The following is a 72089-nucleotide window of genomic DNA, read 5'->3' on the forward strand; positions in this document are numbered from 1 at the left end:
TCCAAACACATCGAAAGACGTTTCCATATCATAAGGGAGATTGTTAATCGTGGAGACGTTAACATTCTCAAAGTAGCATCTGTTGATAACATATCAGATCCATTCACTAAGCCTTTATCACAAGCAAAGCTAGAACAACATCTTGAGAAGATGGGTGTACGTTTCATGGCTGATTGGGTTTAGTACAAGTGGGAGATTGAAGGAATTGTGTCCTAAAACAATCATTTTGATGTAATTATTATTGTAATTATTATTAATCAAAAGGGCAAGTTTATTGTTCATTGCTTATATTTAATATTTGATTGAACAAGGTCCAAGGAATATGAGTTAAAGAGAAAGTAATCTAAAGAGTTAGATGTGTGAGACCTTACTCTTTCACACTCTTATCCTAAAAGGTTCCTAGTCATAGGATTATCACTTGGACATTGATAATCCGGAAAGACTAGCACATACTATGTATGCTCAATATGGAGGATGATATGTCTCTTGTCATTTGTGTAGAGACACTAATACAAGTATGTGGGTGCTCTTAATTTAAAGAGTACACTGAACGCGATCATTAGAGTTCTTGTATGGAGTCTTACTTACATGTCAAACTTGAACTCTAAATTGCAATAATACAAATTAGTCCTTTGACCTGAGACACCATAGTTGTCTTATGAGTGAATGGATTATCTCTTGATGATGCAATAATATTGTGTCCCTTAATGGATATAATAGATGCATTCATTGGTATAATCAATTCTGTCATGGAGACATGTGAGTGTACAACAAGGAATCTCTATCCTTAAGTAAATAAGGTGTATGTTCAAAGATGTGATTCAATGAGTCTTTGGCCAAAGCATTGAATGAGATTTAAAAAGGAGTTTTTAATCACATTCTAAGAACCACATAAGAATGAAAATCACATTAGGGGATTGACATATCAATTCCATACCCCGATGATGTGATTTAGAACATCGTGTTAGAGAAGGACCGTATTGTATTGTAATTCCAATTGAATAGGTTCTTTGTCATTCTACATTAACTAGGGTAGTCATGATATGTTGCAAGACGTCACTCATGACTTGTGAAGTCCCCGAGGATTAATAAACATTTATTATCCTAATAACAAGGGAGAATCAAAAATGGAGTTTTTGATTCGTAAACAAAATAAAATGGTTTCTATAAACTTCACTGCCTTGTTAATTAGAACCTAAGAGATCGCACACCATATAAGTGGATCCTTGAGATTGTATATGAAGAAGATTAAACAAGAGTTGGTTATGAGCAAATAATTAATTAGATTTATTATTTGAACATAATTAGGATTTTCGGGTAAAACCGAACCTATTGGGCCTAAACGATTGTCGGGTTTTTGGTGTGGACTTGGGCTTCACTAAATGAGATTTAAATGAAAGCCCAAGACACATTTTTAGTGCCCAATAACATGTATGGACCAGCCAATAACATGAAAGTCAATATTTTCTTTTAGTAATTGGAGTTATTTCCTATTATATAAAAGTGAAAGCATAGACATAATAATGGTGGTGTATCTCTACACCATTATTTTCAGATTAGAGAGAGAGAAAGAGAGTTCTCTCTTGGTCCATTTTTCAGAAATTAAAGGAAAGAAGAACACTTGCATAATTTCTTCTTTTCTTTCATCTTTCTTCATCTCTTGATTCACTTGGTGAAGATCCTTAGAGGCCATATATTTTTGTGGCTTTACTTGTTACATCAAGGAGGAGATTACAAGCACAAGAAGGAGTACAAGAAGGAGTTCTTAATTCAAGGTGCTTCAAGGTGGAGGAAACACACACAAGGAGAGATCAAGGAGAGGAACTTTGGTGGTTCACTTGGATCGGATTAAAATCACGCTCCAAGGGTGAGTAGAACATAAACTCCCTCTTTGTTCTTCCTTACTATGCATGCTTTGTTTATATACATATCACAATAAGCCAAGATCATGGATTAAAGGAATGGATTTTATGTTTAGTTAGTAGTTTAATTGTTAAACTTATTCCGCACTAATTAAAAAGTTTTAAAATCCATCCATTCCTTCAAGAGATCCAAAAACAGATGATCTGGCATGTCCAGATCCCCCACACTAATGGAGCTCCTCGTACTTTTCCACTCTTGACAGCCTGGGCGAAGATATAGGCTGGGAGGAGGTGGTAGGTACAAGTTTGCCTGAGATTAAGCCATAAGGCCTAATCCAGACTTGAGATTTCGCCATAAAGCCTAACATTTAGAGGCTAGGGTTGATTTTATCAGGAGGCGAAGACTTATGAAGAAGAAGGAAGAGAAGTAGAGATTGGAAGGACATAGTTTCTGAATTCAAAGCAAGAGTTGGAAGATCTGCATTTCCCTTATTCAAAGCACCCCTATTTATAGGGGAGCCTGAACCAACCCTGACCATATGATGGGCGGTTGGGGAGTCAAATCAGCGTCTTTAAGCCAGATTAATTACTTTACTCTCGGAAATGAAGGCAGAGTAATGGAGATTGGAGAAAACGAACGGTTCGGGGTTTTCGAGGAGGTAACTATTCATTTTTTAAAATTATCTTTTCACAACCGTGTTCAACGGTTAGTTAATGCGAAGTTAAAGCCCGTCATGATTACAAGACGAAGAAGCTCCCGACTTGGGCTAGCAATTGGATCAAGATATTGTACCTACATGTGCATTTGCAAGCATAATTAGCTATAATGAGCAACGCTCATTGTACCGCCAGAGGTACCAACTCCCACCAGAGGAGTGACCTACGGAAACACAGCCAGGTGGTCTACCGCCTGAGCCCCGGATCGCCCCCAGATCACCACTGACGCGTCGTCACGCGCCACGCCAAGATAGCATCAGAAGCTCCAGACGCTGGGAATTGAAGCATATCAGTCCCACATCGAAAACAAGAAGAAGATCAACCTTCTCCTCACCTATAAAAGGTTCTCTCCTCTCTCCTCATTAATTACGCATTTACTACTCATTTATTGTTATGCTGTCTATATACATTGACTGACTTAGGCATCGGAGAAGTGAAGACCACCCAACGCGGTCTCCTTCTGACGTCCCTGTCTCTCGTGTAACAGCTAGCGAAGATCATCAATTTCTAGGAGTAGCGGTCCGCCTGCCAGACCCGCGTTAAACGAAGGTTCGGCTACCGCCGAACTTTGAGCATTAACATTGGCGCCGTCTGTGGGAATCCCTTGAACAAAACGTCATCCCACCACAATTACCATGACTAACGGTAGTGGGGGAAACGCTGAAGAGCAGACGGACCAGTCCGCCACTCCCCAACCCACCAACCCAGCGGTAGGCATTAACCGCGCACTATTCAGCACCCCGGCCGACCCGGGCGGTGAGGTAAATTCAGGTAGCAGCCGCCCACCAGGCCAAGATCTCGCCGCTCTGTACGAGCTGGCACTGGCGGATCTTCACAAGGCAAACAGAGAGCGTGAAGAGGAACGCAGAGAGAAGGCCGAGGCCCAAAAACAAGTGGCTACGCTGATGTCACGTTTTGATGAACTAAAGAGGACGCTGGGTGCAAACGCCAACCCAGCGCAAATCGAGCAATCACAAAGCACCAGACGTAGCCGGCCCAACACCGGTACGTTGGTACCAGGACCGACTATACAGATGCAGGTACCGCTGAACTATTTGGAATGGGACCACCGCCCGCCCCCCAACTAATGTTGGAGCAGGAGGCGGAATCGCTGCCACGCACCAACCGCTTGGAAGCTAGGGCAAGAACTGAGGGCAATCCGCTTGCCCCAAGGCGCAGGCATGTTCAGCGGAGTATCCAGGCAGGTCCCGCCGGCAACGCAACAGCCCAAATACTGGAAAGGATGCAACAATTGGAACAGAGATTAATCTGGGCGGAGTCGGGTGCCCCAGCGCCAACCTCAAATCCGCTTTTCGCGTCCAGGCCAGGACCGTTCACCGCCAGGATCTTGAAGGCTGTCAGACCGGCACACTCAAAGACTCTAAAAATGTCACAATACAGCGGTGTGTCTGATCCCTTCGTCCATATGGACACCTTCAAGAAGGTCACCAACAACAAAGGATTCGATGATGCCACCCTGTGCCACTTATTTAGCGAAACGCTAGACAGCGAGGCAATGAACTGGTTCTTTTAATGCCCGCCGGGATCCATTGACTCATTCCAGGCATTATCACACGCTTTCCTTTCTCGGTTCATCCTACTGTCCGCCGGACACCACAATACAAGTCAGCTGTTCCACGTCAAGCAGGGTACGGAAGAAACGTTAAAGGCGTTCGTCACAAGGTGGCGGGCGGCAGCATCTCAATGCCGCGATCTTGATAAAACAATGGCTTCGGCGGCTGTCAAGCAGGGACTCCTCAAGGGGCCATTCCTCTATCACCTCAACTACAATCATCCAAATGCGGTATACGAACACCTCATGAGTGAAGCGGTCATTCATGCCCAAGCAGAATTTATCACATATGGAGAAACCCCACCGCCACCAGCAACACCAACAAAGCTAACACAACCCTCCTTCAGTCATCAAGAGACCGCTAGCAAAACCCCCGCTGCACCGTGGACTTACAAGAAGAGGGAGTGGCAACAGGGCCACTACCAGAACAAGCGCAGAAGGGCCAACACTACAAGGGCAACCGCCCATCCCATGGGGATAATCGCAACAAACAAACGGAGTCCTCTCAGCGGTATGCAGTGTTTACAGTCCTCACAGCCTCGTATGAGGAAATATACAACCAGTGTAAGGATCAGATCCCACCGCCACCCCCACCAGGATACCCAAAAACGGGAAAACCAAGAAACACCGGCAGGTGGTGCAAATACCACAAGGACAGCGGTCACAATACCAACAACTGCAATGCTCTCAAAACTGCCATCGAGACTTTGTACCGTGACGGCAAGATGGAGCAATTCAAGGTGCGCCAACCGCCACCTGTGATCGCCAACATTGAGCCCTTGGGCCGCATCAACACCATTGACGGCGGTGCTCCAATCACCAACATGTCTCACAGGGCAAAAAAGCGTTATGCACGCGCTAATCACCCAAAAGAAGTCTGCAACATCCGCTACGAGAGATCCGCCAAACTCCCAAAGTCTGGTTGGGAGCCCATTACATTCTCAGAGGAGGAGGAACGCAGAGTGCATCTATCCCATGACGACCCATTCTTGATCGATGCCATTCTCGATGAATGGTCAGTGGGAAGAATCCTGGTGGATAGCGGATCCGCTGTCAACGTCATATTCAGCGGTTGTTACAACAACCTTAAGCGGAACAAAGAACTACTCCAAGATCATGAGCCACTGCTTAGCTTCTCCGGTGACATCACGCAACCGCTGGGTTCTGACTACATGCGGCTAGCTATCGGCGCTAGTCCATATATGGCGGAGGTACATACAGAGTTCATAATCGTCGATTGTGTCAGCTCGTATAACACCATCATTGGCCGGCCGGCACTCAACAAGCTCAAGTGCATCATCGCCGGATACATGCTTCTCATGAAGTTCCCTACACCCAACAGCACGGGCTGTGTCAAGGGAAGTCAGCAGTTGGCACGAGAATGTTATTCAACTACTATAGCATGGTCAACCCGCCGCCATGAGATCCTAACAGTAGGAAGCCATGCACCGCCACCAAATATCTTCGAGGATCCCAGGGATGACGAGAAGAAGTATGTAAAGAAGGAGCCAGTCAATACAGAAACGTCGTTGAAAGTTGTCAGCATCTCTGACGAGCACCCTAAGCGAACTGTCCTCATGGGCGCTCAGTTAGACCCAGAGGTGGTGACGGAACTCACTCAGCATGGTCATATGCATACATGCCAGGTATCTCCCCTGAAATCATCACGCACAAGCTGAGCATCAAACCATCCTTCTATCCTATCAAGCAGAAGAGGAGGGCCTTTGACGAAGAAAAATACTGTGCAATAGGAGAAGAGGTTACCAAGCTCCAGGGCATTGGGTTCATCCGCCAAGTCATCTATCCCCAGTGGATTTCCAACCTGGTTATGGTCAAAAAGCCCAGCGGCAAGTGGCGGATGTGTGTCGACTTCAAAAATCTTAACAAGGCATGCCCAAAGGATAGTTTCCCACTACCCCGCATAGATCAACTGGTAGATGCAACCGCCAGACAAGAGCTCCTCAGCATGATGGATGCTTTCTCCGGCTATAATCAGATCAAGATGCATCCCGGCGACCAGGAGTGCACCACCTTCACCACCGACAAGGGCCTATATTGCTACAATGTTATGCTTTTCGGCCTCAAGAACGCTGGCGCAACTTATTAACGACTGATGAATGCCATGTTCGTTGAACATCTGGGCAAGATAATCGAGGTCTACGTGGACGACATGTTGGTCAAGAGTATAAAAGCCAACGGGCATGTGGCAAACCTCAGAATCATAGTAACCATCCTCTTGGCTTATGGTATGCGCCTAAACCCAGAAAAATGCTTCTTTGGCGTCACCGCCAGCAAGTTTCTGGGCTATATCGTCAGTGAACGAGGCATCGAGGCTAACCCGGACAAGGTACAAGCCATCCTCGACATGAAGGACCCTGAATGGAAAGTACACGTCCAGAGCCTCCAGGGCAAGTTAACCGCCCTTTCTCGATTCATCTCCAGACTCACTGATAAGTGTACCCCATTTTTCAAACTCCTCAAAACGACTCACAAGAAAGTCATCAACTGGAACCCAGAGTGTCAGGCGGCATTCCAAGGCTTGAAGGAGTACCTAGCGGCAGTCCCACTCCTCTCTATCCCCGTGCAAGGAGAAACACTGTACATATACCTGGCGGTATCAGTGTCAGCGGTAAGCTGCGCTATTGTCCGGCGCGAGGGCCAAGAGGAACTCCCAGTATTCTATGCCGGCAGAGGCATGAACGGAGCGGAAACAAGATATCCTCCCTTAGAGCAACTCGCTCTCGCACTCATCGTGGCCGCCAGACGCCTCCACCAGTACTTTCAAGCCCACACAATCCATGTGTTAACCAATCAACCGCTGAGTCAGGTGATGCAGAACCCTGAACATTCGGGGCGCCTCAGCAAGTGGGCTATTGAGCTCAGTGAGTTCGACATTGATTACAAACCAAGAACTGCCATGAAGGGCCAGGCGGTGGCGGACTTTATTGCTGAACTCACCGAGCGTCAGCTCGAACCCAGCAACGAAGTAGAGGCCGGAACGGAAATGGTAACCGCTGAAGAGCCAGATCCCCAGCGGTCAGACTGGAACCTGCATGTGGACGGCTCCGCTAGTGCCAAGGCCAGTGGCGCCGGAGTCATCCTAACAGGACCGGGGGGGGGGGGGGGCTGAGCGTGGAATACGCACTGAAATTCAACTTCAAAGCTTCAAACAACATGGCGAAATATGAAGCACTCATCGCCGGCCTACTCCTCGCCATCGACTCTTGAGCTGACAGTGTCAACATCTTCAGTGACTCTCAGTTAGTTGTTAACCAGGTCAACGACAGCTTTCAGGCCAAGGACCAACAGTTAGCGGCATACTTGGGGTACGTCAAGACTCAAAAAATTCAAATTTCACACCATCACACAAATCCCCAGGGAAAAGAACGCCAAAGCTGATTCACTAGCGAGACTGGCAACCGCCCAGCCACATCAAAGTCCGGCGGAAACAACAGTGGAGTGTCTAGACAGGCCAAGTATCACAAAAACCCTGGCGGAAATCTTCAGCATTGAGGTCAATCCCAGCTGGATGGACGAGATCATTGAGTACAAGCGCAACGGAACAGTGCCAGAGGACAAAATCAAGGCGCGACAGCTCAAGCGGAGAGCAACCCGCTACAACATCCAGAACGGCAAACTTTACCACCAGGGATTCACCCACCCCAACCTCCGCTGTCTAACCCTAGAGGAGGGAAAGGTCGTGCTAACAATGATACACGGTGGAGAATGTGGAAACCACTCGGGCGCCAGATCCTTGGCCAATCGCACAGTGCGACAAGGCTACTTTTGGCCTACACTCGGTGATGACGCCCGGCGGGTATCGAGATCTTGCCACAAATGCCAAAAATATGCTGATCTCCCACATGCATTGGTGGAACCACTGTCGGTCATCATCGGTCCATGGATTATCTCAACGTGGGGCCTGGATTTGATGGGAAAATTCCAAACCGCCAAGGGCCAGTTCAAATACATCATTGTTGCTATCGACTACAACAACAAGTGGATAGAGGCAGAGCCACTAACGGCAATAACTACCGCCAAAGTAATTCACTTCCTCTGGAAGAACATCTACAGCCGCTACGGTGTCCCGCATACAATCATCACAGACAACGGCACACAGTTCAATAACAAGGAAATCATCTCTTTCACCGCTAACCTTGGCACCAAGATGAGTTTTGCGTCTGTCGCTCACCCCCAAACCAACGGCCAGGTCGAAGCAGCAAACAAGATAATCAAGAAGCTGCTAAAAAAGAAACTCGACAAAGCCAAGGGCTTGTGGGCGGAGAGGCTTCCGGAAGTTCTATGGGCCATCAGGACGACCCCAACTTCCGCCACTGGCGAAACTCCTTTTTGTATGATGTTCGGAACCGAGGTCGTCCTGCCTATCGAGGTAACTCAACCTACTGCTAGGGTCGAAGGCTACTGCCCAGAGACCAATACCGACGGCGTCAACCTGGACAGGGACCTCCTAGAGGAAAAGCGACACAAGGCCCATTTGCACAACCTGCAAAACAAGCAGCGGGTATCGTGTTTCTACAACGCCAGGGTGAAAGCCCTGAACCTCCAATTGGGAGACTGGGTAATGAAGGAAGTCATTCCACCGCCAACAAAACTCCGCCCAACCTGGGAAGGTCCGTACAAAATTGTAGAAGTCGTTAGCCCAGGCACATTCTACTTAATGGACAAGGATGGCGTCACAACGACCCACCCTTGGAATACCGAACACCTTCAGTATTACTACAAATAGTCATGCCACTACCCAAGAGCATCTTGACTTAGCTAAATTTTTGTTCAATATTTAGCTAAGAGAAGCTACCCAATGGGTACTACCCCGCTTTTGTAAACGCTGATCAGTCAGCTATCAATGAAACGAGGAATTATTCAAACCATTGTTACCAAGTCTAGCACTGAGGGCAACTGGCAACGCCAACAATAGTCAGCGGACCATGTCCACTACATTGTGCACTTGGACCAATCTTAATTCCTTTAATGTTTCATTGATTGGCAAAAGAAAACTCTCAAGTCAAAACTCTAGCGGTACAGGCATATCATGACAAACACCAAATTTCAAAATTTCAATTCATATATATAGGAATGGGACTCCCCACCCAAAAGAGTTCATTACATCAAAAAATATTACGCCTCAACGACTACAAAAAAAAGGGGAAGGAGTTCAGCATCTATCAAGGGTTGGCATGGCTGCCATCGGCGTCTTCACCTTCGGCATGCGGCGGCAGATGTAGGCGGCTTGTTTGGTCAGACCCTCGAGCGGTGGGGCTGGGCGTCTCTATTGTGCCATCCGCCCGGGTGTGGGCCGCCATGAAACCTGCACGGGACACCTCCGACTGGGTAGGCGGAGGAGTCCGTTGGGGATCATCCGCCGGCGGTGCGCCACTTTCTCCACTTCCCGAGCGAGCGCCTTCGGCTTGGGTGGGCATCGTACTCTTCGCCGGTGGGGCATTCTGAGCTGGCGGCACGGTGGGCTGAGACGCCTTCACCCAGTCGATAGCGCCTTTCTGCTTCAACATTTCCACATTGGCGACGGTACTGGCCTTCGCCGCCTCGGTCAGCGCCTTCTTATAGTCCGCTGACTGCTTGAATGCCTCCACAGCGGCGGCCGCAGCACGGCTCCCTTCAGCTCCCAGGTGGGCGATCTCACCCTCCAGCCTCTTCACCTCGGCTAGTCTGGCGGTGGACTCCCGTTGCAGGATCTCAATCTTCTTGTTCTTGGCTACCACCCGATCCTGCAGTAGGGATATGTCTTGCTTCAGCTTGCAGACATGGTTATTCCGCTCCACATCCCGCTCGACGGCGACTGCTAGCTTGCCGCTGGCATCAGAAGCATCACAATCCGCCTTGGTCAGGCGCCGTTCCGCGTCCGTCAGCCTGTCCTTGGCCTCCCCCAGCTCCCTCTGAAGACCCTTGATCTCCTCCCTGAGCTCCCGCTCAACCCTTGGCTGCTTAGACGCCGCCACGAACACTTCATGCAGTCCAACTGACAGATGACCGAAGGCCGAGCTGAATGGTGACTGGTCAATGGCAGTTGGGCGCGCAATCCCCACTAGTCCTCCAAACCCGAGCCGCTCGCAGAGGTGGTAAAGAAATTCCCGCTCATCGTCGGTCATGAACTCTGCGTATGCGGCGAACGAGTCCAGATCGCTCGCTGCCACCTCCCTCTCAACAACCACGGGCGCCTTGGGCGGACCCTGTCGAGCCCTCTTCTGCTGGCGGGCCCCGATGGTCTCCACATCGGCCCCCTCTTCCTCGTCAGCGGAGTCATTTTGGCGGCGTCTCCGCTGAAGCACCCTTGTGTTTTCAACAGTAGTCCTTGAGCCCTTCGGCGGCGGTTCCAACCCCGCAGTGGCGACAGTCCCCGCCGGCTGCACCACCTTCTCCTTATGTCCGCCCCGCCGAACAGCAGGCACTCTTTCTTTCTGTGGTGCGGTCGCAGTAGGACCCGTGCTCCCGCCGACAGCCCCACCGCCCACACCGGCCCCCGCCTGAACGATAGGCGAACCGTCGCTGCCAAGGTGGGAGTGGTGTGGTATAGGTAGCACCACGGGGACTTCGGACTGGCTTAGCGCCAGTGTGTCCGGGTTAACAACGGTCTGCTGGGTCGCCAGCCCGGAGGCATACATACTCTCCAGGAAGTTGTCGATTTCAGCGCGGTCCATAGCCTTGTCAAAAGCGTCACGACTCGCTTTGTTACCGGGCGGAGATTCTTAAAAAAAAAAAAACGAACCAATCAGCCTCAGTTAAACTGATCAAAGATACGGTGTGGCGGAGATTGCTTACCAAATGCACGAGTTAGTTGTTGATCGACCAACAACTCCCAACCAGTGAGAAGACGAAAGTCCAGCAGGTTGGCATTCCGCCAGCAGCCTCTAATACGTGCCACGCGACACTCTTCTTCACGAGTCAGGTTATTGCGCAACCCCGCTACACAAAAAAGAGTAATCGTTAATACAGAGTACAAGGCTGTGTATAAAAAACCGCCAACCATGTTCAGCGGAGACCGAAAAACAACCTTGGATGGGCTGAAACTCTGACTTAATCCTAAATGTCGGCCCCCCCTCGTTGGACCCCGCTTGGTATTCCCACCCCGCCGCGGCAACACAGAAGGTACCCCGCCAGTAAGACATGGAATCCCTCAGGTTCTCGATCAGCTTGGGCGCCCCCTGGTGGCGACTCAAGTTCACCTGCCCTCTGCAACCTTGGTGCTTCACGTACACCAGCTCGTAGAAGTGCAGCACCTCGGCAACAGTTGGCCCCTCACAACCGGACAACCGCCATAGTGAGTTCACCGCCATCAGCAACCGCCACATGTTGGGGCAAATCTGCCCAAAAGCGAGGCCAAACTCGCACACCAGGATTTGGAGATTTGGTAGCAGCGGGAACGTCACTCCTTGGTAGAAGATCGCTTCGTGCACGGCGGCAAATCTCGCTGGCAGAATTGAGGCTTTCTCGTCCACTGTCGGCGGACGCAGCTTAACCACGCCTGGCAACCGATACATCCGCTTCAATCGGTTGACGGCGGCAACGGTCATCCGCCCTCCCGCCTCGTCAACGGGGGTGCCATCGGGAAGAACCCACGCTGACTCGGTATCCTCCCCCGCCACTTCTTCCCCGTCAGCGGAGCCACTAGCAGCGCTGTTACTCGCCAACCGCTCCTCGCGCCTATTTTGAGCAGCGGCAGCCTCCCCCGCCCTAGAACTCTGGACGCGAAGTACGACCCATGGCTATGACCCAGGGTATGGTTTGTAGCGGCTCGATCTCTAGCGGTTCTGGCAGTGAGGTTCCTGCACGGGCAGACGGACGCAAGGAGTCAATAAAAATTCTATCCGCCACGCTGAACGACACGTCAGACCCGGAGTCTTCACTGCTCGAAATCTCTACGACGTCAGCCATCCCAAACCCTAAAACCCAAATAGTTAGCTCAAACAAGATCTAGCCTATTCCTATATCAGTTGCATCCAAGAACATCAAGAACAGTTACCCAGAAAATACCAAAACAAGAACAAACGCACTCAACCCAGATTCAACCATATAGCAAATCCCTAAACACCAACTCTCTGCCAAACACCATAACCCACCTCCAAATCTCACTCTACACCCTCAGAGCGCACCAGAGAAGAGCAGATCACACCCCAAAAACATAAACAACAAAACCCAGAAACCAACGCTAGAAGACAGACCCAATAAAACAGGAGGGGGATTCGAGATACCAACCTCAAAGGTGAACACTGCTGTGATCGTCAACACTCGTCTTCGATACAGGAAATCTTCGCTTTTTGCAGGAATAATAACTCCACGAAATCCCAGCAGGCTCCTTCTCGAATCTCAGACGAACAGAGCGTGAAGACGACGAAGTAAAGTTTAAAGCTTTAGCAAAGTGTCAAATCTCGCTAGGTTCCCCCCCCCTTTTATGTCAACGTCAAACAATTCTAGGCCGTCCACTCAAAAACGACATCACGCACCAGCCGTACACGTGTCGCACGTCCGCACTAACTCTCCGCCAGCGGAACTTCTCCCTTGGCACCTCCTAAGTGACGAAGTCTCCGCTAGCGGAAGAAACGCTTCAAACCGCTGAGCAACTCCCCAACCAAGATTGCCCTCCTTGACTGGGGACTTGGGGGACTTGTACCTACATGTGCATTTGCAAGCATAATTAGCTATAATGAGCAACGCTCATTGTACCGCCAGAGGTACCAACTCCCACTAGAGGAGTGACCTACGGAAACACAGCCAGGCGGGCTACCGCCTGAGCCCCGAATCGCCCCCAGATCACCACTGACGCGCCGTCACGCGCCACGGCAAGATAGCATCAGAAGCTCCAGACGCTGGGAATTGAAGCATATCAGTCCCACATCGAAAACAAGAAGAAGATCAACGTTCTCCTCACCTATAAAAGGTTCTCTCCTCTCTCCTCATTAATTACGCATTTACTGCTCATTTATTGTTATGCTGTCTATATACATTGACTGACTTAGGAATCGGAGAAGTGAAGACCGCCCAACGAGGTCTCCCTCTGACGTCCCTGTCTCTCGTGTAACAGCTAGCGAAGATCATCAAGTTCTCGGAGTAGCGGTCCGCCTGCCGGACCAGCGTTAAACGAAGGTTCGGCTACCGCCGAACTTTGAGCATTAACAGATACAAAGTCGGTCTGGAAAATACATTTGGTTCTACTGCCAAGGCCCATTTGGACTGAAGAAACCATTCTTAGCATTTCTACTCTCACGAAGCTCATTTATGAAGGCCTGTTCTTGGAGCCCATCATTGTTTTTTGTTCGTTACGACTAGCAACACTAAGGGGGGAATAAGGTCCTAAACGGCAGCTATGAAAATTTTTGGTAGTTGTGGAAGTTGTACCTAATGCTTCGCGGGAATTCAGAGGTAAATGCTCCATCACGGCAAGATAAGCAAGTCAACATGGGGGCACCGCGTTGATTTCGCGGTAAAAACTCTTTTCGCGCTGGGAGAGAATAAAAAATTATTCTTTGCATAAAATGATTATGGGGCCTATGCCAGAGGCTCCACGAGGATTCGAATACGTACATGCAAGAATAAACAGTAGAAGAATACTTTGAATACACTCATAAAGTGGCTTTGTGGCCAAAAGCAATACATTTCGAACCATGGGAGCCGTATAAAAGCCAAAAGTGGCTAAAGTACAAAACTCTTTCACGGGATATCCTCTAAGATTTTCCGAATCTTCCTTCATCAACAGACGAACACACAGCACTGAGCACTTCTTCTTTGATTGGAAGCAGCTAAGGAACCCAACATCGGCTTGAGCCGCGCCATATTAGGCTTGAGACTCTGCACCTTCTTCAACTTGGGCAGCCACCATTTTCTGCGCCAGAAATATGGAAATAGTCATCCTGCGGTTTGAACCCATTCTTTCCTTGAGTCCACCCTCTCCCTCCAAGATTCTGTCAGTGTTCTGAAGAAAAACAGGAGAGGGCGGAGGCCACCAAAGCCCCTTCCATCTGAAGAGACACATATGGCGCCAGATCCAAAAGAAAGGGAACAAATGGAAAAAGAAGGACGAAGCACAAAACGGCTTTCCTTCCTTCCCAATTCGGCTCAGAGTGTGGGATTCTAACAAAGATGATTCCCGTGACCGGAGAACCCACACTCAGAACCCCCCTCGGTTTCCAAACCATTCCAAAGCTTGGTACATTCCATCCAGACTTTCAGATGGGAGAAACGAGGAGTTGCCTGAGATTAAGCCATAAAGCCTAACCCAGGCATGAGATTGCGCCATAAAGCCTAAGATTTAGAGGCTAGGGTTGGTTGTATGAGGAGAAGATTTGTGAAGCAAGAGGAAAAGGAGTAAAGATTGGAAGGCCATTTTTGAAATATTGAGAGAGAAGGTTTGGTAGAGAACGTCCTTTCCAGAATGCGCACATTTATAGGAACAAGACATGAAAGCTTCCACCCTTAAAAGGCGATTGAGGGGTCAAACTAGTGTTGGCAAATCAATTGATCACCCCAAATCTCGGAAAAGAAGGAATTAATGACGCGTGGGAGAACCGAGCAGTTTTTGAGGTAACTATTCATTTTTCAAAATTATCTTTTCACAACCGTTTTCAACGGTCAGTTAATACGGAGTTAAGGTTCATTAAGTTAAAAAGACCAAGAGTCATGAGTTGGGCCAGTAAGTGGATCCAAAAATAGATAATGACTTTAAACTTCTAAGTATGGTTTACATCAAGAAGAGAAACAAACCTATACATCTTGTTACTACTTTGGGCCTGAGATAACTGCTAGCCTACTTTACTCCGGGGGCCCAAAAAGAAAAAGCCTACTCTGTAAAAGCCTACAGCGGCTGACCCGCGTAGTCCAGCTTCACATAAAGCACTTCAACCTGGAGACGGGCAGCAAGGACTCCGTTTTCAATCAGTGAAGCCCGCTACTCAGCTTGGGCTAAGCGCTGACTCAATTCTTCCGAAGCGGCCAAAGGACCATCTAGTTGAGCTTCCTCCGCGGCGAGTTCGTTGTCTACTTGGGCCAATTGGGCTTGGAGGTGTCAGATTTGGTTTTCTAAGTCCAACTTCTTAAGTTTTTTCTCTTCCACGCGAGCAACCCGATCAACCAAAGTGCCGCGAAACGTCGCCATTTGATTAGCGAGGTTATTCCTAGCCACGAGAGCAACATGTGCTTGAGTCTCCGCGGCAGTTTGACGCTCGCGGGCTGCTTCAAGATCGTTCAGCAACCTCTCTATAGTGTCAAGCCGAGTCGGTCTAACCGCGCGCTCTCTGTGAAGATATGCGATGGCTACCCGGACTCGCGGGAGTTCCTCAGACCCCAACCGCCGCCTTCCCAAAAGATTACGAAGCTCCACCCTAGCCACATCAGTAGCAGTAGGAGGAGTCTCTTCAAGAATACGAGTAAGTCTCTCGAACCTAGTAGGAGGAGGAGCAGGATCGCGAATCACCAGCGCCAGAGGATTGTTGGGCTCTTCTTCTCTATCACCTTCGGCATCAGTCTCCTCAACGTCCTCCTGAGCGAGATCCGCCATCTCAACCACTGGGGAATCTGGAAATTCGACGCGTGGCTCACTAGTGTTGGGTTGTGTATATGCTGCCTCAAGGTCTGCTTCGTTTACTGGGGTGATCAAAATGCCACGCCCACTGTTTGCTTCATCCCCAAGATCTGGAAAGCTCATCCCTCCAGCAAGATCGCCGGAATCAAGGACTACTTCCTCGGTATGAACAGACTCCTGATCAAGAACGTTTTTCTTTTTCAAGAAACTAAAAGGCTGACAGGGATTAAAGGGAGTACAAGACATTAACTAACCTCTCGGGCTGCCGTCCCAGTATCCGGAATAGGGACACATGGAGGAAGAGGCCTCTCTGCAACGTTCTCTTGGACCCCCATCACTTCTAGGATCCCGGACGACATCAGAGCGTCATAATCATCAGAAACCTCGGATGGGCTTTCCGCACTTTCCTGTTCCGAGGAGTCGTCGGAGATAGGAACGGGGACGGTTTGACCCTGCATTGGCTCTACGGGACCGGGAGAAGGAAGAGGCGCCGCGGGACTCGCTGGTGCCTGAACTGGCAAGGGATCCACCTCCGCTGCAACAGATGAAGTGCCAATCTCACTTGGACGAGAGGTACCACTGGTCTTCCGGTGCACCTGTTAAAAGACATAATAAGGCTCTGACCCAATCTCCAAGATCTTAAAATAAAAGCCAGATGTGGCCTGAGCTTACCAGTCGCCTCTTCAAAGGCTCATCATCATCAGAGCTCCCATCAACAAATTCGGTGCAGTCTCGTTTTCGAGTACGGACAGCAGCAGTCTGTGCGAAAATAATCAACTCAGACCAAAGAAGAACATCGAACGGGCAGTTTCTAATTTACTCGTAAACAAAATACCTCAGCGGAATCTTCGTCCTCAGACCCTTCTGCTATCGCTTTTTGCTTGTCGGCCCAAACAGAGGCTGCGGCTGAAGAACCAGTTTGATCATAGCCAAGTGGATGCGGAACATTCCCACTCCGGCTGGATAGCTGGAAAGCATGCTAACACTACTAGAATTATGGCCCCAGACATCGGCCAAAAACCGATGAGAAACAAAAACCCGACCGATGTCTTTGTGGGTGATGAGAAAGATCCGGAAAATGCAGACATCGGTTTTTAGCCGATGTCTAGTGTTCGTGTAGACATCGGTTCCTAATTATAAATCGATGTAAATAGGTTTAAATGATAACAAACTTACATGTTTTACTATTGTTAAACCCACATTTTATTGTATTTAATGCTTAAAGAAATATAGATTACACAACACAAGTTTGCGTTTTAACATCGTTATTGATTTAAGAACCGATGACTGATACTGTTACAGACATCGGTTCCCATTTTGGAACTGATGTCTGGTACTCAGTAACATATCGTTTTCGACAAAAAATCGATGTCTGTATATTTTAGTAACATCGATTTCCATTTTGGAACTGATGTCTGGTACTCAGTAACATATCGTTTTCGACAAAAAATCGATGTCTGTATATTTCAGTAACATCGATTTCCATTTTGGAACTGATGTCTGGTACTCAGTAACATATCGTTTTCGACAAAAAATCGATGTCTGTATATTTCAGTAACATCGATTTTCATTTTGAAACTGATGTATCTGTATTACTAGACATCAGTTTTTATGGTTAAAACTGATTTCAACTTTATATCTAGACATCATACTAGAAAGTACGTCCGCGCGATGCTGCGAGTTTAGACGATAAGAGTAGTAGTCACAATCTTATAATGTTTGCCGAATATGCTATCGTTTTACATATCATAAAAGCTGGTTCACAAACTTTTTCACTAACTCTTACAAACTCTCTCTAATTCTTCCATTATCAAATCTATACATTCCTCCATTTCTGCCTTACAGATCACCAGCCTCTTCCACATTGTAAGTTGAATTAGATGCAAGAGAATACTTCTGTGTGGCTGAAAATTCCAGCATGACCAACCTACACAACTGCAAAATTCAAAAATCAATATCAATGATCAATTCATGACAAAACAAACAGAACAAAAATCAATCACTGTATACAAACATAACAAAAATCAATCACTATATATCACTAAAAATACAATCTTCCAATTAGAAAAACACCTCCAATTTCTGAACTAAATGACCACTAATAAATTTCCAAAAACACCTCCAATTTATGAAGCAAACACCTGATTTACAAAGCCAATTACTAATTGCATAGTCCTCCAATTTACTGTAAAGTTTGTAGGCTAATTCTAATCTAACAAAAACAACGAAAACCAACCATAAACTCAGAAAATACTTGATCACCCTCCAAACCATTTGACCACAAACCTGAAAATGCACAACAAAAGAAAACAAAAGTGTAAGACCTACTCAAGCAGCTTCGTGGCTTACCACTTGGTTGTTCACTTGTTCTTCAAGGATAGAAGTTACCTCTCAAATGAATACACCTATAACCAATTCAAGCAACATATACTTAACTGTAGATGATTAAGAAGACAACAAACATTGGGAGGGCAAGCAATGAACAAAACCCTCAATAGGCAATGAAAAGAAAAAAATAACTGAGAAAATTATATTCCTGTATGTACTAAGGCTACCCTAGGAACACTTTTTCACTTTTCAGGATGTGTATTGCATATTTCATTCTACTCATTAAAACATATAAAGAGCTGAAATATTAAACCAACCTTCGTTGAGACACAGTGCTGCTGCTGCACTCGGAAAATAGCACTTGATGACAAGATGCAGAAATTAGTACTTTTGGTATTGCCCTGTGTGGCCAAACATGACCACGGCCAAACCAAGAATTTGTATTTATGACATGAGAACAGGATCATTCAAACCCTAGCCATGGCATTCTTCTCATCTAATGCTGCAGTATCTGGAACAGGATCATTCAAACCCTAGCAACAAAAGAAAGCCAACCAATTTAAACTTCAAAAACTTATAATTTTGAAGACTAATTCAAGAAACAATAACAAAAAAAAAAAGGGATTATTTTGAGAACTACCAGCAAATCAAGTGGTTCAACTACAGGTGCTACCACTTTTACTGGTTCAGGTGGAGGTGGGGAAGGTGGACGTGCCTCATCGTCTTGGGTCTTTTTGTCCTCTATGGCCAAGATTTCCTTGGGGGCAGAAATTTTATTGTCAAAGTAAAGATTGAAGTCGAAGGAACTGTCACAAACTGTATTGATAAAGAGAAACAGTAACTACAAAGCAAAATGGAATACAAAGACAATGAAAACGAGATGTATAAAATCAAATATCAAGACTATAAACCAAAACATTTCATATAACATACCACCTTAAAATTCATTGAGGGCCAATACAAAAGGTACAAGATAATCCAGTATTAAACATAAAATCAAAATCCATAACTCCATTAACCAATACACTGTGATTTGTTATCAACTGGTAGATACTTCACTAAAGTTTATATATGTGATATACTCATATTTTCCTATATTTCTTTGCCTCTTAATCTTAGTATTTATGCTTAGTCCTCCTTATTTCGAGTCATTTATGTTGTTATAATATTTTTGTAGGTTTGTCTCATAAAGAGAAGAAAAGAAGCTAAAATGAGCTAACTAGGATTGAAAGACGCCCAAGTCCCAGAATCTGTCTGTGCAGAACATCCAACTTCGCTGAATTACTGGGAGTTACTCAGATCGAATCAGACAATGAGCCTTATATCATTGGAAAGCTACGGATGTCTACTTTCTGTAGAATTTTACAGATCTCGATTTAGATACTTCTGGAAAAAGTTATGATTATTTGAGTGAAGATAGGTCGGACAGGAAATCTGCTCGGGATTTTACACACATTCGTGGAGAACTCAAGTTTCGTGGCACAAGAGCATGAATCCTAATGTTTCAAGGAAGTTAATTCATATGAGGATTCAATGAGGAACTTATTCCTACTTTTACAAGAGATATTTCAAGCTTTTCCCATTCCAAATGAAGAAAGGAATCTAAATCCAAGTTTTACAAGGAAACATGAAGCCAAAGATGAGCAGAAATCTTCCCTATATAAGGGAGCACGAATTTACATGAGAGGGGAGTCTCGAGAGCACAATGTAGATGCCCAAAGAGCGGAGACGACTCATCCATCTTCCCCATCTTTTCCCCTTCCATTCTTTTTATGTTTTTCCTATATTTTATCTAGTTATATTTTGTTAAACCTTTTCTAGGTTTATGATGATGCCCTATCATAATTGTTTATGTACTTTGATGTTTTATTGATGGATTTATAGTTTCTTTATGATGAATGCTTAATCACTATTTGAATTGATGCTTTATGTTTAAGTTCTTTGATTGATCACCTTAGGGCTTTGCATATAGTAATTGGAAGACAAATTTGAAGCAGAGATGCAATATAATTTGATTAGCTTCTTGTGATTAAGTGTGGTAAATTACATTATTACTTGAGAAAGACTAATGGTTTGCTTGATTCCCTTGTTTTCTAAAGCGTAATGAGTCTTGCATGTTAAATTTATACCTGAGAAGGATAAACTGCATAGTTAGGATATAAGATCTTTACCCGAGAGGGAGAGCATCATACACTTAAGGAAAACTATGGTCTAGAGTACCTGAGAAGGACTTAGATACGGGAATTATCATCTAGAGAAACAAAAGAATCTGTTAATTGCATTGAAACATAAATAGGATTATTAGTGGTTGATTCCGAAACCCTAGGTTTTATCATTATTTGTTTGTTTGTTTCTTTCTTTCTTTAATTTTGACATTATTTGTTTAGTCGAAAACCTTAAAACCATATCTTCTTTAGTTTGATTGTTTATGTGTTTTTGTGTTTGGATTAATTAGGTTAGGATTTAAATTGATTATCAATCCTCAGTTGGAACGACCTCGTACTTGCACACTATACTAACGATGATTCGTGCGCTTGCGAGTTTTAATTAAAATTTCACAACAATATGTCATAAGTGTGCTCATTCATGTGATTGCATTGCATAATCTTTACAAGTGCTGCACTAGTGTCAAAAAGCAAAGATCGGATTTATCTCATTTATGATTGACTCGAATTGATCCACTATTTTCTGATTGGGAACGACATTGGCTTGTTTTCTCCCAAAATAACCAAACTTACAGGAAGAGTATTTTCATACCTTCTTGCGAACTATTGAGACACGGGGAGCTTCTCTGACGTACTCTTCCATGGCTTGTAAAAATGATGCAGGGGGCTACATTATAAACAAATTATTATTTCAACATGTATAGTTGCAAGGAATCCAAATCTGAAATCGAACCCTCAAGTCTGTAAGTAAAGTGAGTAACCAACTTACCCAGAAATCCGAAATCGAACCCAGCCTTCAAGCCTTCAAGTAAGCCTTCAAGAAGTATCCTAAGAGTTGCAGAAACAAAGTAGTACCGTAAGCATAAGAGGACCCAATACCATGTACTGCATGTAGCTAAAATGCTAAATCATTCTGCACTCGATTTAAAGAGTATTAGAAACAATACAGCAATGACAGAAATAGATATAGGGGTAGGCACAAGAGAGAACTTGCCTTGAATATTTGAAGAAGTAGAAAAGCCCCCAAAGAATTACTAGCACCATCACCCTTTTCCATCTGAGGTTGAAACAATGTGTTTGCTGAAAAGAAACGCAAGTTTAGTTCCCATTCTAGTCGGAAGTGTACAGAAAAAACAGAACCATACACCAGTACTACTTCCTCACCAACAGTGACTTCTCTTCTCTGGGATTTAGAAGTTGATATACCAAATACAATGGACGAAGCAAAGAATAAAAATTGAATTCACTGGAATCTTTTGAATTTATATATCTAGAACCAAACTCAATCCTGCAGATAATTTATATAAAGAACCTAAACTATAAAAAAGTACAGAGAGAGAGAGAGAGAGAAACTCCTAACAGCTTTAATTGGCCATCATATGTATCAAAACTCAAGATGAACTGATCATGAACAATTATTTGAATTGCTTTTAATTATTTGAATTAAACATGTTACTAATGATTTAGCACATCCAAAGAAGCATACTTTTTCATTCAAACAAAATACAAACTTGTGCAATGCAATTCCAGAAAACAGATATAAACAAAATTAGATCAGTCATTCAGGAAAACAGTTCAACCACCTCTAATACTGGCAACTACCCTTTTCTAATCTCTACCATCATCATTCTCATCTCCATCCAAACCGAAACTTAAACCCAAATCACCTTCATTCACAACTCATTATAAAAACACACAAAATTCACTCAAAACCACAATTTTAGACAACTGACACTACTAGAAATCTGTTCATAGACATCACATGTTTTAAATCGGTCAGACTTGCCCACGATGTAAAAAAGTAATCTAACATCGTTTTACGAAAATACCGATTTAAATGTATGTCATTAACACCAGTTCTTAAAATGACCGGTGTTAAAAGTTTAGTTCGAAAATTTGCAGGAACCTATTTTTGCAAAAAAACGCTAAGTTTTTAAGTGAAATGAAGAAGCGGGGACTAAAACTCAAAACTTTCACACTTAGAAAAAAAATTGCGCCCAAATAGAAACAGATGGAAAACCCTAATGTTACTCTCCCTCGACCTCCTTCATTCTGAACTCCTCCCAAACTAGATCTCCTCCCAAACTCGACCTCCATTCTGGACCCTAAGCTCACTCGAACTCGCCGCCATTCTGGAGCTCCTCATTGCTTCCTTCATCTCCCTCTCTCTCCCTCCCTAGTTTCACAGGTAGCTAGCTCACACAAATCGAGCCATGGCTCCTCCCAGTATTCTCGGTCCTCCCGAGTTCCACAAACCCTCACCCACCACCACCGCTCCGCGCGCCACCCCAACCCAAATCCAAACCCGACTCCAAACCCACCACCGGCGAATCCTTCGTGGACCTGATGGTGGCGAATTTCAACGACGTCGGAACCAAGCACGACCTCCCAATGGGCCTGACGGAGAACGACTCTGCCACGTTTCTCTCCACCGGCAACCCCTGCCTCGATCTCTTCTTCCACGTCATCCCAAACACTCCAGGCGACTACCTCACGTCCTCACCGATGGGACTCCAATGGTGGCCAGTGTCGTGTCACTGGATTCTTCCTTTATCGCAATCACTTCATCTTCTTCACCTTCATATTCTTCTTCGTTTTTAACGAAACTAAGGCACGCGCCGAGTCTGTGACTTTGTTTTGCAGTCACGCCCTTGAGTGGGAAGAAGCACATGGCTCACACAATTGCTCACATCACTCTCGGCCTCACTCAGATTTCTTCTGTCTTTGAAGCCCCAAAGGTTTTGCTCTGCTCCGTTTCGCTGAAATATTTGGAATTTTAAAATTGCTTGGCATGTATGTGTTATTTGTATAGAGATTTTGTTATCTGGATTAGTTTTTGGTGTTAATTTTAGGAAAATAAAAATCTAATCTAGAACTACTTTGTAGTTGTTCATGATTGCTCTTATTAGTTGTTTGATTGATCTTGAGCTTTATATATGTAAAGGATCGATCTATTTTGCTGTGGTGATTCGATTTTTGTGTTTATGTGATTAACTTTTGTGGAATTGAAGCTATACATAATATGTGAGCAATTTGATTTGATTGTAACTGGATTTCGTTGTGTGATGTATTGATTTGATTGTGATTTATGAAGCTCACTAGCAGAAGAGGCCTCAAACATTGCTTCCTTATATAGTGATGTTCTACAGGTAGAGGTTCTGGGCTGTTGGTTGGGCTGATTGGGAAAAGGTGAAGTTTTCAAAGGTTGAATTGCTCCCAAAAGGCTTGGAAATCCGGACTGAAGTTTTCAAAGGTGAACTTTTTTATTTTTTGCGTATCTTGAACGAGGTTGAGTATGTTATACTGTTTCCACTCAATATTTGGAGTGCGAAATCTTGCCAATGTTCTCACACCTGGTTCATTTTAGCTTTACTATTGCCATTTTGGTGGGCCATACTTGTAATTTTTATGTTGATTGAGTTATATCTAGTATTGCTATGTGCTTGCTTCCTCGAAGGCTTGGAAATCCGGTTTCAATTGCTCGCAACAGGATTGGAAATCTGGTTTCTTTCACAGAAGGTATGGCCTTCAGCAATATTAGTTGCTCTGTTTTTTATTTTCCTCCAGTTCAATATTGCATGTAAAATCCTTTTCTGAACTCAACCATGCTTTGTTCTTTATTTATTCAACTCTTAAACTAAGGAGATATATCATTTGTGTTTATCTACTGGATGTGTGGTTGTAAATAGCATCATGGTCTCAGAGTTTACTGCATGATTATTTTTATTTGTTGTAAATAGGATCATGGTCTGAAAGTTACACATTTTGTTGAAAGAAGTTATTGTGCGTTTGTACTATTCTAACTTGCATCAGTTAGGATTACGAGGTTTAGGGAAATTGATATCAAAGAGGTGCCAACTTTTGCAAAAGGATCAGATTTCTCATTATTCATTGCACATGCTGAGATTAGTATAAACCTTGTGAGTGTGCTATTTCACTTTGTTCTCTATGATTGATGATATGTTTAAACTTACAGATTTTCCTCTGCTGAACTTGCTACGAGGACTGGTATAATCTAGGTGGTTTTCAGGTAGGAGGTGGGATCAATTCAGATAATTCTTTGCAATACATAGAAGAAGGGGCTACCCACGTCATTGTCACTTCTGTGAGTTCTGTTTTTCTCCTCTTCTAAAATTGAAAAACCATGTATATTTCTTAGAACAATTAATATCAGGAAAACATTTTCTAAAACTTGTCATGGTTTTCTTGCAGTATGTATTTAATAATGGGCAAAACCTTGAAAGGCTTAAAGATCTTGTTCGTGTTGTTGGAAAAGAAAGGCTTGTTTTAGACCTTAGCTGTAGAAAGAGGGTATGAAGTTATCCAGAATTATACGTCTTATGTCCTTCATTTGTTCACTTTCTTTACGAGGCTAAGCAGCCTCATTAGACTACGTATTCTTGAGCAGTTTTAATTATTGCCTTTGAAATATCAGTTTATTAAAACTCAGATCATATTATGAATGCTAGAACACAGTGGACGAGTTTTGCAGCAAGCTACTGGAACTATTGTATTTTTTTTTTTTTAAGCATTTTCAAGTACCATGTTTAATATATAATAGGCTTTTGTGCTTTAGCCTAATAAGCAACTGTCACACATTCGCCATCTCATTAATTTATTCAAGCCCCTCTTTTATTCGTTGGCCTTAATGTGTATCTGGTCTTTTATGTGCAGGAAGGTAAATATGCAATTGTCACAGATAGATGGCAAAAGTTCAGTGACGTGTATCTTGACAAGGAAATATTAGACTTCATTGCCAAGTATGCAGACGAGTTTCTGGTACATGGTGTCGATGTGGAAGGGAAAAAGTAAGTCATTTTTATTGCCATACATGTTTCTTTACACAATACATATGCTTACATAAGTGCGGCAGAAATATAGATATTTAAATAAATGCTCATGAAAACCATTTCCTTGTGCGAGTCTTTTTTTATATTTTGTCTGTTTCTTTATATGGTCACACTCTTTTTGTTGTTATCAAGAAAACATATTTTACCAATAAATTAGAATAGTTGAGGAAATTTGGTGGATTCCCGAATTATAAATTACTACTGATTTTACTACTGTTCAGAACATAGTGTATATGTTCTTTGGTTTACCAAGAGTCGAAGTAGTTTAGATTGAAAAGATTTGGCTTATTGCTGCTTTTTCCGTTAGTTTTAGGCAGTGTTTGGTGAGACTTCTTCTGATAATCAACTAGCAGAAGAACATATGTATAGCTGGTTTGACTTTTGAAGATGATCCAGTCGATAAAAGTGAAAAGCTGGAACGAGATGGGAAACAATGGGTTGATATGTGCTCTTCAAGGTGTTATGTACCCAGAGTGCATGATAATGTCCTGCTGCAAAAGTGGCTATGTGAGAATAATACAAAACGTTTTCTTTAGCATAATTTACCCCAACCTAACACTGGCTGACCTGAATAAAGAACTGTTCAGTAATTGGTGCTAGGGTAGGTATTCACAATCTGGTCAGTTCAAGTGTGTTTATTATACAAATAAATAAAAGCACATTTATGTAGATTATGTTAAATTTCTACTTGTTTCTGACTATATCAGGAGCTCAGTTAAGGCCCTGGAAGTCTCTCATTTTGCTAGTTACTGATGTCACTGAAAACATGTGCATATAAGTATACCATTTTTCTTGTGCTCCTTGAATCCTGTTTTCTTTTTCTTTTTCTTTTTATGGAGAAGAGTGCTCCTTGAATCCTTAAGCCTGATACTCTTAACTTTCATTTTATCTTGTGCTTTACAGATTATGAAAATAATGTTTCTGAATACAGGGTTTGTGCATCTGGCTTCTGTTATCCTTATTCTTATCTTTTCCCATCAAGTTCTTTATATGGGCAGTTTTATTATACTGTTTTCCTATGATACATCATAACTGCTTCTTGGAGTTGTTGTGATAGTGTTTTTTTTTTTTTTTTTTTCTTTTTCTCTTTTTTTCTTTTCTCTGTGATAGCTTCTCTGAGCGTTTGTATAATTCGCTAGTATGTGATTTTCATTGTTATATCAAGAATCAGTTCAAATTGGAGCTAGTCTTATGGTTGCTCAGAATTATACTGAAATGTTCAACCAATGATACTTAAATTCAAATAATAAGTGATGCATTTTGAAATCCACAATCAGAAATTACGCAAGCATATATATTTGGCTGATTGTAAAGTTGCTCAAATGACATGGCATGTTAGCATTCTTCTTGTAGTTTGTCCCCTAAGTAGTGGTAAAATTAACAATAGCATTCTGCTGCCTATCAATGTTACTGCAGATCACTATCTTCTCTTTGATTTTCCAACACCAGGAATATTATCATGAAACTCATAAAGAAGTTAAACCTCAAGTTATGATTATATTCTTCTTTTGTGATATTGTTGCTTTGACCATTCACCATGACCATGAATGATTGATGTGCCTTCTGCTCTTCATTTGGTTGGCTTCCTGATTTTCTGCAGTTGGCTGCAACGCATTTAGTTGATGCCCATATATGCAGTGACGTTGCAAAGTATGTTACTGCATTTCTTCTTTTTTATCAACCATGATACATATGGAGCTCCCACACATAAATGTCTTCTCTAAGATTGATTTGATACATAACTATGGAAGCTAGGTAATGGCTGCAGCTGTCTTCCCTTTTTTTTCTTTTTCCCTTTGCTTACACATGACTTGCAATGTAACTGTGTGGAAAGGTGATATGGGATTATGGGGTTTTGCTGCATTTGGAAAACGAGTTTGCTTGCAATTTCATGTCTTTGCTTTTGACACAGGTACTTGCATGAACTTCTTACTCAAAGAGATGAATTTGACACCATTGCTTTGTTGATCCGGCATCTACATATAATTGTCAAAGAGACGACTTTGTACGTATTGAAGTGGCTGATTATATACAGAGTTTGGCTACCAACATGATTTTGAGTAAGACTAGTTTTTGCTTTGAAGCAAAGTTTGGTGTTGAACTTTTGTAGTTGGTTGCTAATATGTTTATAGGCTAGCCTTTGTAGGTTTTGGGGTTTTATTTTGTGAATTATGTAGAATCATGAATGAAGATGAGAAAATTAATGGAAAGCCCCAATTTTTGAATGATGAGAATGTATTTCAAAATATTTTCCCACCACCAGCAGCTAGATGATTATTTGCACATCATTCTTATATATATGAACTGATGTATATAAATGGGGAACAAAACAATAATGACAGAAAATGATGTCAATTCAGAGATTAGAAATCAGTACCTAAAACTGGACTGATGTCTCATGAATATCAACATATCGAAATGTCACCCCAAAATCGATGTACACAAAATCAATGCACATCGATATCTAAACACCAGACCGTTATCTAGTGTCAACGTACAAATCAGCTGTTATAAAGTAAACCGATTTACCATGAAATACAGGACATCGGTTTTGAAAAATAGAAATGATGTCTACAAAACTACTAGACATCGTTTCAACTAACGAAAAGCGATGTTCCTAGTAACATAAAACATCATTCTTAATAGATTAACTGATGTTGCCTAAAGGTACATACATCGTTCTCTGGAGAATAAGACGGCAAGATGCACGTAAAAATGGACACGAACAAACAAATTTTTTTAGAGACTGATGTCTACGAGTGTATTAGACATCATTTCTGAAATTGTAATCGATTTAAATGTTCACTTAGGTATTGTTCGAGATATACTTTATTAAGCATAAAATGTGAAAATATGAAGAATTAGACATACCTAACATACAAAAATATGATGATTATAACGATTATACATCGATTTGTTTTTTAGAATCGATGTTGGTTGTTGTCTGGGACATCGGTTAAAAACGCGCTTATACTGATGTCTATATCTTTCTCTACACCCACTAAGACATCGGTCGAAAATTAGTTTAACATCGGTTCTGGGCCGATGTCTATGAACAAAATTCTAGTAGTGTGAAAAAAAAAAATAACCAAATCAGGAAGAAGCAAAGAGCATACCAGAGGCAGCAGCTCCCCAAACTCCCCATACCAATGGAGGCTAAGTAACAGGCTTGGTCAGCTGAAGACGAATCTTCCATTGGTCAGCTCAAAACAAATACAAGACCCTGAATTAACTATACATAAGAAATCCCAGAAAGAATTTCAATCAGAAAAATTGAGACAAAAGCCACATCAGATTCCCACAAATACCAACCGATCAAAGAAAACCCAGAGAGCTTCTCGTCTCCTTCTTCTTTCTTCTTTCTCTTCTTTCCCTGTTCTCTTCTCAGTCTTTCTTTTTACTCTTCCCTAAACCACCAATAAACAATAGGAAACCATTGGGAACAACATACCAGTTCATATGACGAAAACCAAAAAAAAAAAAAAAGACAAATTTTTAGTTCCTATACTTGCAGGACACAAAGCAAATCCCTAAACCCAATCACCAAACACCAATATTTTGAACCCAAATCAAGAACAAGAAACCATTACCTGGTCAGATTGACCAATGAAGGAAGCAAAAACAGTTTAATGGCAGAGTTCTAAATCCATTCATTTCTATATGTTTATCAGCATTCAAACTTATCTTAATCCAGATTAAGCTGACAAAAAAGCTAATTTCCAACGAATCTATTCTAAGCACCATAGTTCCAACAGAAAACCCAAATTCATCGATTCCCAAACCAAGCACATCCAGTTTCAAAAATCAAATAGAATCAACATGAACCAGCTCAAAAGATCCGAGCTTTAAGCCTTTCAAAAACAAACCCAACTCAAATACACAAGAATTAATCAAAAAAGACTGAAGCTTTAAATCAAAACTGGACAAAAAATCAGTATTGGTACTCAGAGAAGAGAGAGGACCTACGTTGGCGGTCGGAGAACAAGCTCGAGCCGGCTCAGGTCGGAGATTGACGAGCTCATGTCGGAGAATGAGCTCGAGGGAAGGTCGGAGAAGGAGCTCGAGGTCAAATCGGAGAACAAGCTCGAGGTGGCTCGAGTCGGAGAAGGAGCTCGAGCGGCTCGGGTCGGAGAAAGAGCTCGAGCAGCTCGGATCGGACAACGAGCTCAGGCCAGGTTGGAGAACGAGGTCGGGGAATTGGGGCAGGTCATGTTGGAGAGAGAACGAGGTTGACAAGGTTCAAGAGATTTCAGAAAGTGAGAGTTATTAGGGTTCCGATAGTTTCAGACAAAGAGGGAAAAAATACTAAGTGGGGGAATGAAATAATTGGTCCCCGCGTTTCTCAAAAGTTTCAAACTTAGTCCCTCCGCGTTTTTGAAAATTTTTCGAACGAAACTTTTCTCATCGTTTTATTTAGTGACTGATGTCCATAATAACAATAGAAATCGGTTTTTTCACAAACTGATGTTAACATGTTTTTTAACATCAAGTGCAATCCTGGCCGATTTAATAGTGGCGATGTCTAATGACATTATTCTAGTAGTGTAACGGGTGAGTTCAAATAGAAACAAATGAGAAAGGAAATATTAAAAAGGGACAGAACTTAATATCGTGCTCGGCTCGCGAATTTGGATCCTTGTGGGCGGTCGTCTCGCAAGAGCAATTGGTCGCGGGGATTGTGCCACGAGATCTGAGAAACGTTCAATAATCTCGTGGTCTACAGCACTAACACTATTTAGACCGCGGAAGATTAAAGCAAAGAGTTCGTCGTGCGGGAAGTCCCATCAGTTCACAGATACTTCCTTCCACCACGCGGCATAATCATCAGCAGCTTCGTTCAGGGGATATAATGCTCTTACCCATGAGGGAATTTCCACCAGAGTGAATGGGCTCTGAAAAGGAGGAGACCCAGCCGGAGCAAGCCAAGAGGTGTAATAGTTGGCGGAATCATATAAAGGCCAGGGGACTAATTGGGCTAGCCCAAGCTGACGAGCGAAATGGTTCGGGGCATAAAGCTCATAACCTACCCAGTTGGTGGCCAGACGAATGTTCGAACAAGAAATGGCGCAACGAAAGGCCAGAAGGGCTCTTTCGCCATGTTGCCGCCCGCTGGGCAGAAAACCATCATCAAGGGGAGCAGGATATCGCCTAGAAAGGACTATTCCGGGATCTGGCATATTATCCAGCAAATACAAGTAAGTAAAGCATTCGAAGTAGGTTGGAGCCCGGTACCTTTGATTGCGGCAAAACCAATTCCCCAAGAGGGAATCACTTGGTGGGTCATCTGAGATATCGCCGCGGCGGAAACAAGGAAAATAAATTTGCATCCAGAAAGCAAGAACCCAGAAGGGGCCAGTAATCTCGGTATCAAAGGGGCGCATCACAACCTGGTAAAGACAGCGATATAACGCGCCCAACATAGGCTGCCCAAGGCCAACACAGATGCCATTGTAAAGGGCAGTGGCCAAAGAATTCCAAGGCCCAGTGGGTTTGCTCGTAGAAATACAAAAAACGAATTTACAGAGCCAGAATTCAAGAAAAGCAATACCACCTGTCTGGTTATGCCAAGTTCAGAAGAAGTCGCGCCATGACACATAAGACTTGCTAAGATGTGTGCGATCAAATTGGCCCATCTGCAAGGGAAATTGAATGCCATCAAATTGGCCATGCATATAGGGTTCAAAGTCGATAGGTAACCCCGTGATAGTAAGTACATCCAGTAGAGTCACAATCATCTGCCCGAACTTGAAATCGAAGGTGTTACTGGAGGTATTCCAAAACAAAAAGCAGCGGCCAGTGGCGCAGGATTAGTATTTTTAGGAAGACGGAAGCACAGATCAATGGCTTCCGTTATTCCCACTGCTTCCCAACGAGCCAGATCTCGCGCTCGGACCTCTTGATACCAATCCCTATCCTCGGAGCCGACGGAAGACCAGTGACCCACTTTTCTCCTCGGCCCCTAATTGCTAAAATCACCAGGTGTCCGTCGAAGAGCGACGATGGGTCGACGGATCGGAAGCGCGTAGTAAGCCATAGCATCATCTGGCAATAGATCGCGAGGGGTAGGACCCAGGCTCGCCTGGTTAGAGCCTTCACCATAGCCCATCAGTTGAGTTCTCTCGACTCCGGTTTGGCTCATGCACCGAACACTCATGTTGGTCCGCCAAGTGAAAGCGGCGTCCTCAGTAATTTCATCTGGGGAATCGATAACAAACTTCTTCTTGGGAGCCATCTCTGGAGTTTTGTTCGGAATAAGGTGATGAAGTTGGAAGAAAGAGAGTCTTTGAACAAAGTGTTTCTGGGTGCCTCAGAAAACGCAAGGTTGGGGGAGATCGATCAGCTTCAAAGAAGAAAGGGAGCCCGACAATGTTTGATGATTTGATGGCTGCGGCGGTGTGGAGATTTAAATAAGCAATTTTGTGAGGGAAACGATGCGTCCAAAGGACATTTCCACAGACAAAAGGTCGCTTGGGTTCATCATTAGACCACTCGTCATTAATAACCTCGTTTCCACCAAACGGACATATCGTTTCAGCCCCCTTCGAGCAGTTATAAGTTGCCGCGGGCCTGATCTCGGGGCCTGGGGGGCAATGTTTGAGCCCAAAGAGTATTTTTGGAAAAAGTCCAGGGGGAATGAACACCATAGGCCGGTTCAAGCGGCCCAACCCGAAGATCCAAACTTCAAACCCATTAAAAGCTATTCGGATAATCCTGCGAAGAGCCCATGAGCAGGATACCACGTTGAGGTAATCATGATATTCCTTAGCCACGTGGAGACCAGAGAGTTTGGCAGGCTTGGGGCGCGGTGAAATAAAGGAACCAAGCATGTGATCTAGACACTTTCGCAGAAGAACAGGAATATAGCATCATGACTATACTAGTGCGCCATTAATGGGACGCGCTCGCGGGGATAGGTTTAAAAACCATATCCCAATGGCCCGCATCCAATAAGGAATCAGCTTTACTCCTATTTTAAGTATATCCAGATCAATTAAAACAATTAACAGTGGGATCTGCCAAGATTCCAAAGCTAATACGTCTACAGGTCAGACGCATATGGTCCATAATGAAGTATTCTACACTTTTCTGAGGACCAGGTATTCACAGAGTAGCCTATAAATGGAGGCTACGACGAAGAAAGAAAGGACAGTCAATTCATCAACTAATCTCTACGATTATCCAAGCCTCTCCGGAGCAAACAACCCTATTCTCCTCTTACAGGTGACCACACTCCAGTCCCAGACTCCTCGGGAGCCGACTGTAGTACCATGACCACAACGGTTACGGAACCAGCCAAGCAAGGGTAACGCCCTAGCAAATGAGCCAAGCTAGAGTCACGCTTTAGCACGTTTTCCCCACTTCCCGGTAATGTTCGCTCTGCTCGACCTATAACGTTGAGTATCGATTTGTTGACAAGAAGAAACTACTGCAAAGTCCTCACCACGAGGCACAAAAGATCCTGCGACGAGGTTGGTGCTCTCCTCGTCTGCAATCGCTTGAAGAAGTCAGGTCAAGGGACATCCCCGACGACTGCACCCGACGGTGCTGGCACGCCCGCAAAAGAAAAGAGACTGTCGACCAGACGCGACGAAACTGGAGCCGAACAGGTATCTCGAGCATTCTCCTTCGACCAATTGTTTTTATCTCACTAGATTTTTGTTACCTGATAAGATTTTTAATGAGACAACATTAAGCTCGTCCATAATCATATCATTCATCGTTGGACATCTAATGGGGAGTGTTGTAAATACCATATATCGTTCTAGAAAAGATGTCCTTACTTTAAGAATTTGAGGATTTTTGTTATTTTACATAAGCATGTGACCTAAATCAATGATCTCAATCGTTGGTCCTTTAGATTTCTATGCAAGAATGATGTCTACAACAAATCAACCAAATCCATAATCATTTGGCCATTCAAAATTGTGTAAACAATTGTTATCCTTTGGATAAAATTAAAACGAACATTGTGCTAATCAAATGGTTAAACGTTTTCCGATTTGGCTAATTTTTTGTAAGATTCATATGTGAGTAGGTAACTAAAGAATGAGTGGTTGTGATTGTTAAAATATATCCTAAAAATAAAAACATCCTCACTTTAAGAGTTTAAGGACGTCCTCTCTTACTCCTCCATATATATATATATGTGTGTGTGTGTGTGTGTGTGTGTGTGTTCACGTAAATACTCATTAGTTATGTCTTTATGATGCAAAATTTTACTCCTATGTAAAGGAGCCTAATGAGAATAAATGACACACTTCTACCTCCTCATATATTTTGTCTCTCTATTATATCTCCTTCTTATTCTCTAATTTATAACATATTGGTTTTAATTCTCTTTCAATCTATTTATTGTTTATTCTTTATACAAAAAGATTGTACTTGCTGGTGGGTTTTCCTCTTAATACATGCTGATTTTCTAATATTATTTTTGTTTGAGAAATTTTAAATACACACCCTTAATTACTTAATACACATCCCTATTATTTAATATTTCAAATCAAATTTTATAGGTAGGTTAAATGTCCAAAACAGATATCTATATATTAGAAGGAAAAAAAATTGAATCACGCCTATATTCGTTTTTACGTCTCTTCTTCTAAACCCTAGACGTTGTAATACATCTTTCTTCTCCACACTTCATCATATCAATTTCGACTATTGACATGGATTCTTAAGACCTCGCTCAACAATCTTCAATTATGTCATGTTTGGATGAAATCATTATAAATTCTTGAGAAATTTTAAAACGATGGAATCTACCACTCTATTAATTAGAATTAATTTCATAAATTACAATTTCCATTGTTTGGTTGTATTTATTCAGAATTTGGAATGTGTAATAAATTAAGAAGATTTTTTTTTTTTTTTGATTTGTCAATCACACGGTGTCCTCAAAGGCTTCCTAGGCCCAGAGACTAATCCGTGCTCGGGAGATCTTGTCAGAACGCTTCCTCCCCCTGGCCACCAAGAATATATTGGGATTTAACTCCAATAAGCGTCGGCGGGATTCGAACCCGGGTGTGGGGGTTCCACACCTGGAGGCTCTTACCAACTCGACCACCTGTGGTGGTTTAAATTAAGAAGATTTAAAACAAGTTAAAATATTGAAAACAAAATTACCTTGTTTTGGAAACTAATAAAGTAAGAAAAGTAAACTTTTGTAAGGAAATTCGAAATGATACATATTTTGATGGAAATTGAAGTAAATAATTCCGACAATCAATTCATTCATTTCTTTTCATAGAGAAATTCATAATTTCCAAGTATAGGATGTCAAACGAGATAATTCATGTTAAGAAGTTATGAACTGCTTATTTTCATTTTAAATGTCATCTCTTTTTTCTTCATACAAAACACTGTTGAGGTGTGTGTTCTTCATCTTGTTTATTATTCTCATGTTTAAAGATTTGAACGGAACAGTAATAAATCTTTAAGGATTTCCCAATATTTAACACAAGCAATCAATAAAGGGCATTTACAAAACGTCAACCTATACTGATCATACTAAATGGTAGCCTTAGTATAGTCAAGTAATGGAATATTTCATGAGAGCTTATCTTGGATTGATCTAGGATTGGTTAGTCAAGAAGCGACTATTGTGCTCTCACAGTGGTTTGGGGCTCTTTGATCCAATATTGTTTTCTTTTGAAAACAATATTAACAATGAAACAAGTTATTTTTATGCTTGTTTGATTCATATTGCTGCTTGTTTGACTTTATTGCTAGTGGAGGTTGATATTGCTCTATTGTGAAATTTGATGTTGTAGTGATTTCATGTTACCAATGGGCCATCCCCTACTACTACAATTGAAGACGCCATAAAGCTTAGGGTTTTGTTTCTTCGTTTTCATCTTGCTAATGTGGTAGTATTGGTCTACGGCAGTTTTAAAGAGGACCTCTGATGATATCTGGTACTTGGGTTAGATAATTGTGGACCTTCTCAATTATGACTTTGCCAGCCTCTGGAGTGACTACATCGAAGTATTCCCCTGTTGCTGTGGCTACTTTATCGTTGTAGTTGCTATCTTATTAACTGGGTTGTTATCCCTGTGATGTGCATGTATTGTGTTGGTGAAGGTGTAGTGAGATAAGAAGCGAGGACATTTTTTCTCGCTTCTTCTCTACAGTTATATGTACATATTACTCCTTAGGAAATGTTTTCAGGCAGCGCATTTTTAGTTAGGTTCGCGCTTTTGTTTCCTGCTTTCCAATTTTAGGGTAGAGGATTAGCCACAATGGTGAATCCGGTGTACTTATTTCTGTTGTACCTATCTAAAGTGCTTATAAATGCAATTCCTTCTTTATTCTAAAAAAAAAAGGGTATTTTAGGTACTTTGGATTGTGTATTTAGTAAAATATTAGAATGGTAAATTAAATTAGTGGTGTATTGAGAATGGAGTGTGTATTAAGTAATTGGGAGTGTGTATTTAAAATTTCTCTTTTTGTTTTGCTAGGAAATGTAGGGAGTATACTTTATAGCAAATACATAGAAATAAATTGTGTACCGCAAAGTATATTGATTCATACTTTCATAATTCTTTTATTTGTTAGGATATGCATTCACTGAAAATATTATTAATATTGAAACATTGAAAATTATGTTTCGTTCATATTTGTTCCTTTAACTTTTTTTTTTTTGCCTCCATGTACATAAATTTCTTTGTGTGCCACTGATCATATTTTTTTTATTTTCTAATTACATGATCAGCTTATTGATTGGGCAACTTAATTCATTAGATTTTGACTTCAACAACTGGCGGGCTGTGATCCATATATATATAGGCGATCTTAAGCTAATTAAGTTTATTTATTAAAAAACAGGGTTCTTGATCCAAAGCACGAAAATAAGCAAAAATTATCCTACTTACCCCAACAACAGATTTTTATTCCCACTAACACAATTTGAAGCAAAATGACTTTTCTACCCTCAATCTAATTATTAATCTACAGCCACTGCCACTCTGTCTCTCTCCATCCTACCGGTGTACAAATCTCTCCCTCTCTCTCTCTCTTCCGATCTGCCACACACACTCTCTCTCTCTCTCTCTCCCCAACACGATCCGTCACCGGTAGACTCTCTCCGTCACCATGTCGTGGGCGACGGCGTCGTCTTCATCGGAGGAGGAGGACACATACTCTGATGAATCTCAGACCACCATCTCCTCGTCATCATCGTCCTCAGCGGACTCGGTGCTCGGCGAAGCTTCAAGAAGGTGAAGGAGTCGTATTTGGGGAAGAGAGAGATGAAGCTGCGCAGGAAGCTGAGCTTTTTGAATGAGGATCTGCCGGAGGATAAGAAGCTTGTTCATGCTTGGTCTGTGATTCTATTCATTGCTGCTTTGGCTTTTGCAAGTGTGTGACTGTGGGTGTGATTTCGTTGCTGACAAAATGTAGGAGGCGAATTGGTTTTTTTCTCTGGGTGGCCTTCGTGATTAAATGGAGAGAGAGTTGGTGGGGAGAAAGAGTTTATTTGGTACTTTGCACCCTTTTAATGCCCAGGTCTCTTATTGCTTAATTATCTATTGGCTAGCTTCCCATTGTCAGTTGTGCTTTGTCTCTCAATGGATTCTCCTAAATATTGGGCTATTGTTAATCATCTTTGATTGTATAATTGTTAAGCTCAATCTTAGTCTGCATGCTGAAACCTTTAATTATTTATAAGGTATTTTTCTTCTGCTTTGTTCTTTCAATATTGTTGATGTGCTTGGTGCCATCAACTTTAGTCTACTGAATCTTCATTTAGGTTTATCACATCTTTGGGATCGAATGAGTCAAATTTTCTTTTTGAGTCGAGAGTCTCTGTACTGATAATTAATTGACTGTTTCAGTCTTATCATGAATATCTTTTTAATAGAATTTGGGCAAACTTGACTGCTCCTATATTTCTATTTATGATGATTGAGTTGATGGAAACTAAAAAGGACCAATGTACATGAATCTGTTAAAGGTTCTATTGAGGTAATAGAGGTCTGTTAAAGGCATATTGAGGGACAATAGATGTGTATTGGGGGGCAATAGACGTTTTTAAATTGATATAATCTCTTCGTTTTTTTTCTTTAAATAAAGTTTTATTTGTCTAAATTTAGGGAGATTAATTCATATTCTGGCAACCGAAAGTTCTATTAGGGGACAATAGACATCTATAGGGGGGCAATAGACGTCTATTGGGGGGCAATACATGGCTGATATACGTCTATTGGAGGGCAATAGACGTCTATTAGGGGGCAATAGACTATTGGGGCAATAAACGTCTATTGGGGGGGGCAATAGAAGTTTATTGCCCCTCTATTGGGGGGCAATAGATGTCTATTGGTGGCAATAAACCTTTCCGGTGATGTTTTCAGAAAAGTCTGGTGGGCGGCGGCAGGTGACCTGATTCCGGCGACCGGTGACTGGAATCCGACGGAGGGTGGTCGCCGGAATCCGGCGACCGGTGACCGGCTCCAGCGAAGTCCCCTATTGACAGGACCCGCCCCGGATTTCACCCCGAAATCCGAAGTGGCCCGGCGGGACCTACTTTAGAAGAAATTCTACCAAAAATTTAGCGGAACTTCCCTTAAAAGTAGGCTACCCAAAACCTGTAGGAAAACATTTACACTTCTAAATTATCCATCCTTAATCTCCTGGAGCCATCTGCTCCCCAAATCACAACTCCAATTTCACAAATATCAGTCTCAAACCAAAAACAATATTAATCCCATAGGTTATCAGAGCAATACTAATCCACTAGGTAACAAAGAAAACAGAAATAGAATGAGTACGCGGAAGCAATGCTGTTGGCTATGCCTCGACTCCATGTACGCCCGACCTTAACTAATTTCGCTTGCAAACTGGGCATTTGAAACCGAAGGGCCCAGGGGAAAGTACATAAAAACGTTAGCGTGAGTGGACAAAAATAAACAATTTAAAGGAAAAGAATTTCATACTTTCCCACATTTATTTCATTAAAAACCGATGCATGCAACAATTAGAAAACACAATTAGCTAAAAATCCGAGGATTTCAAACGATAAACCGACTAGCCTCGCTAGTCACAACATTCGAAAAGATGCATCGTAAAACCGAAATCTCATTTCTCAAGAAGATAAGACTAGCCCCGTTGGCTATAGTGAAAAATCGGACTAGCCCCGCTAGTCAAGCAACGATAAGAAAAGATTGAAACTCCGATACTCAGGAAATAAGACCAGCCCCGCTGGTTAAAAGAATCGGACTAGACCCCGCTAGCCCAGAAATAATATAATGAGTAGGGGAAGATGAGAGCCATACGAATAGGCCACTCAGGCTCGGGTGATAGCCTCCCAGGCTAAAGTACTCCCATATACTCCCGTTATATACCCACACGCCACTATGTGTAGCGATTAGGATACTGGGCTTCAGCATTACTGTCACAAAGACAGTAACCAGCGCAACAAAGGCGGACGGGCTTCGGTGATCCCATCACCTCGCCACAAAGGCAGAAAATCAATGCTAGCAATGATAATAGTCACCCAAAGTATGGCAAAAGGGCAATCCAATAACCACATAAATCCATAAATACATAAGACTTCCCCAACTCTCGCAAATACATTTCCAACGACGTGTCCCACACGCCAAGATAAATCAACGGCGTGTTCCACACGCCAAGATAATCTCAAGTTCAAAATAATTAGGAGAGAAATAATAATAAAACATAATCTCCGTAAGTTGAAATAAAACCAAATCCAAAATCATCATTAAGGCATTCCCAATGCCAAATCCGAAAGTCGATAAATAAATGAGGAAAAACAACTCCATCGAAATCCCATTTCGAAAATCCTTTAAAAGTCTCAAATCGAAATAGAATATAATTAAAAGTATAATTCCGGAAATCACCTCGGAAATAAAAATAATTTGTCACTTAGAATTATAAATCATAAGCAACTTCGGAAACGAATCATTATCGAAAGTAATTATGTGAGATAAAGCGACAACAATCTCCGAGATTAAATCACATGCTCGAAATGTCAATTGATAAATAAATAGAGCATATTCAAGGAAATAAATGCATGCATCATTTACTTAAAAATAAAAGTCCACTCACAGTACTATTCCGACGATCCCGCATACGAGTTCCTTCATCGAGCAATAGCTCGGTACGTCACCCTGTACACAATTATATTTCGTGAATAACTATTCTAATTAAATACGATTCTCAAAATCGAATCCTCATATAACATCTCTCTAATTCTTCTCGGATTCAACCCAAATTATACCACTAATACCAATTCGTTAATTTAAAGGTTCCAAGGCAGAACCGAGAGATATCCGACGGTCGGATTCTTGTAGTTCGATAATCGAAACCCTAAACTTCAAAAATTCATAATTAATTCCAAGTTTCTCCAAAAATCATCAAACTTCACATACAAGCTCTACAACATTTATAGAATTTAATGGCCTAAAAACTCGAATTAAAGCACTGCCTTACACACCTCCACGCGCCACCCACAGTGGCGGCGCGTGGGGCTCACTCGCCGGCGGCCACCACCTCCGATGGCCACCAGAAATCAACAGTAGCTGCAAAACCACAGACCCAACAACATTCTCAACTACAACTTCTCTCAATTTTACCTTTAAATGTCCGGATTAAGCCCGTGAAGAAAATCCAGAAATGGGTTTCGGATCCCCTCTTCGATTCGACCTCTACACCGGAAATTGCAGCAAGAGGGGTTGGGGAAAACATTCACCAGCTCGAGGAGTCCCTGCTGTCCACTTTTGGCGGTCGGAGGTGGTCAGAAACGATGGAATCGCCGGAAGGATCGAAATCGAACCCGGAAGGAACTTCACGTCGATTTGAGCTTTTCCGGCCAAATCATTGAAAATCAAGGGCACCAGCGTGAAGGTGGGAAGGAGGCGAGTTTGTGGTGGCTTGGAACACGCCGGGGGACGGCCGGACGGCGTCGAATTGCAGCGAGGAAGCTGCCGCCCGAAGAGGAAGGGGGAGAGCGCGGGGAAGAGAGAGAGCTGGGGTGAGTTTCCGGAAAATGAAACCTACCTCGGTAATTTTCCATATATATATAAAATTTTTACCATGAACAGTAACTTTCACATTTTCGCGTATAACTTTCGTATACGAACTCCGATTTTTACGAACCACATATGCACGCGCTCGGTTTAACATCCTCTACAACGTTCGTGAAGAAAATTTTCTCAGATTTTGACCCGAACAAAAAGTCATATTCTAACTCCCCCTAAACTGTAAAATGATAACTGCGAACGGTAAAACGTACCGTAATTCACGTACACACAGTAAAAGAGGTTAAATCGGATATGGGGTGTAACAATTCACCCCCCCCTTATAAAAATTTCGCCCTCGAAATTTACGTACCTGTTAGAAGAGGTGGGGGTACTGCCGTATCATTTGTTCTTCTGATTCCAAGTAGCTTATTCCACTAGGTGATTACTCCAGAGTACTTTAACAAAAGGTATCGTCTTGTTTCTGAGTATTTGCTCCCTTCTATCAAGGATCTAAATTAGTTCCTCCTCATAAGTCAAGTCCTCCTTCAAACGAATAGGCTGTTGTTCTAAGGCGTGTGAGGAATCCGGAATATATTTGCGAAGCATGGACACGTGGAAAACATCATGAATTTGTGATAACCTTGGAGGCAGCACAAGCTGATAAGAGACGGGGCCAATTCGCTCCTTAATCATAACAGGTCCAATATCTCTAGGACTGAGCTTTCCACGCTTACAAAATCTTACAACACCCTTCCAAGGAGACAATTTTAGGAATACCCAATCACCTTTTTGAAATTCCAAGTCTTTCCTGCGGTTATCCGCATAACTCTTTTGTCTACTCTAAGCTGTCATAAGTATTTCCCTAATCAACTTAACCTTTTCAGTAGTAATCTGGATAATTTCCGGACCAATGAGCTTCCTTTCTTCAACTTCATCCCAACACAGCGGAATACGACACTGTTTCCCCTATAGAGCCTCATAAGGAGCCATGTCAATACTGGAATGATGCCTATTGTTGTATGTAAACTCTATCAATGCCAGATGGCTATCCCAGTTTCCTTTTGTTAACGTTAGTGACCGAGGGGGTCTCTAGTTAGCTTAAGTGAGAGAGAGAGAGAGAGAGAGAGAGATTGACACGAGATGTATAGTGGTTCGTCTCCGCCTTAGCGGGAGACTACGTCCACTTGAAAGCTTATACTAGTGTGTTGAGCCTTGCGGCCCAAGGGGATTACAAAAGATGTAATGGGATGTCTTTCTAAGTGGGAGGAGAGTTCCTTTTATAGGGGAAGGAGGCTCCCTCATTTACATTTTCTTAGATGTGGGACTCAAAGTTACTATTCTAGTGTAGAAATGCCTAGTTTGTGAGGGCAACTTGGCAAGGCCGGAAAGGTGGCTTCCCGGGGATGAATTTGCGACTTCCGGATACCGTAGCGTAGCTTGAACATAGGGCTACAAGATGCAAGTCTCGATTGGGCCTCACCATGGCTTGTGGATGTCCCAAAGAGCGTGTTAATTATGCTTGGTGAGATAGCAAACTAGCTTGCTAGTAGAGGTATCTACAAGTCCCCGAAGTCCCCAAGTAAGAGGAGCTTCTTGGTTGGGGAGTTATTAACATGATGTCACCAAGCATAAGTAACCGGGCGGTACGGAGCCCCTACAAGTCCCCGAACTCCGTAAGCAAGAAGGGACTCGTTTAATCCTGCACAATGAGACAAAAAACGCGCATATGTAGAATGCTTGTTGTATTGGTTACCGTTCGTATTAATGGAATGCGAAAAGAATTCGATTTGTAGTGAGCAACAAATGGTAGAAGAATTCAATATTCCATTAATGTGTATGAACATGTAAAATATTGATAGTTGTATATGTGGATCTTATGGCCATATAACACGCACAATAGATAGTGGCAAGTGTAATGGGTGTCCATATAAAATTGTGGGAGTAGTCCCGGTGACATCGTATGAAGCATTTGTGAACCGTGAGCGTAACTAAAGCATGTTGGATAAATGGAGCGAGTTAGGTGTTTGAGCGAGTTGGGTGTAGGCGCTGTACGAGCGTGCGGGGCGTAGCCCAAGCGAGTCGCGGCCATGCTTTGATACCTAAGCGAGTCGTAACCGTTTCGCAAGCGTTTATCCGAGCATGTTTAATTGAGCTATAAGTGTCACAAGGTTCTAGATGAATGTCACATGTTTATTTAATTGAGTTGCAATTAAAAATAGAAGCATGGCATATGTGTATAGCATGTACTTGTAGTAAAGTCGCTAATAACATTTTGTAGGCATGCTTAAGGGTCACGGAGACATGTATAGGCATGGCAAAGGCTCTAAGTGCAAGAGCGTAAAAGATAAGACATAGTTACTTATCTTATGCCGATTTGGAGGCTAGCGGAGTTGGCCGAGTATGACGGTCCATTGCTTGGCGGATAAAGTATTTCGATAATGTACGTCAACCCGTAGTTGAGGTTGAATGCTCCATAGAAATAATTGAATTTCCCTAGAACAACATAGATGATCAATATGTGTATTTGTAAAAGCAACATCAACAATTTGCATATGTACTTTGGCAAAATTGTAAGCAAAGTGTATAAGCAAATTAATAATTGATGACAATTAACCTGCATATATACATATCTATCTTGAATGTTGAATTTGCTGGAAATATACAAATTCTCACTATGTCCGATGACCGTTGAAGTATGGTGGTGAGGGTGAAAATGGATCATTTATATGCAAATGTAGTAATCATATGGCACAAGTGTGATGACCATTTGACATGCATAATATGCAGCGGTGTATTCGTATCCACACCCAAAATGTATAGTAATAAGCATGAGATTTCAATGACACCTCACAAACGTATTTAAAACTCTATAATAATTTTGATGGTATAAGTTCAGATTTGCATGCTTGTTCGTTGACAAATTGATGTGTCCCATACTTGGGCGGTGGGGGTACAGACATATATCATGAACTATGTACTTGAGATTATAGAATTCATGAAGGTATATGTATGAGAAGTAGATGTGGCTATAGACACCATAAGGCAGCAAGAAATTACACGTGTAAGCCATGTGCAAGTAATTAAACATATATGTTGCTGCATGTACTTAAACAAATAACGTGGCTAGCGGACATGCACCAAACATATGTGTAAGCTATGTACGTATGCATGTCTAGGTGAGCTGCATGCTTGTGGGGGTGCACACATGTTTAAGTACTCAAGGTATATGATAATAGTCAACATATGGCCACGTGCAGCTTGCAATGATTTATGTTTATAAATGCATAAGAAATCAGTCCATGTCAAAGAGACTTATCTTTGGGCGGGAGATGCAACTGAGAGGACCACAAGCTCCATTTTGATCAAATGGAAGTGCAGCGGTCGCCGAAGAGTGGGCGGTGAGTGAGGTGAGAGCTCCGGGCAATGGAGTTCTCGTCAGCGGCTCTCCAGGCAGCAGAGGTTTCGTCGGCGGTGGTCGGCAGTGTTTTGGAACTCAGCAGTAATAATGGAGTTCAGTGGAGGATCTCAGGCGGTTTATTTTCCGTTGGGCGGTGGTGGCTCCGAGGAGGATGTTGGGCGGTGGTGGCTCCGCAGAGGATGTTGGGCAATGGTGGCTCCGCGGAGGATGTTGGGTGGTGGTGGCTCCGCGGAGGATGTTTGGCGGTGGTGGCTCCGCAGAGGATGTTGGGCGGTGATGGCCGGAGGTGAGTTGCTGGCGGATGTTTGGCGTTCACCTGGAGGTTGGCGGAGACCACGGAGCTCAGCAGACCTGGAGCTCCGAGTTCGGCGGTGCTGGAGGAGCGTCATTGGTGGTGGTGTCCAGCGGAGCACTCGACAGAGCGCTGTAGCGAGTGTGCAGTCCGGCGGAAGGTACGGCGACCTCAGCGGAGGCGCTGGGCATCGAGTCCGGCGGAACTGGCCTGGTGGGGGAGCAGTAGTGCAGCGGAGGCAGAAGTAGACTGCAGCAGAAAAGTACAGCAGGAGGCGCCAAGCAGCAGTGCAGCGGAGCATCCCGGTGGAGCTTCGACGAAGCCCTGCAGAGCATGAAGAATAGAGTTGCTGCAGTTCGCTGGGCGGGGCAGCGGAGCATTGGGCGGAGGAGCTCCGGAGTTGCAGTGAGCGGGGGAATTGGGCAGAGCTGTTCGGCGGAGCCTTGGTGTCCTGGCCGAAGCTTGAAGTCGGCGGAACTGGAGCTTTGACGGAGACATAGGAACTGGCGGGAAAAGTTAAAAAAGGGAGAGGGGTGCCCAGAGAAGTTTTCTAGGTGTCCAGAGAGTTTTTGCCGCCCTTTTTTTTTTTTTTTTTTTTTTTTTTTGAAGGTTCAGCGTTGACTAACCTTGGTCAGCGTTGACCGGCCCCTATTTGATGTTGAATGAGCATTGACTCGATACTTTTGGGTCGAAGTTCGTGGTAGGTGACGAAACCTTTGTGTTGGCTTCCCACAGATGGCGCCAATGTTAACGTTAGTGACCGAGGGGGTCTCTAGTTAGCTTAAGTGAGAGAGAGAGAGAGAGAGAGAGAGAGAGATTGACACGAGATGTATAGTGGTTCGTCTTCCCCTTAGCGGGAGACTACGTCCACTTGAAAGCTTATACTAGTGTGTTGAGCCTTGCGGCCCAAGGGGATTACAAAAGATGTAATGGGATGTCTTTCTAAGAGCATCAGCAGTGGAGACTCATTTTTTAAACTCAAATTTGGGTCCAAATAAGCTGGAATAGTAATTTGAGTCCATCTGAATAGTGTACAAAAGGACTTACTTTTATTGGGTGCTGCAGTGGTGCAGGACTTATTTTAGGACCTATATTCTGGACTCATTTATATATAATTAATGAAATCTATTTCTGGCCGTTAGATTGAATGTTTAATTCAATCTTGGCCTTTAATTAAACACAGAAAGAGCCGTTGGGCTAAAAGAAAGAGTGGGTCCCAGGATTTTCTGATGCCATACTCCACGTGCATGCAGCTTTTCTGATCCCATATAGCCACTTGCATGTCCTTGCATGCATCAGCTACACAACATGGCGGGTCCCACAAATTTGGGTCCAATTTTTTTTGGGTCCAAGACTGGATCAGATTTGCTCTCAAGTTTGGGTCTCCGGGAGATATAAGTCCATTTTTTTCCGACCCACTGCAGCTCAACTCCTACACTTTGGACTCAAATTTTGAGTTTGGACCTAAATTTAGGTCCCCATTGCTGATGCTCTAAGTGGGAGGAGAGTTCCTTTTATAGGGGAAGGAGGCTCCCTCATTTACATTTTCTTAGATGTGGGACTTAAAGTTACTATTCTAGTGTAGAAATGCCTAGTTTGTGAGGGCAACTTGGCAAGGCCGGAAAGGTGGCTTCCCGGCGACAGATTTGCGACTTCCGGATACCGTAGCGTAGCTTGAACATAGGGCTACAAGATGCAAGTCTCGGTTGGGCCTCACCATGGCTTGTGGATGTCCCAAAGAGCGTGTTAATTATGCTTGGTGAGATAGCAAACTATCTTGCTAGTAGAGGTATCTACACCTTTTAACTGCATAACGCAAGATCTCAACATGTCCTCTAGAGTCTGAATAGTTTCTCTCTGGTGGTCCATCTGTCTGAGGGTGAAAAGCAATGCTAAAATTCAACTTAGTACCCGAAGTTACAAGTAAGCTCCTCCAAAACTTTGAAGTGAAACGGGGATCCTGATCTGAGACAATAGATACAGGTGACCCATGAAGTCTTACAACCTCAAGTCAACAACCAACAAAACTCTGATGATCCCCACAACAAAAGCAATGAAACATGTTCATAATCTAAAATTATCAACGTCCAAAGTCGAATCACTTGCCTTGTTGAACCATGTAGCGCCATAAACTCGCAGGGTACATGAATTCCAGTGTAAAAGAAAATTCGTTTCAAGGGTATATAACACATGATATTGACGTCACAAACCCATTCACCATCAATATTATGATAACCACAAGATGGTCATTGCTAATTGACAATTCCAAAACAAATAACTTCCTTAGCTACTACAAGACAGCACTTCATTCCTTGTTTGTTTGTGCTTAAATTCCAAATCAAAGGTCGTTCGCGTAAAGGTCTCATAGTTGTCTAACATAAAAAGGTCAACCTCGAACGAACCTATAAGTTCTTAATCAAGTAGGTTGTGGGGCCACTACACTCCGCTGCTCTACTTTGATACCTGCCTAAAGTCATTGGTCCATCCTTGAAATGACGTTCCGAGTCGACTAGGAAAACTCATTTGATAGCTACCTAACTAACCACACATATAACACCTCCGTCAAAAACTTTTATAAATACGATAACGTGGAAACTTTTCTAAATCAAATGTGTCTCAAGAATTCTACTGATTACCAATGCCACCAAATCAAAGCTGCTAATATTACTCAAAAGTTAGTACTCACTTAATTGCCATATCATGTACCACCGTCTCCAGAAATCTGGTGCAAGCAAAATTACAACTACTAGCTCTACTCCAACTCAACGATTCAAATCCAGAAGAGGATGCATCACCCTCAAATCGTTCTTAGCCGAGACTACACTTCTTTAATAGTCATAGAACTGAAATTTGTTTGAATCCATGTCGTTCTCGTTGATCTCTAATGCCCCAAATGATATTCTTAATTCATATACCCAAGTAAATTCTCACTACCGAGAGCACCGCAATCTGAATTACTAGACGCTAGACTCGAATTTTGATCAATCCAAAATAAAATAACTTTCTTAAACCGTAGGAAAACTCTCTCTTGACTACTCCACCAGCCCCCAAGTAGAAACATTTCCAACAAACTGTCTGACAAAACCTTATGACCATCTCATTACAGATACGACATTGCGGAAATTTTCCAGACTCTGTATGTACCCAATCCTTTAATGGACTACGATGTCTCCAACAACATTTGTAGATGCTCCTGTACATACTAGGGAAGTCTCAACTAAGTTTGGCACTATCGGCTTGGCCCATCGGTACTCCCATGTACTATGCCATGGGCCGGGTTCACGACCCACCATGGCGGGGTTCATTTGGGATGCCACCCCGGGCACCCAGGGCCCTGGGCAAGGCCAGCACAGCCCAACTATTTACACACAGGAGGACTGATATGGCATCAGAAGAACAACTAGTGTCCCACATCGAAGATGGGGGAGACTTCCTTCACATGCTCGAGTATAAAGGCATTAGCACAACCACCTTTTACGGGTAATAACTCCTTCGTCTACTATTTACTTACTATACACCTATATTAGCTTCTCACTCAGGCATCGGAGAGGTGTAAACCGTCCGGTACGGTTTACCCCTCTAAGCGTGTGTTCTTGGTACAGGATTTAGAAGGTGCATCGGTACCCCAGACGATATAGCATTCTGTGTGAGGTACCCGGAGAAAGCCACCAGAAACATTGGCGCGCCAGATAGGGGACCAATCATGACTGAGCCGGAAGGAACGGCAGGAGAGGGTAGGAGTGTCGCCCGGGCACTGATATTCTCTCCGGGTACTTCATCAGCAGAAGCGCCAGGTGTTGAAGAAATTCATGGTCTCGGATCCTCAGACCCGCATGTCCCGGACCAAGTGTCTCCGGTATCGGAATTGGAATCCATGCGGGCGGAGATAGCAGCGTTCAGGGAACAATCCAGGATCGATCGGGAACAACAGAGTACCGATAGGGAAACAAACCGCCTTACGCAACAGAAAATGCAGGAGCTGGAAGATGAAAACACAGCGCTGGCCCGAGCACTGGACCGGAGGCATCAGCACAACGAGGCGCTCACCCAGGCCCTGGCTAGGGCATCCCAACCAGCAATTGGCGTGAAAGCTACCCAGCGGGTAATCCAAGTACCGGTAGAGTTATTCCCGGAAAGCTTGAGGCATCTACCACCACCACCGTTGCCACAGCCAGTACCGAATATTCCCCCGGTAACCGACGCAAACACGGCATTACTTGTGCAAATGAGCAACTCTTTGCATGCTCTGCAGGCAAGGGTGCAGGCCACAGAAAACAGGGACACATGGAGGGCCCTGGCCACCTACGAGGACCGCCCGGGTCCTTTCACCCAACAAGTCAGAGGAGCCATTCGAGCGGATATGTCGAAGCCACTAAAGATTGACTACACGGGGGTTGGAGACCCCTATCAGCATCTACAGGCCTTCCGTTCGTAAACAAGCGCCAAGGGATATACGGATGAGGTGTGTTGTAATATGTTCCAGGAAACCTTGTCAGGGGAAGCTTTGAGCTGGTTCTACGAACTGCCGGTCGGTTCTGTAGGGAACTTTAAGGAGTTAGCTGACAAGTTTGTAGCTCGATTCATCTTACGCACCGATGGGATACACACACCAAAGGGCCTGTTAAAGGTCCAGCAGGGAGAGAATGAGACTTTGAAGTCTTTTGTAAACCGGTGGCAGGCGGCTACCGCCAAATGCCGGGACCTTAATAAGGAACTGGCCGAGCTGGCTTTCAGGAGAGGCTTGAGGCGCGGAGAATTTCTCTATGGGATTAACCATAATCCTCCAGCCAACTACGACGAGCTGATGGCCACTGCCATCAGACACGCCCAGGCCGAATTCGAAACCTACGGGGATACCCCCAGACCAGAGCTAAGGGTGCCAACCCCGGCTTCAACTGTCAGGGATGAGCCACGAAAGAGGGAGTGGGCCCATAGTCATGACAGGTCACCCCATACCTCGGGCAAAAGAAGCAAAGAGTCCTCGTCCAGGACTAACAGTTATGGGACCACTCACCACCAGCGAGAGCCAGGGGTACAGCAGGCCCCGCGAACACCACCACCCCCCCGGTATGAGGTGTTCACAATCCTTAACGCTTCATACGAGACTATTTGGAACGAAAGTAAGGATGAGATACCGGGCCCACCCCCAAGGAAGTTCCCGAAGAGTAAACTTACCCAGCAAGATACCGGAAAGTTCTGCACTTATCACGAGGATGCCGGACACAATACCAATCTCTGTGTTGCTTTAAAAAATACTATCGAGTCCCTTATCCAGAGGGGCAAGCTTCAGCGGTACCTGCCTGCTAAGGAGATAGGAGCGGTGGACGTGTACGGCCAAATCTTCACGATCCACGGTGGGGGCCCGAAGGAATTACATCCCCAGAGGAAGAGGCGAAATTATAGTTTCGGTCATCCGGAAGTTTTCAACTTCCACAAGGCCCCGCGGCAGGACGGGGGTACCGGATGGACATCGGTGACATTCCTGCAAGAGGAGGAGGCCGATCTGAAAATGCCCCATGATGATCCCTTCTTAATCACGCTCCAAATGGACCATTATATAATGTCCCGGGTTCTAGTGGACACCGGGGCCTCAGTTAGCGTATTATTTCGCGATGCGTACAAAGCTTTGAACAGAGGGAGAGCCAAGCTGTCGCAGGATAATGAGCCCCTCATTAGCTTTTCAGGGGATATCGTCCAACCACTCGGATCAGATTACCTATCGATCACGGTAGGCGAAAGCCCAAATTGTTCAACCATCAAAACAGAGTTCATCGTGGTGGACTGCGTCTCATCCTATAATGCTATCCTAGGCCGACCGGCACTTTGGCGTCTGAAAACCTTCATTGCAGGTCACATGCTGATGATGAAAGTGCCAACCCCGGTCGGCATTGCTACGATCCGGGGTGACCAGGCCGCAGCGAGGAAATGCTATTCATTGACTGTATCTCGCGGTAAGGGAAAGTCTGAGATGTTGCCCGTGGCTACTAACCCTCTGTCGGAAAGGTACGAGGATCCCAGGGACGATACCGATTCAGACGAAGAACGGCCCGGTGCCGTAGAGGACATTGAGGAGGTGGTGCTATCAGAGCAGTTCCCGGACAGGACTGTTAAGATAGGTACTAAGCTCTCTCCGGTTATCAGGGAAAGGTTGATCTCGTTCCTCCGCTCAAACTCATCTGCATTCGCCTGGTCATATGAGGACATGCCCGGTATACCAATGGAGATAGCCACGCACAATCTTAGTATTGTCCCTTATTCAGCACCGGTAAGACAAAAGAGGAAGGCCTTCACACATGATAAGTACCGGGCTATCCAAGCTGAAGTAAAAAAGTTGATGGCCATCAACTTTGTCAGGGAAGTCACGTATCCCCGGTGGTTAGCCAACGTGGTCATGGTGCCAAAGAAATCTCAGGGATCATGGCGCATGTGTGTGGACTACACAAACCTCAACCGGGCATGCCCCAAGGATAGCTTCCCGCTCCCGCGAATTGACCAACTAATCGACTCTACTGCTGGGTACCGGTTACTCAGTTTCATGGATGCCTTCAGTGGGTACAATCAAATTCGAATGAACCCGGCAGACGAGGAGCACACTGCCTTCACCACAGACAAGGGTCTCTATTGTTACCAGGTCATGCCTTTCGGATTAAAGAACGCAGGCGCCACTTATCAGCGACTCGTCAACTCTATGTTTGAAGAGGTCATCGGTACTATCATGGAAGTTTACGTGGACGATATGCTGGTAAAAAGTTTAACTCCGGAGGACCACGTAACCAACTTGTCAATCGTCTTCACCATCATATTACGCAATGGTATGCGGCTTAACCCGCAGAAGTGCATCTTCGGGGTCGAGGTAGGAAAGTTTCTCGGGTACATCATTAGCCACAGGGGAATCGAGGCCAACCCGGAGAAGGTGCAGGCTATATTAGACATGGTATCCCCAACCTACCGGAACGAGGTCCAATCTCTTACAGGCAAGGTGGCCGCCCTGTCAAGGTTCATCTCCAGGCTGACGGACAAGTGTACTCCTTTCTTCAACCTGCTAAAAACCCAGCACGTCGAGGTAATAGCCTGGACAGCTGAGCACGAGACTGCTTTTATTGGCTTGAAGGCGTACTTATCAGCGGTACCTCTACTTTACAAACCTGTTCCAGGAGAAATGCTCTACATATATCTGGCGGCATCTTCGACGGCTGTAAGCTCAGCTTTGATTAGGAAGGACTCCGATTGCGAGTACCCGGTGTACTATGCTGGAAAGGGGTACACTGGCCCTCCTGGTATCGGCCCGGAAGCTTAGGCATTACTTCCAAGCACATTCAATCACCGTTTTTACTAATCACCCGCTGAGGCAGGTTTTGCAGAAACCTGAGACATCGGGCAGGTTAATTAAGTGGGCCATCGAGCTGGGAGAGTTCGATATCAAGTACCAACCCCGGACAGCTATCAAGGGCCAGGCAGCGGCAGATTTTATTTCTGAGGCGATTCCCTCCCATAACCCTGCCCGGGAATCACCTGAACCACCAGCCCCGGATCCGCCTCCACCGAGCACTTGGCGATTATATGTTGATGGCGCATCCAACAAGAAAAAAAGTGGAGCCGGTATCCTGCTAATTAGCCCGGACGATCAAGCGTACGAGTACGCCCTCAAATTTGCCTTCAAGGCATCCAACAACACCGCAGAGTACGAGGCACTCATAGCAGGTCTGCAGATCGCCCGGGAACTAGGGGTGCAGCACCTTAGTATTTTCAGTGATTCCCAGTTAGTCGTAAACCAGGTCAGCGGTAACTTCGAGGCAAAGGAGCCCCACATGTCCTCTTACCAGGCTCTGGCTCGGGCATTAGTGCAGAGGTTTACCTCTTACATTTTTACCCAAATACCGAGGGCAGAAAACAACAAGGCAGACGCCCTTGCTAAGCTTGCATCAACTTCCCCAAGTCCTACCTATGGAGCCACTAAAGTCGAAATACTCGAGAGACCCAGCACCTCTAAAACGGTGTCAGAAATATTCGCTGTAGATCACACAGCTTCGTGGATGGACCCAATTTTGAAATACATGATCGACGGCCTGGCACCGGATGATAAGGTCGAGGCCAGAAGATTGCAGTTAAGGTCAGCTCGATACACGATCATGAATGGCAAGTTATACCGGAGAGGTCACTGCTTCCCCAGTCTGAGGTGTGTAACACCGGAGGAAGGTCACAAAATAATGAAGGACATACATGCTGGTGTATGCGGTAACCATGCCGGAGCCCGGTCTCTTGCACACAAGACCCTAAGGGCAGGATATTTCTGGCCAACCATGTCGGCCCTAGCCCAAACAATATCCAGTTCTTGCCACAAGTGCCAAATGTATGCAAATATCCCAAGGGCACCGCCCATTCCTCTCTCCATCCTCCTGGCACCGTGGCCGTTCTGTCAGTGGGGTTTGGACTTGATTGGTAAACTTCCCACTGCAGTGGGACAATTCAAATACGCCATCGTCGCTGTGGACTATCAAACAAAGTGGGTTGAAGCAGAACCTCTTGTCGCCATCACCACGGAAAAGGTAAAAAATTTCCTGTGGAAGAACATCTACTGCAGGTTTGGAGTCCCGGACACCATAATCACGGACAATGGTACCCAGTTTGACAATGATGAGTTGAGGGCTTACACAGAGAACCTGGGCACCAGGATTCTATATGCATCCCCGGCCCACCCCCATACCAACGGTCAGGTCGAAGCTGTCAACAAGATCATCAAGAAGATACTGAAAAAGAAGCTCGACGATGCCAAGGGACTTTGGGCAGCTAAACTCCCGGAGGTGTTGTGGGCTATCAGGACCACGGCAACAGAGGCCACCGGAGAGACCCCATTCTGCATGGCTTTCGGGACAGAAGCGGTACTCCCTATTGAAACACAGGTCCAGAGTCCCCGGATCGAATACTTCGATGCGGGTACCAACTTGGAAGGACTACAACTCGATGCCGATTTACTAGAGGAACGAAGGGATGTGGCACACATGCATAACTTGGGTAACAAGCGCAGGATAGCTCGCTACTACGATGCCAAGGTACAATCCCGCACACTGAAGTTGGGGGACTGGGTCATGAAGCAGGTCTACCCAGAGCCCCGGGGACTGGATCCATCCTGGACAGGCCCTTACGAGATCATTGAAGAGGTAGGCCCCGCAACCTTTTTCATCCGGGACATGGACGGAGTCGTATCCCGGCATCCATGGAATACCCAGCGCCTGCGGTACTATTACAAGTAGCTCCGGGAGCATCTTGTCCTAGCTTTTGCTTTTTGACCATACAGCTATGGCAAGCTACCCATCGGGTACTCATTCTGTATTTAACCACCATGTGGTATTTGAATGGAAAAATGAATTATTCAGACCATTTCTAGCATTTTTTTTTACCTACCCCGGACATGCCCGGACATAGCTATTGTCAGTTACTCTATTCCGGTAATAAGTGATGCAAGTAAATGCTTAAGGTACAAAATCCTAGAAATTTTAATTCCTTTCCAATTCCCATTCAAATTCAAAAAATTTTAATCCACAAAAGCCTGGACTACCAAGCACAGGAATTACGCCATTGTTCAAGGCAAGGGTAACTTCTACTAAAAAAAAAAAAAACATATACAAAAAAGGGAATCCAGGTATTACTGCTCCCCACCGGTACTCTGGGATCCACCGGCACCAGACCTGGCCGCAGCATCCTTGTCTTTCTTCTTCTTCTCAAGAAAGCCCCGCCTGAATTTGGCCTCGTCCAGGTACCCGGCCGCCACCCATTCCTTGAACTTCATGATAACAGCTTTGTCTTGGGCAGCAGCCAGCATGGCAATGAGCTCTTCGGAGGCCTTGTACTCCTCCACAGCCTCGTGCTTCTCCGCGGGAAGACGCTCCTCCAGGTAGTCTGCTTTCTCCTTCCAGGATGTGGCAGACTCCGCAGCCTCTTTTTCGGAGTCCCGGGCACTTTTCACCTCTTCCCGGGCCTCAGAGATTTCAGATTCAAGCTCCGCGATCCGCTGCTTGGCCGCGTCCATCTCGGCAACCAGGGGAGTCAAAGACTCAACCTTCTTCTTCAAGGAGTCCCGCTCCTTCTCCAGCTTGGCCTTCTCGCCATGAAGAAACTTCACCTGCCCGGAGAGATTGCTAACCTCCTCCTTCAGTTGAGTATCTTCCTCGCTGGCATCCACCGCGTAGACATTGAAGAGTGCCTGCAAGCGCACCGATTAAAATATATATATGGTAATAAAAGGCTACAAGGGTAAAGCAAACTCGTACCCGCATCATGGATTCCCGGGCAATACGGCGATTCTCTTTGGGAGTATTGTCTTTGGCCCGCACCCGGTCGAGATCAATATCCTTCAGGTCACTAAGCATGGCCCGCACGAACTTCTCATCAGCAACCCCGTACTCACTCAGCAGCTGCTTGATGGGCTTTTTGGGGATTACCGGAAGGGCAGGAGAGAACAGGGCAAGCGAAGGTGACGACTCGGGTACCGGGTGATCCTTCTTCTGTCTCTTAGCACCGGATCCCTTAACGTCCCGGCCGGTGTACGTCACCTCGTGCTTCTCACTTCGGTGCCGATGCTTGTGAGATCTCTTCTTCTCACCCGGAAGCAAGGCCTCATCACTCCCAGTGGAGCGGGAGGAAATAGATACGGAGGCCGGTGCTTTTTCCTTTCCGGTATCAGCAATTGTAATGACGTCAGCAACTGACGGCTGTACGACTTGAGTCGCGGGAGCTTCAGGATCAGGTTCCCTGTACCCCGCATCGGTAAGCTCCAGCAGGGTCTCTTCAACGGACCGACCCGTAGTTTTCGACCCTAGGTCGACTTCAATGTGAAGGGCGTCTTCTCCCTGCCCCATCAGCATATCCATCAGCTGATTATCATCCATCCTGTCCTCCTCTTTGCCTTTCCGGGGTTTCCTCTTCGGTGCTTTCACTGCAATCAGTTCGAAGTTAGTCAAGGAAAAAGGATAGGGTGTCATACAAAAAAAAAAAACAACAAAAAAAAAAAAACCTTTAAGCCTCACCGGGAAGCCATCCTAGTCCTAGCCTATAAAGTATAGAGTGCCGGATGAATCTATAAGAGCTCCTCTCCTTCTCACTCCAAACGGCATATACCCGGGCTATCCTCTTCCTTTCTACCTCAGACAAACTGTAGGCCTGGTCCCCGATGGCTTGGAAGGTACCGGTCAGCTGCCACTTCTTATTTTTGATTTGCCACCGGCCCCCGGCTAGAAATACTTTGTTCCTCCACCTTTTGCTCATCGAGGAAGGCATATCGGTAACTAGCGGTTCGTAGTCCCTAGCAGCAAATGTCACCGTACCCGCACAGGACAGCTTCCTCGAGTACAGGACCCTGTGCACCGCGCGGAATTCATTTACGGAAGGCCACCCTTGTTGGCACAAGTCCCACATGGCCAACATACTGTATATTTGACGAATAGCATTCGGGGTCAACTGCCCCGGTGACAGGTTCAGCATCCGCAGCAGATACTGTAGGCACCGGGGCAGAGGTAGCGATAATCCTTGGTGGAACTGGTTCTCGTGCAGCGCCACCCACCCCGGGGCAGGATTTGCGGCCATCTCTCCATCCTTGAGAGGCCTAAGCTCCACTGTATCCGGTATTCCCCACTTCAGTCGCATGGCGATGATCTCCTTCATCGTCATACTTCTCCGGGGTTCGTCGCATACGGTCCCGTCCGCAAGTGTATACCTAGGCTTCGGTATGCCCTCGGGAATTGCCACTGTGACTACCGGGGCCTCCGCCGACCCTCCCTCGCTCTCACCCTCGTGGGACTCCTCACTGCTCTCCGAGAACACCCCAGTCGAGGATCCGGTATTCTCTGCTAATTGACTTACTTGCGCTAAGTACCGATCGATGTCCACTTCAACTTGCCTGGCAGAGGACTGGTACGACGATCCCGCATCCCCACCCTTGGTTTCTGATTCCATCCTAACTACGATACCGGGGACTTCAAACTCGATGTATCTGGAATCAGAAGCACAAGGGTTAGCCTAGCCAGATCTAAGACCATGGTGAAGCGCGAATCACTCCCCACTTCAAACGAAAAACCCAGAAAAACCCAGAAATTCAACCAAAGTCCATAAACACCCAATCGGCTGTAGCAATCCCTACCCACTTTCACATATTGCTTATTCTGAAAAACCCAGAAACGCAAACAAACAAAAACCCAGAAAAAACCCAGAAGCGCATCACAAAACAAAAAACCCAAGAAAAACAAAAAAAAAACATGCCAAACGAAAACCACATTCTCTTACCTCTTTTCCTGCAGTCGCTAATCCGGCCAAGGCCTTCTCTGTGATCGCACCTCAAGGCTTTCGTCTTCACTCCTCACAGCAACAGAAGCACACAGAGAGAAGGTGAAAAAGCAAACTCGCAAATTCTCAGAATTTAGGGAAAAGTGAGAAGGGAAACAGTCTGTTTCCCTCTTAAATTCAATCTCCAAAGCATCAGGGCCGTTGAAGACAAAAAGACCTCAACCGCAAGATCACTACACGTGTCCCACGTCTCGAAAACCGTCAGTTGAGGGGACGGGCATTTATTGCACTCAGTCTGCCCCACATGGCCGACATGCACCGCCTACCCCATCGGGTACCACGAGGCCACTTCCTCTACCCCATCAGGTATCAGAGCCAAGTCCTCTCTCTACCCCATCGAGTACCAAAGACTCACATCCTCTACCCCATTGGGTACCGGAGTCTCACTTCCTCTACCCCATCGGGTATCAGAGCCAAGTCCTCTCTCTACCCCATCGAGTACCAAAGACTCACATCCTCTACCCCATTGGGTACCGGAGTCTCACTTCCTCTACCCCATCGGGTATCAGAGCCAAGTCCTCTCTCTACCCCATCGGGTACCGAAGGCTCACATCCTCTACCCCATTGGGTACCGGAGTCTCACTTCCTCTGCCCCATCGGGTATCAGAGCCAAGTCCTCTCTCTACCCCATCGGGTACCAAAGACTCGCATCCTTTACCCCATTGGGTACCGGAGTCTCACTTCCTCTACCCCATCGGGTATCAGAGCCAAGTCCTCTCTCTACCCCATCGGGTACCAAGACTCACATCCTCTACCCCATTGGGTACCGGAGTCTCACTTCCTCTACCCCATCGGGTATCAGAGCCAAGTCCTCTCTCTACCCCATCGGGTACCGAAGGCTCACATCCTCTACCCCATTGGGTACCGGAGTCTCACTTCCTCTACCCCATCGGGTATCAGAGTCGAGTCATCTTCTACCCCATTGGGTACCAGAGGCTCACTTCCTATTCCCCATCGGGTATCAGAGTCAAGTCCTCTCTACCCCATTGGGTACCGGAGGCCAAACCCTCACCCTATCGCAGCGTGTAGATTAGCTACCTACTGCGTAACCCGCTCAAGATATCCCTTGAACGGGAACTTGGGGGACTCCCTATAGGCACACTAGTGCCAAACTTCCGAGACAATAATAAGTCCCCACCCAAGAAACATCTTGAACGGGAACTTGGGGGACTTGTACATACTAGGGAAGTCTCAACTAAGTTTGGCACTATCGGCTTGGCCCATCGGTACTCCCATGTACTATGCCATGGGCCGGGTTCAATACCCACCATGGCGGGGTTCATTTGGGATGCCACCCCGGGCACCCAGGGCCCTGGGCAAGGCCAGCACAGCCCAACTATTTACACACAGGAGGACTGATATGGCATCAGAAGAACAACTAGTGTCCCACATCGAAGATGGGGGAGACTTCCTTCACATGCTCGAGTATAAAGGCATTAGCACAACCACCTTTTACGGGTAATAACTCCTTCGTCTACTATTTACTTACTATACACCTATATTAGCTTCTCACTCAGGCATCGGAGAGGTGTAAACAGTCCGGTACGGTTTACCCCTCTAAGCGTGTGTTCTTGGTATAGGATTTAGAAGGTGCATCGGTACCCCAGACGGTATAGCATTCTGTGTGAGGTACCCGGAGAAAGCCACCAGAGACAGCTCCAAATCTGATCCAAGAGTTGACCAACTAGATTAAAAACTCACTACTTGAAATGAACGATTCCCAAACTGAAACCTTGCCAGTCAATAAAATTTGATCGATTCCATAGCAACACCGCTAAACTCAAACATCCCAAAAGAAAGGTTTACCTCCATTCATGACTGAAAAAAAAACTTATGTTCAAAGCAACCTGTAAATGGTTCGATAAGTAAGCAAGAGCGCATCGTGTTACGTGAGAGTGAAGCATCTCAAATACTGCAGAGAAGAAAATCGACTCACGAATTAAGGAAAAGAGGTATTGAAGTAACAACGTAATCCACAAGCAGAAAAGAAATTCTTTCATAATCCCCAAAAGACTAATCGAAAAAAAAATCCCTCAAAGAATGCTACTAGAATCCCGAAACTTATTGACTAGCGTCACCCCGCAACGAACACATACAACCAAACCTTCGCCATAACTCAAAGATTTTAAACTAAGCTCATAACCACATCACCTAGTACTTCCACTTGAATTACTATGGACACCCCGTGACGTCACTACGACTATTTCTTGATCCCAAGATCAACAATTTCACCCAACAATGTCACAACCGTCAATCCCCGAAATTGTGTTGAACCAATCACCTAAAATTAATAACCAACGGCACACACTCTCGAGCAATACCATTTACAAAAAGTTGGTTCTAATCCTCTCCATTGCAAAACTTAAATATCCCGCCGACTTAAACTTAAAACACAAAACGACCTCAAAATTCACTTTTGTCCATCTCTCTACTCACTACGACCCAAAACTTATAATGGCCAAATCATAACTCAAAGAGCCAAAATCAATTCCCTTACTTGAACAAAACTATGTCCATAAGCAGTGGTCAGGTCAACAGACCAAGGTTGACAAGACCCACCCCGAATTCCACCCTGGAATCCGAAGTGGCCCTGCGGGACCCACCTTTAAAGGAGATTTACCAAAAATTTCGGCATAACCTCCCTTAAAAATGGATAACCCAAAATCCTGCGGAAAACAAAATTCACTTCTAATAGTCCAACCACAACTCCTGGAGCCGCCTTGCTCCCATATTCAACAAATCCCATCACAAGCTAACAACGTCAAACATAATATCCAAAAGGGTACAAGTTACTACAATCACCAAAGTTAGGTCATAGACCTCAAATATAATTCATACAAGTTTGGGTCACATATCCCTTAGTAATCAGAGCATTCTAGGAATAAAGTTTAACATAGAGTACCGTAGGCTAAATAAATAACCTACAAAATATGATGACGGAAGCGGATGCGGTCACTATGGCTCACTCCTGATCGCCGAGCAGCAACACTGAAAACTGGGCATTTGAAACCGAAGGGCCCAGGGGAAAAGTATATAAAAACATTAGCGTGAGTGGACAAAAATAAACAATTTTTTTAAACAAAATGGATTTTTATACTTTCCCACAATTATTTCATTAAAAACTTTCGATGCATGCAATAATTATGAAAACAATCCACGAGAAGCTCCTCTCAAGAAATGGGGCTAGTCACAAATAACCACGAAGAAGAATATAAATTCCGATGCTCGAGAAATAGGACCAGCCCCGCTGGTTAAACGGAAATCGGACTAGCCCCGCTAGTCAAGAACAACAATAAAAGGATACGGGGAAGAGAGTTCACCATACGGGAATGGAGCCTCTCAGGCTCTACCTACCCTCGACTGCCACTCACACATAGATTGTGCAAGGAGGAGAACTAATAACCTCGACTGCCACCCACGTGAGGAGGAGAATAAGCTACCTCAACTGCCACTCACAAACACAAAGTAAGTGAGGAGGAGACCTAAACGAATGACCCGATTATGGTGAGGAAAAACATTCAAAAACCAGTAAATCCATAAGGCTTCCCCATATTTCTCACGAGATAAAATGTAATCCAACGACGTGACCCCGCACGCCAAAACTTAAAATATATAAGTGAGAAAATAATAACGAAACGATGGCGTGTCCCACACGCCAAAAATATTCTCTAAAACATAATTTAAGAAGCAATGAATAATATATATTAATTCCCTCGAGAAATCTCAATTCCAATGATATTCCAGAAAAAAAAAATCTTAAAATCGACGAATAAAATTATACTTTTAAATTCCGGAAATACTTCGGAAGATAATTCGTCGAAAATCGCATGAATCATAAATTCAAATAATGATCATATATCGGATATAAACACCAAAAGCTTAGTATCCACGAAATATCTCACAAATCCATTTCTTAAATCATAATTGAGAATAACTCATAATTAATCTCCAAAAATTTAATCGTATTCCCGAAAACAAGTAAATCCAACTCCGAGCATAATAAATTCGTATCCGAAATTTATATGAAAAAAAAACAATCTCAAAATTATAATCCAAGACAAAAATATTATGCTCGATAATAAAATGATAAATAAATTATTATTTCAGGAAAATAAATGCATGCATCATTCTTAAAAATAAAAGTCCACTCACAGTATGCGGTCAATCCTGACGTCGCTCATGATTTTCCTCGTATGGAGACTCCTCTCGTCCTGTACGAATAGCATTCATAAATATATATATTTCACAGGACGGAAATTAACTTTACGATACTTAGAAATGGAAATTCAAAACATCCCCCTTCCAAAAATCCAACTCCTCGACTCTCCACAATATCCATCCTTAATACTCCAACATTAATCATTCATCGATGTAAGATCTAAAGTGAATTCGAAAGAAATTCGGCGATCGAATTCACGTAAATCAATAATAAACCATTTATAATCAATTCGTAATTCCTCCGATTTCCACCAAACTTCATGTATCAAATTCTACAATCCATATAGGATTTATGGAACTAAAACTATAATTAAAACGCAGCTCCACGCGCCACCACTCGCCACCTACAGTGGCGGCACGTGGGGTCCACGCGCCGGCGACCACTACCTCCGATGACCACCAAATTCCGGCAATAGCATCTACACAACAAGCCTAATCAACTTCCCAACTACAACATTAACCAATTTTACCTCGAAGTGGTCGAATCAAGCCGGTGAAGGAAAGCCCCGAAGCTTCAAGAACCCTAGAAATGCAAATCGTTAATTCGACCTCTACAATGCAAATTGGAATGAAATACTTTAGGGGAAATGATCTCCATCAAAAACCGAACCTTCGACGTTAACTTGGTGGCCGGAGGTGGCCGGAATTGCCGGAAATCGGCGAAACCCCAAACTGCAGCCGGAGCGAACTTTGCTTCGATCTGGAATTTCTCGGCCAAATCTCCAAAATCCCAGGTCACTAGGGTCTAGAGAGGGAAGAGGCGCTCCTGTGGTGACCGGTTGCACGCCGGATGGTGGCCGGAAAGTGAGGAATCAGAGGGAGGAAGAAAATCCGAAGGGAAAGGGGGAAGAGTCGGGGGAGAGGAGAGAGAATGAGGGGTGGGTTTCCGGTTTTGGAAACCTACCCGGGTAACTTTCCATATATATTAAATTTTCACCATGAACAGTAATTTTCGTAATTCACTCATAACTTTTGCATACGCACTCCAATTTTTACGTACCACATATGCACGCGCTCGGTTTAACGTCCTCTACAACTTTCATGAAGGAAATTTTCTCAAATTAATAACTCATAAAAAGTCAATTTTTAACCACCCCCCTAAACGTTAAAATTAAAATCGTGAACGGTAACCAATAAGAATTTCATGTAACTCGGTAAAAAGGTATATCAGGTGTGGGGTGTAACAAAGGTGTCCAAATAGAGGAAAAATTACCAATCCGGTTTTCTTTGTGAATTGCAATGTATCGTTCTAAAATGATGCTCGCAACACCAACCACGTCTACGGGACACATCCCTTGAAACTCGGTTCAAAGTCAGAACCACTATTACTATTAGTCCCACTTCAAACAACAATTCTGATTCTAAGCATTCGGGGACAGCCCAAAGCTAGAGTCACTCGTCTCAGTCACTCAAACATGAAATCGACTTCGTTCTTGCACCCTAAACCCTGCCTAACAAACTTACTGGCACCAAGGAAGAAATAACCACAACATTTCCTCGAATCATACTTCGTAGCACAACTCGAAATTGTAGAGTAGTCTTACTCTACTATTAGCAGGGAAATGTGCAAAACATGCAACAATCCGCTACGCAACGAAAACCCTAGGAGGTCGGCGTACAAGAGGCATAGCACCAGAACAAAATCAACTAACTTTGTACCTTACACACTTGATGAATACCATAGCACCGAAGAGTAAATGATGGGGAACCGCTGCAGTCGGGCCATCACTCGGGAGGTACTGGGCAACACCAAGCATATAAGGTAACAGAATAGAAACGAGTCTACAGAACCTAACACCCTAATGCTCTGATACCAACAGACAGGATCCGCCCTGGATTTCACCCCGAAATCCGAAGTGGCCCTGCGGGGCCTACTTTAGAAGAAATTCTACCAAAAATTTAGCGGAACTTCCCCTAAAAGTAGGCTACCCAAAACCTGTAGGAAAACATTTACACTTCTAAATCATCCATCCTTAATCTCCTGGAGCCATCTGCTCCCCAAATCACAACTCCAATTTCACAAATATCAGTCTCAAACCAAAAACAATATTAATCCCATAGGTTATCAGAGCAATACTAATCCACTAGGTAACAAAGAAAACAGAAATAGAATGAGTACGCGGAAGCAATGCTGTTGGCTATGCCTCGACTCCATGTACGCCCGACCTTAACTAATTTCGCCTGCAAACTGGGCATTTGAAACCGAAGGGCCCAGGGGAAAGTACATAAAAACGTTAGCGTGAGTGGACAAAAATAAACAATTTAAAGGAAAAGAATTTCATACTTTCCCACATTTATTTCATTAAAAACCGATCCATGCAACAATTAGAAAACACAATTAGCTAAAAATCCGAGGATTTCAAACGATAAACCGACTAGCCTCGCTAGTCACAACATTCGAAAAGATGTATCGTAAAACCGAAATCTCATTTCTCAAGAAGATAAGACTAGCCCCGTTGGCTATAGTGAAAAATCGGACTAGCCCCGCTAGTCAAGCAACGATAAGAAAAGATTGAAACTCCGATACTCAGGAAATAAGACCAGCCCCGCTGGTTAAAAGAATCGGACTAGACCCCGCTAGCCCAGAAATAATATAATGAGTAGGGGAAGATGAGAGCCATACGAATAGGCCACTCAGGCTCGGGTGATAGCCTCCCAGGCTAAAGTACTCCCATATACTCCCGTTATATACCCACACGCCACTATGTGTAGCGATTAGGATACTGGGCTTCAGCATTACTGTCACAAAGACAGTAACCAGCGCAACAAAGGCGGACGGGCTTCGGTGATCCCATCACCTCGCCACAAAGGCAGAAAATCAATGCTAGCAATGATAATAGTCACCCAAAGTATGGCAAAAGGGCAATCCAATAACCACATAAATCCATAAATACATAAGACTTCCCCAACTCTCGCAAATACATTTCCAACGACGTGTCCCACACGCCAAGATAAATCAACGGCGTGTTCCACACGCCAAGATAATCTCAAGTTCAAAATAATTAGGAGAGAAATAATAATAAAACATAATCTCCGTAAGTTGAAATAAAACCAAATCCAAAATCATCATTAAGGCATTCCCAATGCCAAATCCGAAAGTCGATAAATAAATGAGGAAAAACAACTCCATCGAAATCCCATTTCGAAAATCCTTTAAAAGTCTCAAATCGAAATAGAATATAATTAAAAGTATAATTCCGGAAATCACCTCGGAAATAAAAATAATTCGTCACTTAGAATTATAAATCATAAGCAACTTCGGAAACGAATCATTATCGAAAGTAATTATGTGAGATAAAGCGAAAACAATCTCCGAGATTAAATCACATGCTCGAAATGTCAATTGATAAATAAATAGAGCATATTCAAGGAAATAAATGCATGCATCATTTACTTAAAAATAAAAGTCCACTCACAGTACTATTCCGACAATCCCGCATACGAGTTCCTTCATCGAGCAATAGCTCGGTACGTCGCCCTGTACACAATTATATTTTGTGAATAATTATTCTAATTAAATACGATTCTCAAAATCGAATCCTCATATAACATCTCTCTAGTGAAGATTCGTGTGAAGAGAGTTATTCTCTAAGAGATAATTGTATGATTACTGTCGTAAGTGATTTTCTACAAACACTTCGTAATGTTTATTTTATCATAAGAAAAACTAGAAGTGGGTACCCGTTTAGAAGTGGGTAGTTAATTTCTGAAAAATAATATATATTTCTTAAATTATTTATTTAAATTTGATGGTATAAAACGAAATTTTTTTTCAGTTTTTACTAGTAAAGTCTCTTCTCTTAATAAAAGTATAGATTAATTATGAGAAAAACAAAACCATTTTACTGTCAGATATGAACCGAAACCCAAACTCGTCAGCCCATATCCGCTTCCACGGTTCTGTTCTGTTCGGTCCAAATAAAAAGGACCCGTAATCTGCCACCATTCCCTTCTATTTGTCTCACCCAAGTTAAGCGGAACCGCTGAGGTATCGGCGGAGAAATTAAGCCCCTTTGTACTCCAGAAGCTCCCACACTCAGCCAGAGTTAGGGGGGTGTATTCAATTAGGAGTCTATTAGATTGTTTTGGATTTTAAAAATCCATGGGTATTCAATTAAGATTTTAAAAAGTCCTTTAAAATCTTATGGTATTCAATTAAGATTTCAAAAAGACTTTCTAAATCTTGTGGTATTCAAAAATCCAACGATTTTCAAGGATTTTATTAGTTGCTGGATTGTGAAGGATTCTAGGGTCTTTGGTATAAATACCAAACTGAATCAGAAATCCACTCTCAAGAGGTGAGATTTTGACGTCTTTCTTTTTCTCTCTCATTCTGAAGATGCAAATACCTTAAACGATAGAAGATGAATCGACGACGAACTACATCCATTAGGTTTAAAGCAATAATAGCATTTCCAACCTCAATATTGGAAGAATTGGAAATTTAAAACCATTTTATTTTCCTGTTTATGTTAGAAAGCTAATGTCAGGATCACTAAGGTGTGAGTTTCTATGGAGAATCCTGATCTAATATATGTCTTCTTTTTTTTTTTTTTTTTTTCATTCATTTAAAACACCAAAATGATAGGATACATATACATGAGGTGCATAGGAAGAATAAATTAGTGAAAAGGCACAAGAGAATAGAAAGCCCAAAGATAGGATCACTAGAACTACAGTAGAATAACAAACTGTAAGCTTTGTGAGAATTCAGAAGAGAATAGAAAGATATACTAATGCCCCTCACAATTTCTTGATATGATTTGGTAGATATCATCTTTTTATTGGATGCGCACAGACGTTCCTTATCCTTATTGTGATAGCTTGCTTTCTAAGCAAGTTTATTATTGTAAATGTACTTCTTGCCAGATGCTAACCACATAGTTTATCATGCAAATCTTCTCCAGGTAGTGGTTTGTCAAAGCCAAGATGACAAGTGAAGTTCTTTCTCAAATTTAATAGCATGTGACCATGTGTCCAGTTCTTCTCTTGTTTTTATTGTGTATGAAAATCTTGTACTCATTGAAGAGAGACTTGTTATTTGCATCTTTCCTGAAGCTAAGCTTTTGTCTTAACCTGCTTAATTTGTTTTTCTTTGCTATAAACCAATATGACAAGTGAAGTTCCTTTCTCAAATTCAATACAGTGTGTCCAGTTCTTCTCTTGTTTTTATTGTGTATGAAAGTCTTGTACTCATTGAAGAGAGGCTTGTTACTTGCATCTCTTGTGAAGCTAAGCTTTCGTCTTAATTACCTGCTTTGTTTATCTTTGCTATAAACATCACATATATATCTCACTTAGAATCTTTTTTTCCCCTGAAACAGGATTATGCTTATTTTCTCTTTATATGTTTGCGGAGAGCAGTGAGTCGATCAGTTCAAGTTTGTCTCATTTTATGGGGAGAAACAATGGCCTTACAGAGGAAATAGTGAAGAACAGGAGGATACTATGTAGGCAACCACTACTACAGAAATCTTGATTCGGGACACCCGCTTCATTTTTACAATGACACATAATTAAAAAAATGTCTTTATATGTCTATTACGACATGATAGACTGTTTGGCCTTTAATTAAAGCAAAGGCCCTCACTCCTTCAACCAAAGTCAACGTCCTTATATATGTATAAGGACAAAGTAATGATTGAGTCTTAAAACATTTAAAATGAGCAAAACACGCTGATATCTCACTAGGCTTGAGGTCTAGAGTTCGATTCCCCTACATTTCTAAAAGTTTTGAAGACTGCTTTTTACTTCTATCCCCGAATCACACACCGATTGAAGAAACAAAAACCTCTCAGCGCCAAAGCGCCAAATCTTTCCTGTTCATCTTAAGTTTCCCTCTACAATTTTTGAGTATCCCCAAATCTCTCTCTGCAACACTTGAGATTTGTACCCAAATGGCAATATACCAAATTCACTTTCCCTCTAATCCTATTCACTTCATCAAACCTAACATTCATATTTGTGAGCAGAAAAGAAAAAAACTTACCTTCCTCTCTGATCATACGAACACCGATTATCCAAGCCTCCGGGTTACCTCCGCTTTGAGTACGCAAAGTTCTCGTAAGGTACCGAGTTCCCAATTTTCTATTGTTTAAGTAATTGCTTTGAATCTGTTTCTGGGTTGTTTATTTCTTGGATTTATTCATGATTTGGATTGGGTATTTTGAGTTTGTTTTTACTTTTCTCCATCTTCGTTTTAGGTTTTGTTATATTTCATTACTGTTTTGTTTGTTTGGGAATTGATATTGACTCTGCAATTAATATCTACAGATGACTTGATTGTTGAGAACTGGTGAACACGCTTAGAAAGATGAAGTAGTTTGTGAGATCAATTTTGAAATTGCATCTTGGTAAGTGTCTTCTCTTCTCATGGAAATATGGCAGCTAAAGGCATGTTCTTTTCTTCTTCTATTTTGAGATGATCCATTTAGAAAATGTACAGTCATCGTGTTAAATTTCACTACTTCTAAGACAACATTTCAGTTTCAATATCAATTATAAGATAGCAATCTTATGGAATAGAGTTTAGGAATTTGTTATTTTGTGCAGTTCTAATGGGGTTCCTTGATTTAAAGTAGACATATTCAGCATGGAGTTTTGTGTAAGGTTTGAATTTTGTTATTTTGTTGCATAGGTTCCTTTCTTGGAATTTGATTGAGGTGTAAATTCTGACTGGGGATACATACTCAAGAAAAACTTTCATTTTATGTACTGTGCATCTCCTGCGAGACGGCCCAAATAGTATGTTGAAAGAGATAGGAGTGTTTCTTCATGCTTTTCTTTTTATTGTTATAAGCCTGGTTAAACTACTGGCTCTTATATTTCTTATGGAGTTTGAGATTTGTTTTTTTTTTTTTCTCTATGAATGGCCCAACTAGTTCGTTGTCTATGACTAAAGAAGTAAGGTTCATGAAAATATAGGAAATAAGAATGCATTCTTAGGTCTTGTTGTGTTTTTAAGTCAAAATGTCATGCTTCACATTTCGATACTGAAAATTTGAGCTAGCTTTTGGCTAAAAATAAACAAGTACAGAGGAAGCAAGCACGTGTTGATAAAAATGGAAACTATTCAAATGAGGCAGTGAAACAACGTGTTGATAAAATTGTAAGTCCTTATTATTTAGATTATTAGTATTCCAATAATCTAATTACAGATGTATACATAACCTCAACAATGAGAACTTTATGCTTACAGGATGAAGTGACTAAACATGTTAAGGATGGTATTATATCAACAGCTGGTAGTAATGACATACTGACAATGGCTTTGGAAAAGCCTGAATATTCCGGTCGTGTAAGAGGTGTTGGAAGCAATGTCACACCTATTTTGTACTTCAATACTCCAAGGTGTCGATCTCAATCCACCCAAAATCAGTTGTTGCAACAAATGGAGCAAATGCAGAACCAGCTTTTAATGTTTACTCAATTGCTACAACCTGATCAATTGTTAATGATGCAACACATGGTCCAAGGTAGCCGTGTGTCTGAGAAATCTAGTTGCTCAGTTCAGAAGGACAAAGTTGAGACATTATCTAAGGAGGAGGAGTCTAGGGTGGAAATGATGAAACGAAAAGAGAAGAAGTCTAAGAAAGCTACATTTAAAGTCAATGTACAAGAGGCTTTGAAGACTAGTACTAAAATTCCAGAAGAAATCGAGCAGGTATGCTACTTTTGTATATTTCATTTATTTGAATAAAATTTCATGATTGATTTAACAAATTCATTAATTTTTTTCCAAGGTAAAGCAACACAATAAAGAAGAATCAGCTTTGAAACCTGGAAAAAACAAACAAGATGGCTATACAGAGGTTCCCAAATACAAGCCACAAGATATTGAAAAGGTACATATAATCTTTTAGATGCTTAACTACATTTATAATAATTAATAAAAATGATGTAAACACTTTTTCTTGGCCAGTCAAAGAAGTGCAAGTTAGCTGTGGGGAATATCAACAATGTTGTTGCAATGGGAATGGTGATTCCGTTAGATGGACCAATTCATGGAGTGCCATTAGGGGATGATAACGTACGAGTTTCTGTTGAAGTACCTATTAAGGGTGAGGCTCTTCTGGCAATACCTATTGGCGATGAAATTGTGACTCTTAGACAAGCAATTGGGACTCATGTGGCTTGGCCTCGGAATCTTGTTATAGTGACCAATGAAAAGGTATGACGTACATTATGGGATTTTGTTTTCTATAAATAGTAGCGATTTTCTATGACCATCATATATATTAATCTATTTCTTTGTGTCACTGTTAGCCCAAGCTAAAGACTCCAAATGCATCATTTAAACCCATGTTGCCACAAAACTTGTACAAGATGCCTCTATCTGTAAGATTTCTATTGCGATTTGCTAGGACAATGCGAGAAGAAAAACCATTGAAGGTGGCCATTGATTCTGGTGTCTTTGGATATGAACAAGAAACTTACCTTAACAAAGATGACATCATTGAATTTTGTTCGATGGAACCACTGTCTACTGTTTGCATGACAATCTACATGAGGTTAGGCTATAACCATGATTTTTAAGTATCTACTTCATTCAAAATTGTTAGTATTATCTATTAAGATGTTAATTGTTGGCTTTGTTTTGCTTAAGACATCTATGGTCATCATTAAAGAAAGATCATAAGGATAACTTGTATGGATTTGCGGATCCATCTTCCTTCTCTCATGATTCTGGAAAACGAGATGAAAGATCGTTTGCGTTGTCAGTAAGATTAGAGAAAAGCAAGGAACAACAATTGATTTTTGCTCCTTACAATTTTGGGTAAGTTAATCTAAAATGTCCATGTTTAATTTCATTTAGTTTTGTGTGTGACAATAAAGAGCTGTAGAATTCATTTGTTTCATGTAGGTTTCACTGGGTTATGGTTGTAATTAATCCTTATAGTGATATGGTGTATTACTTGGACTCTCTTAATCCTGTTGACATAGATCATGGATTAAAAGGTGTTATAGACGTGTACGTAATTCTCTTACTTTGTTATGTGAGATTTCATTTGGTTTTGACACATTATTCTTAGTGTATAATGTGTTCATATACACGTGTACGTGCAGCGCTCTAAGAATGTTATTTAATGCCCAAAAAGGAAGGAATCGGAAAAATGCTATTTGGAAAATCATACAGGTTATAATCTGTTCAAATTATGATCTCCATATTGACTGCTGTAGTTTTAGTTCAGTTCAGTTTTAAAGCTGAAGTGCCTTAGACTAATACGCCTCTTCGTTTCTCTATCTCTCTTTTTCCAAGTGTTTGTTTCTTTCAGTTTCAGATGTGTTGTTGTAGCACCTGACTGTTGAATCTATTATTGTTATTGTTAACAAATGCAAATGTGAGATGGACAATAAATGCCAAAATATGCATGGACCATATTATATAATTGATCTATATATATAGCTTGTTGCTTATATGTTGAATGATAAATTGACAGGAGATGTTCTATGAATGATGTTTGGAAAGTGTTTATACAAGTATACACACCTTACAAGAGAATCTTCTTTCTGAATTCATATTTATCTTACTTGTTTGTGATTAGGAGTATGCCTTCTATTATGATGATTTGTCAAATTCAATGACTGATCATCATCTCTCTGCATGTCTATCTTTAACTCATTATTAGGAAAGAGGGAAAAAAAAAGAAAGATCTGCCTTCTTATTGGTATTCCATCTTTCTATATATCTATAGTGATATGCTTACCAATTTACTTAACTGAACTTTGTAGTGTCCTACTCAAGCTGGAAAAGTGGAATGTGGATATTACGTAATGAGGTTCATGAAAGCAATCATTGAAGATCCAACCATATTAACAAGAAGCAAGGTTAGCTCTTAAATGATCCGACTAGCTAGCATAATTACTATTGCAATTAAAAATTGTTTGTATGTTGGTTTTGGTAAAAATAACAAGACTATTGTACATGGTTGCTGGTATTACTTGTGGAAACAAAGAATAAAAGGAAATTTATTGCTTTATATTGATTGTTGTTGCAGTTCAACAACCAAAGTTACAATCAAGAAGAGATAGATGATGTTCGAGTAGAGTGGGCTGATCTTGTTGAAACATTACTCCAAGATGATGTAGAATAGTTTGGTTAGTATATTTTGAAATGTATATATTAAGCTGAGTTTTTGTGCATGCCCATGTAAAGTTTAGATCAGCTAGCTTTTTGTAAGCACTAGAAGTACATGTAATGTGATCTCACCGAGACTTGTGGTTGGCATGTGTATTTTGGATGCCACGAGGCTTGGGATAATTTGTACACATTGCTTGGAATCTCCATGACAAAAATAGTGCGTCCTAATAGTTAATAGAGGACATTTATTTGTCCTTTTTTTTTTAAATCATATAATGTCTACAATGACGTTTTTTTTTTAATTTAAGGACACACACTGCATGTCCTCGTATATAATATATGACAGTTTTTTTTACCTTATAAAGACATCTTTTGCTAGTCCTTCAATATATACAATGACATCTTTTTTGGCTAAGAGGACATTTTGAAAATGTCCTAGTAAATATTTCAGGACATTTTTTTGAAGATTTAAGGACACTTTAAATGTGTCCTAATAAACTTTACATGACGTTTTTTTAAGTTTTAAGGACGCTTTTATCACGTCTTAGTAGACATTAGACGACATTCTTTCAAAGCTACAAGGACGTTTTTTTAGTGTCCTAATAGATATTTTAGGACGTTTTTCAAACGTCTTAAAAAATGACTTACAATGACTCCTTGATAGATGACGTTTTTTTTGCGTGTCATCTAAAGTTTTCAAAGACGTTTTTCGAACGTCCTTAAATGCTTTTTTTGTAGTAGTGAACTAGGCATTGTTTTCATAATCAGCATGTATAATCTTTGTATATTTTTGTGTGGCTGTAATTCTAGCTTCTCTAGTCACCTTTTGAAATATACATGACTTCATGCTTGACCCATCTTGGTATGGTCATACATTAATTTTTATCAATGTACAAATTTACAGTACATTATTAGTGAAATCTGGAAATCTGGAAGAAGAGGCTTTTTGGGCCTGAAAAGTCAAAATTTTGGAATACAATACAAATCTTGTTAAAATCCAAACAAATCTTTCTAGTATAATACATTAGAATCTGTTTAAATCTGTATGGAATTAAAACAATCCGTGGATTCTGCAAAATTCACAAGAATCCACGGATTATAAAGAGTCAGATAGAATCATTTAAAATCTAGATTGAATACACCCCCCTTAGTCTCGTAAATCAGAGCTCGTCTTGTCACTTAAGAAAAGCTCTAATGGCGAACTCGTTGTTTATCCCAAACAACTACTTGGTCATACCTCCTCCTCCTCCTCGCGTTTCTGCTTGCTTCTCCTCAAAACCCATTGCTCCTCCTCCTCTACCTCTTCTAGGCTTTTCAGTCACCAACTCTTCCCCCATAGTTTTACATAGCCGCAGCAGTAGCAGGCGTGCCTCGTTTTTCAAATCTCATCTTTCTGCTCGAGGCGCTGTTCCCCCAGTATGTACGCTTTGATCACACATCTCTCTCTTCTCTAAATTTTTATGCTTTCGATTATTTTCATGAATTTGTTGACATAATTCATCTCGGGGTTTTGAGGAAATGGTCATGGGTTTAACCTTAAGCTTAGTTTTGGTGCAACAGATGTGTTCAAGATGCTTGCTTTAGTTGAATAAGCCTCACCCACTACTTTGTTTTCGGTCATATTCCGGTTGTGTGGATATCGAACTGTTTTGGTCAAAAAGAAAGAACCGAATTGCATTATGGAAATGTTGGCTGATAACGGTGTAAGTGAGTTCAAGTTGGAGAT

At 43.0% G+C, this 72089-nt stretch overlaps 1 protein-coding gene, 4 long non-coding RNA genes and 1 pseudogene across 15 annotated transcripts; 4 read left to right on the plus strand and 2 right to left on the minus strand.

Moving 5' to 3' along the window:
- Positions 1–17399: 17399 nt before the first annotated feature.
- LOC133706964 (uncharacterized) lies at positions 17400–18805 on the minus strand. Of its 2 annotated transcripts, none has more exons than XR_009844839.1 (4): positions 18669–18805; positions 18346–18561; positions 18050–18105; positions 17400–17635 (listed from the first exon to the last, which is right to left on the minus strand). It is a non-coding gene; the product is annotated as an uncharacterized LOC133706964 (long non-coding RNA). The 2 variants fall into 2 exon arrangements; XR_009844838.1 differs by lacking the exon at positions 17400–17635 and adding an exon at positions 17692–17773 and having other exon boundaries at positions 17820–18105.
- Positions 18806–21774: 2969 nt separating this feature from the next.
- Positions 21775–28852, minus strand: LOC133742800 (uncharacterized). The gene is made up of 3 exons (XR_009862734.1): positions 28356–28852; positions 28160–28220; positions 21775–21860 (listed from the first exon to the last, which is right to left on the minus strand). It is a non-coding gene; the product is annotated as an uncharacterized LOC133742800 (long non-coding RNA).
- On the plus strand, positions 22137–27276 carry LOC133746452 (uncharacterized). Of its 9 annotated transcripts, XR_009864160.1 has the most exons (7): positions 23157–23712; positions 24170–24298; positions 24406–24504; positions 24868–25001; positions 26460–26531; positions 26644–26798; positions 26956–27276. It is a non-coding gene; the product is annotated as an uncharacterized LOC133746452 (long non-coding RNA). The 9 variants fall into 9 exon arrangements; XR_009864162.1 differs by lacking the exon at positions 26460–26531; XR_009864156.1 differs by lacking the exons at positions 26460–26531; positions 26644–26798; positions 26956–27276 and adding an exon at positions 22137–22931 and having other exon boundaries at positions 23330–23712; positions 24868–25964.
- A 37141-nt stretch (positions 28853–65993) lies between the features above and the next one.
- Positions 65994–67011, plus strand: LOC133742836 (uncharacterized). Its single transcript, XR_009862748.1, has 3 exons — positions 65994–66350; positions 66556–66635; positions 66920–67011. It is a non-coding gene; the product is annotated as an uncharacterized LOC133742836 (long non-coding RNA).
- A 1627-nt stretch (positions 67012–68638) lies between these two features.
- Positions 68639–70587, plus strand: LOC133742025 (uncharacterized). 2 transcript variants are annotated; one of them, XM_062169720.1, is made up of 6 exons: positions 68639–68792; positions 68888–69058; positions 69146–69253; positions 69349–69418; positions 70015–70110; positions 70281–70587. In XM_062169720.1, the coding sequence occupies exons 1-6, from the start codon at positions 68650–68652 to the stop codon at positions 70374–70376; spliced, it is 684 nt and encodes a 227-aa protein (XP_062025704.1). In that variant the 5' UTR covers positions 68639–68649; the 3' UTR covers positions 70377–70587. The 2 variants fall into 2 exon arrangements, with proteins under 2 accessions (XP_062025704.1, XP_062025705.1); XM_062169721.1 differs by lacking the exon at positions 69146–69253.
- A 970-nt stretch (positions 70588–71557) lies between these two features.
- Positions 71558–72089, plus strand: part of LOC133706747 (uncharacterized) — a 1792-nt pseudogene continuing 1260 nt past the window's right edge.

The sequence above is a fragment of the Rosa rugosa genome, chromosome 4 (genome assembly GCF_958449725.1).
Source record: "Rosa rugosa chromosome 4, drRosRugo1.1, whole genome shotgun sequence".
Classification (NCBI taxonomy): domain Eukaryota; kingdom Viridiplantae; phylum Streptophyta; class Magnoliopsida; order Rosales; family Rosaceae; genus Rosa; species Rosa rugosa.

Excerpts from the sequence above, each read along its gene's own strand:
- LOC133742025 (XM_062169720.1), top strand. The coding sequence starts at position 68,650 with ATGCGAGAAGAAAAACCATTGAAGGTGGCCATTGATTCTGGTGTCTTT. Across the intron at positions 69,254-69,348 it reads TTAAAAGGTGTTATAGACGT|CGCTCTAAGAATGTTATTTA; the intron begins GTACGTAATTCT and ends GTGTACGTGCAG. Across the intron at positions 70,111-70,280 it reads CCATATTAACAAGAAGCAAG|TTCAACAACCAAAGTTACAA; the intron begins GTTAGCTCTTAA and ends TTGTTGTTGCAG.